Genomic DNA, 72089 nt, shown 5'->3' with positions numbered 1-72089 from the left:
GTACCTTGGTTTGACAACTGACGTTGGGCACTCCAAACGAGGTACTTTTAAATATTAAGTGACCGAATTTGGGAAAAAAATGGAAAGATGGACGGGCAAGCTACTCTCAACAAGGGAGCAAGGGAAGGATGTATTGATCAAATCAGTGGCCGGGCACCCCTATTTATTCATGGCAAGTTTCAAACTGCCGAGAGGACTGTAGGAGCACATGAACTCGATTATACGGAAATTCGGGTGGGGATGCAAAGAGGGGAAGCAGAAACCGTCATGGGTCTAATGGGAGATTATGACAAAGCCCAAATATCTAAGTGGGTTGGGTTTCAGAGACCTCGAGCTTTTTAACCTAGCTTTGCTTGCTAGACAGTCATGGAGGATCCTATAAGAGCCAAATTCTGTTATGCAAGATTATTGAAAGACGTATACTTCCCGGATGGAACTATCCTAGATGTCGAGCTTGATTCTCGGAACTCTCAAATGTGGCGACCTATTCTAGAGGGAAGGGATGTCTTGAAACAGGGAATTATTCGGAGGATTGGCAATGGCCAAAGTACAAACATACGGACTAATAATTGGATCCCCAAAACATTTTCTCTATGGCCGATTGTATCCTTAGTTGGCAACCCACCACAATTGGTCTCAAAACTAATGACGCTGGCAACAACAACTTGGAATGAGGAGTTAATTCGTGGGAATTTTCTACCTATTGATGTTGATGAAATCCTAAAGATACTAGTTTGCACAAAGAACGTCGACGACTTCTGGTCATGGCATCCGGACAAGAAAGGTATTTTCATTGTTAGTGCCGCTTATGAATTTATGATAAAGAGTAAGACCCAATGGGAGAATTGGTTGGAGGGGCATGGAGGATCTTTGGATATGAGCAAATATGAGAGCGCTTGGTTGTCTTTGGAAAATTAAGGTGCCGTCAAAGGTAAAAATCTTTCTGTGGAAGCTTGCTAGGCATTCACTACCAACCACAGACGTACTGAAGGGAAGAAACATGTCCCCGGCCGACGTTTGTCCACATTGTGGCGCAGAGGATTCATGGAGGCACGCCCTCATCGGGTGCACTATGGCTCGGTGCGTGTGCTCTTTCTGGTGAGAGTTTGGTCGAAAAGATGACGAACAACCGAGAACCAAGTGCTAAGAATTGGATTATTGAACTGCATGATGAGATGATTCACGACCACTTTATGAGGATGGCTGTAACACTTTGTTCCATCTGGTATGCTCCGAGAAAGGCTGTGCATGAATCCATTTTTCAAAGCCCTCAACAGACATGTGCATTTGTTACTTATTATTTGCACGAATTGTTGGTGAGTGCAACACCGAACAATGTCTTGAGGCAAGGGGCGAGGCAACAGTCAAATACACTCGCCCCTTGCGCAATCTACCTCGAACTTAGCCGAGTTCACTGTAGTAGTGTCGAGCGATGGCTCCCTCCAACAGTGAACTCGGCTAAGTTCGACGTAGATTGCGCAGTAGCTTAGAACGGCCAGCGCGGTGCAGCGGCGGCAATCTATGGTGATCAAGACTAGAACTATTTGGGCTCGGGAAGCACTTGCATTAGCAGTGGATCTCAGTTTGCAGCGCCTACACATCGCATCGGATTGCCAGGGGTGATCAACGACATCAACCAAAGAACTAGCGACAACAGGGGGGCAATCATAAGAGAGATCAGTAGCATGTTGACTGATTTTCAGTTTTGTATCTTTACTCATGAGCATAGAAATTTTAATTTGGAGTCACATAACATTGCCAAGTATGCTTGTAATCTAGCATTAGGTTGTTATTTATGGCTGGGAATTCCCCATGACCAACTTCTTGTACCCTTACACATCTCTGTTAATGAATAAAGAGGTATGGGATTTCTCAGAGAAAAGGTCCTAGTTCTAAAGATCCTAAAAAATATGCTAGCTCTAGAAAAACATAACCATGTGTTGCAAACACGCAAAACAAAAAATACCCTCCCTAGTTATTGTTGTCGCAACCGGCGAGGGCAATGTTGCGACCATCATCAGTGAGCCGATGACGAGAACTAGTTATTGTTGTTGGCTTTTGCTGATCTATTGTAGGGGTGATCGGCGAGTGATGGAAAGCGACGGAGGTGTGCTGCAAGTCCCTATGTTCTTGTAACGTGCGAGCCTCATGTGAGTTGGTGGAGGTAATGCGAGGTTGTTGCGGTGCGAGGGAAGACGTGTTTTGCTACCCTGATGTGTGGTGTGGATGACATGTGCTACATGTGGGAGGACGCGCACTGGGTGAAAATGGAACGAACAACCGATTGACTTTTGATCCAACGGCTACATGCATAGGAATCCGACGGTGCAGGAGCCGGCAGATCAGGGCACAGATCGGCTGACTGATGCGGAGTAGCGGCCTTCCTACAATATTCATTTAGTGGAATATGTCATTCTTCTCAACTACGAGGCGTTTGTCGTCGTGACTTCATCAACTCAAGATTTGCCAGCTCCTTCGCTCAAAGGTCCTCATATAAGTGTAAGGTATGTGTGTACACGCGTACGCGTTCATTAGGTGGGTGTATGTGAGCATATATGCTTATATTATGTTTCTAAAGATATAACCATAAATTATAGATGTTACAGACAAAATCATAAAAAGAAATTATAGTGAGAATTTTTTAGTCATTGTATGTTTCATTGTAATAAATGAAATACAACAAGTTATTTATGATAGATTGTTAATTTGAGTCATCAAATGGACGTGTCGAATAAGCGCATAACCCTAAGGACTATTGTTGTTCTTTCAGCGGGGTAGTTAGACATGACAATTACTGAATATTGCAGTTATGCTACAAAGGAGAATCACAACTTCGGAGAAACGCATCACTGTATTGTTCCACGAGAATTGAATTAGTCGTAACACACACCTTTACAAACAGAATTTTAGACCGGAATGAATTAAAATAAATATCTTTTATACTAAATATTTTTACTTGTTCAAAATTGTTATCAATACTAAAGTAATAGTGAGTACAATTTTTATTACTCAGTTGTCATAGTTAACCATATAAAATTGTTGCTAAATATTAATTGCATTGTTCTTTGTTATACAATAATAATGTTTGGCACCGAAAATAATATTTCCCCTAATTAAATTGTGAGTGGTGAAAAAAATCTTGCTTTGAATTACTTTTTAGCAATTACAAATTTTTCATTAAATATATATAATGGTGCTGACAAAGTATTCCCCTAATTTAGCATATACATATAACATGTGTTCTGTATGTTTCAATATTATTAAATATCAAGATGTAGATTTAAAGTGCATTGTCTAAGTAATATCTTGATGGTTCTTTCTAGTGTACTAGGTAAGCTTGTATATTGAAACTTTGAGTATAAACCCAATCGTTTTGAAAATGTGTCACAAGTTTGGTTCAATAATATGTTGACAATACATGCATGATATGTGCTTATATCCTACCATCGTCAGAATGAAGCTCCGCATTAGCTCCATGTGCGCCGCCTTCCACCACAACACCCCATTTCCCCTACGGTTGTGTTGCTCCTAGCATCTCACTATGGCATTGAGGCATATATCCCCTCATCTCATCCTTATGCCATCCTGCCGCATCGATGCACCCACAGCCAATAACCTTTTGCACGCTTGCACACCCCTCCTCACACTCCGCTTCATCCAACGCACCCTGTTTATCACCGCCCTCCCCAACTACAACCTCATGTTCGACCTCCACTGCTTCGTCACTGAAGCCCCACTCCTCCTTGATGGGTATGTTGCATCGTCAACCCTCACTACTACTTCACACACCTTCCTCGTCAAGGTCTTCCTCTAGAGCAGCGACATCAAGCAATATAGAGGTGTCACATCACGCATGGCATGAGTTCAACTACAAACAACATGTAATGATTAACTCTTTTGTGCTGGCCTGGGAAACAAAGGTGTCGTGTCTAGGATAGTGTACGTCATGCAGAAATAGATGAGCCACTAATGAGTGGGATCCACATCCATCTCAGCACCACCGCGTAAGCATGCCATGTCACCCTCAATGTGGCCCTCGCTAGTCAGGTTGCTAGTCTAAGTTCACCCAACCGGACACTAACGCTATTCACAACACCCATACCCCTAAAGACCTTATTTGATGTGATATTAGTTTATAATACTAGTATCATGCACGTGACATTGGTTTATAATAGTATCAGTATCAGTATCCCTTCAATTATTCATTTGTAGAATCTCTAATTGAGTTTTCTTATTTGATGTGTTATGATGCTGTATTACACATTAATATGATACTTGAACTCTCTCACAGATCATTAATTATAGTGCCACATTATATTTTTGCTTAGGTGACAATGCACCATTAGTTGCATTGCGCATCATTTTTTTCTTAGGTGGCAGTGCATGCTACTCTTATGATAGTGAGAGGTCAAGAAGTTGGGCAATCCCCCCCCCCCCCCCCCCCCTAAACGTCTGTGGACGTGCCCGGACACGACCTCAAACAGCGTCGGACGACCCCTCAAATGTTATGTTGCACAACCACACTACTCATATCAAAACCTTAAATCCATGTACGTCGATCACACACATGAATATCACACATAAATAACACTTGTTCATAGCGAAAAATACATAGTTCAAACGGAAAATTTATTCCAAGTGCACAAGTCAAACATTGAACTCATTGGCTTTCATTACCGGTCCACATATGCTCCACAAGGTCATTGAGCAATTGCACGTGCACTTGTTAATCTCAAAGATTCTGATGTATCTCCAGAAAGTTCACAATATGATGTATATCTTGTTAGGGTGCAGAGTAGTTTACAACCCATAATTAAATATAATAATTAATATGTATTTTAAATTTTGGTTCTCGTCTGTCTTATCACCTCAAATTTTCATCAACCAATTCCCAGCAACACGTGGGGGATGCTTTAGGTCTATCTATAAGTGGTTCGAAACACATTAAGTACGAATAAGAATAGTGTTCATACTAATAAGAAGAGAAACAAATTCAACGTAAGAAGATCGAAACTGACGCTTTATTATTGATCCAAAAGACTGGTATCATCCGGAACGAGAAAGCTCAAAAGGCCAACTGTGTAGGTTCATGGCCGCTGGTTGCAGAGGCAGTGGTACATTCAAAAAAGATTACCACTCCCGACTACTCGTCCATCGATCCATTTGGCCTAACATTATAAATGACTAATCGACTGATTCAACTCAAAACTCTCGCTCTCTCTCAAAAAAATTCAAAACTCTGTTGATCTAATCTCGGACGCGCATGCATGCAGCACGCGTGCACGCACGTCGCCGCCGGTCGAACGTGCAGCTGGCCGCACCGATCACAGGATGGAGCACGTGGGCACCGTGGCGCGCGTTCCGTAGCCGTAGGGGTCCGGATCGGACGCCCAGCCGCCGTAAGGGTACCCTGGCGGCGGCGGTGGCGGTGGCGGCTGAGGGTGGGAGTAGTAGGCGTGCGGCGGCGGCGGCGGCGCCGTGCCCCATCCATACGGCGGCATTGAGGAGGGCGGCGCGTCGCCGGTGCCGTAGTGCCAGTGCGGCGTGGTCGGCCCCGGCCCCGCGTAGGGCGTCGAGCCGTCGCTGAGGATGGCGACGGGCCTCCTCATCTTGCGGCGGATGCGGCGCCTGAGCGCCGCCGGGTCCGCCGTGCCCGCCACCACCACCAGCCCCGTGTCCGGCGACGCCCACACCCGCTCCACCCCTGCACGTACGCGCACGCATGCATGCATGCATGCATGTCAGTCAGACGGATCAGGTTGCCGACCATGTTACCCCTGTGTACGAACGTACGTACCGAGGAGGTTGCCGACGGCGTTCCTGATCTTCCTGGCGCACTCGAGGCAGTGCACGTCCGTCTGGAGCACCACCGGCCCCGCCGCCGCCATCGCACGTTCTCAAGCTCTGCGTCCGCTGAGATTGATGGGTGTGATACGCGGCGAATGGGCCTGGAATTTATAGAGGGGCGCGCGGCGGCCGGGAGGAGAGGAGGAATCACCGGGAGAGAAAGAAATCTGCTCGCGATATGGTAATCGGATCGAGTGCGGCAACGTAAGCCGATATGTTGGTCGGCAGATCAGCTCCAAGTTTCCTTTGATGTGATGGGACGGCCTCCTTGATTTCTCCCCATTCCATAGCGATCCTGTGCTCCGCACACGCGCGCACTCGGCTCGCGGGGCGGCTACGTAAACGTTCGGTTGGAAACGAAGCATAATCACCGCCCATGGGGCTAAATGCTAATGCCAGGTATGTACTGTCAACGTCAATTCATTTTGGAATTTTACAGTGTTTAATAAAGATTTTTCACTTAAGACAAATCTAAAACTTCAATTAATTAAAAAACGTAGCTCCGCCATTGCGCTCGATGCTTTACCATGTGTTCGAATAACCCTATTTTGATTGATGGGTGGTTGCCCCCTCCTAAATGTAGACCCTTCTTTTGATATGGACACACTTCACGAAGCATTGTCATAGAGAAGCTAATATGGTGGCACGTGAACCTATCGAGGGAGATCCGGAGTCCCCGGAGCCGGAGGAGGAGGAGGAGCAGCCGGGGAAAGAGGTGGAGGAGCCGAAGCAGCAGTTGTCGGGCTTCAACATGGAGCAGGCGGAGGCGGAGTTCGCCGTCGCCCAGTCCGACGAGATGACGGAGGAGCAAGCCATACTGAAGTCCATCCAGGATGAGGTTTATGTGGAGGCCAACCGGGCGCTCCTCCGTCGGGAGCAGGAGGCGTCCGGCGCGCTCTTCGCCGAACTCGACGCGGAGATAGAGGCATAAGAGGACGGAGCAGAGCAGCCGGAGGAGCCGGAGCTGCAGCTGCCGCCCATGCTGCCAAAGCCGGGCACAAAGATCGTTGACATCTCCAACGACGAGTAGCTAGGTGATCGAGATTTACAGTTTGCATGTCTTTCTATGGATTTGAGAATCTAGTATGAGATGTCCAGATGAAACAAGTGAAATTTGAGGCATGCCCGGTCACTGCCTGGAGTCGCCCCCGGGCACGTTTCGCGGGCGTTTGAGGGGCCATATTTGACATATTCGACTGTAGATGCTCCAATATGGTGGCACATGAACTTGCTTCTTTAGCAAAAAATTTACCTCCTAGTGTTTGGATTGATGATGCTCCACCATCATCTCTCTTACTGAAAGTTTTGGAAACTCAAGAACTATACACGTAAGAAAAGTATTTCCTCCCTCCATTAGTAGAAAAAGGACCTAATATGAGACACATTAGTGCCGGTTTGATTTTGCTCCACTGTTGGGGAACGTTGCAGAAAATTAAAATTTTTCCTACGGTTTCACCAAGATCCATCTATGAGTTCATCTAAGCAACGAGTCTAGGGAGAGAGTTTGCATCTACATACCACTTGTAGATCGCGTGCGGAAGCTTGCAAGGTGATGATGTAGTCGTACTCGACGTGATCCAAATCACCGATGACCAGCGCCAAACGGACGGCACCTCCGCGTTCAACACACGTACGGAACAGCCACGTCTCCTCCTTCTTGATCCAGCAAGGAAGGGAGGAGAGGTTGAGGGAGATGGCACCAGCAGCAGCACGACGGCGTGGTGTTGATGGAGCTGCAGTACTCCGGCAGAGCTTCGCTAAGCACTATGGAGGTGGAGGAGGTGTTGGGGAGGGAGAAGGAGGCAACCAAAGGCCAGGGCGTTCAGGTATGAAGTCCCTCCTCTCCCCCACTATATATAGGGGTGCCAAGGGGGGGTGGCCGGCCCTAGGAGATCCAATCTCCTAGGGGGTGCGGCGGCCAAGGGGGTTTTCCCTCCCCCCAAGGCACCTAGGAGGTGCCTTACCCTCCTAGGACTCTTGCCCCCTTAAACCCTAGGCGCATGGGCCTATGTGGGGCTGGTGCCCTTGGCCCATTAGGCCAAGGCGCACCCCCCTACAGCCCATGTGCCCCCCCGGGACAGGTGGACCCACCCGGTGGACCCCCGGGACCCTTCCGGTGGTCCCGGTACAATACCGATAACCCCGAAACTTGTCCCGATGCCCGAAACAGGACTTCCCATATATAAATCTTTACCTCCGGACCATTCCGGAACTCCTCGTGACGTCCGGGATCTCATCCGGGTCTCCGAACAACATTCGGGTTACTGCATATACATATCCCTATAACCCTAGCGTAACTGAACCTTAAGTGTGTAGACCCTACGGGTTCGGGAGACATGCAGACATGACCGAGAGTCTCTCAGTCAATAACCATCAGCGGGATCTGGATACCCATGATGGCTCCCACATGCTCCTCGATGTTGTCATCGGATGAACCACTATGTCGAGGATTCGATCAAACCCTGTATGCAATCCCCTTTGTCAATCGGTACGTTACTTGCCCGAGACTCGATCGTCGGTATCCCAATACCTTGTTCAGTCTCGTTACCGGCAAGTCACTTTACTCGTACCGTAATGCATGATCCCGTGTCCAACACCTTGGTCACATTGAGCTCAATATGATGATGCATTACCGAGTGGGCCCAGAGATACCTCTCCGTCATACGGAGTGACAAATCCCAGTCTCGATCCGTGTCAACCCAACAGCTACTTTAGGAGATACCTGTAATGCACCTTTATAGTCACCCAGTTACGTTGTGACGTTTGGTACACCCAAGGCACTCTTACGGTATCCGGGAGTTACACGATCTCATGGTCGAAGGAAGAGATACTTGACACTTGCAAAGCTCTAGCAAAACGAACTACACGATCTTTTATGCTATGCTTAGGATTGGGTCTTGTCCATCACATCATTCTCCTAATGATGTGATCCCGTTATCAACGACATCCAATGTCCATAGTTAGGAAACCATGACTATCTGTTGATCACAACGAGCTGGTCAACTAGAGGCTTACCAGGGACATTGTGTGGTCTAAGTATTCACACGTGTATTACGATTTCCGGATAATACAGTTATAGCATGAATAAAAGACAATTATCATGAACAATGAAATATAATAATACTTTTATTATTGCCTCTAGGGCATATTTCCAACAGGTTCCAACGGCTAGCCGGCTGTTCTCATTAGTACCGATTCGTGGAGAACCTTTAGCACCGGTTCATGCCACGAACCGGTACTAAAGAGAGAGGTGGAAGGGTGTTGTCAGTCTGGGGCCCCTCCAGCACCTTTAGTACCGGTTCGTGACACGAACCGGTACTAAATGTCGACGTACATAAACCCTTCGTCCACCCGAGCCACTCTGTTCTTCCCCTTTCCCCTCACTTTCTCTGTTCTTCCCCTCTCTTCCTCGAGCTCCTCATAAATTTTGCCCAAAATTTGTCAAGATTTGAAGGCCCCCATCCATTCAAATGATCACGAAGGTTAGCAACTTTGTCCTTGCAACTCTCATTGCTAGATTAGCTCTTGCAATGCTTTGTATAGTGATTAATTTGGGAGGAATTATATTTGCTAGTATTTGATTTATATGCAATTTGAGGTAAAAAATAACACTTAGTTTGCATATGTAGGTGTGGTTTACTTAGTGCCTTCTAAATCTCCGTCGTAACCACCGTCGATCGCCCGCACCATCCCGTCGCCGGCACCACCTTGTGGTGAGGCTCTTGTTCATGAATGTTTTACATTACCAAATTGATGTTTGTGTGATTTGGATATATAGTTACTCGTATAATTATCATACCCGTACGTTGTTTGTTATACATAGTGCCATGGTTTTGATATCCGTCCTCGTCGGCCCTCGTCCTTGTTATGATTCGGATGTGGTCTATTCTCTTTTAAAACTAGTTGTTGCATTTCGTGTTTATGACAAATTATGCCCATCAAGTTGACATAGATATTTTTATCTAGGAGGTATGTGAACCGGAAATTCCAACCGACCCTATTGTCGAGAGGTTAAATTTAGTTGAAAGAGAAAACGAGTATTTGAAAGAAAAATTGAAAAGAATTGAGGGGGAGAAGATGGAATTGGAGTTGCATGTTGCCGGTGTCGTCGATGATCACAAGATCAAGATGGAGAAAATGAGGTTGAAGATTAGAAAGATTAGAAAATATGCCATTGATAGTGTGGCTTGGTATCATTATGTTGTTGGATCAATTGTTACCTTAGTTGCGATCTTCATCGCATTTGTTGTTGCATTTAAATTCTTTAGCTAGAGAGTTATTTGTATGTTGCATTTAATTAAGTGTTGTATATGAACTTTATGTATGAACTTTATGTATGAACTTTATGTATGAACTTGTATTAATTTGGTCTATTCGGTGTTGTGTAATGAAGATGAGCCGACAATGGATGTATGATGACCGATGCTCTCCCGAGTTCATTAATGGCGTGCATACTTTTCTGCGGACCGCTGAGGCAAACGAGCGGGCGAATGGTTTTATGCCTTGTCCATGTGCTGGCTGTAAGAATGGTCACAGTTACTCTACGTCAAAAACCATTCACGTCCACCTATTTAAGTCCGGTTTCATGCCCCACTATAATGTTTGGACCAAGCATGGAGAAATAGGGGTTATGATGGAAGACAATGAAGAAGAAGAGGACGACGACGGCTATCCTGGCCATGGGTTCCCTGAATACGATGATACAATAATGGGGGAAGAAGCTGAGCCGGCAATGCGGGAAGAAGCTGAAGAAGAGGCATCAGATGAGCCCGCTGATGATCTAGGTCGGGCCATTGCCGATGCAAAGAGAAACTGCGCAAGTGATCTGGAGAGGACAAAGTTGCAGCGCATGTTAGAGGATCACAAGAAATTGTTGTACCCGAATTACGAAGCTGACAAAAAAAGTTGGGCACCACACTTGAATTGCTGCAATGGAAGGCAGAGAATGGTGTATCTGACAAGGGATTTGGAAAGTTGCTGGTAATGGTAAAGGATATGCTTCCAAAGGACAACGAATTGCCCGAGAGTACGTATGAAGCAAAGAAGGTTGTCTGCCATCTAGGGTTAGAGGTGCAAAAGATACATGCCTTCCCTAATGACTGCATCCTCTACTGCGGTGAGTACGAGGATTTGAACGCTTGCCCGATATGCGGTGCATTGCGTTATAAGATCAGTCGCGATGACCCTAGTGATGTCGAGGGCGAGCGCCCCAGGAAGAAGATTCCTGCCAAGGTGATGTGGTATGCTCCTATAATACCACGGTTGAAACGTTTGTTCCAAAACAAAGAGCATGTGAAGGCGATGTGGTGGCACGCAGAAGACCGTAAGAAAGACGGAAAGTTGAGAGTACCCGCTGACGGTTCGCAGTGGAGAAAAATCGAGAGAAAGTACTGGGAAGAGTTTGCAGGTGACCCAAGGAACGTATGGTTTGGTCTAAGCGCAGATGGCATTAATCCTTTCGGGGAGCAGAGCAGCAACCATAGCACGTGGCCTGTGACTCTATGTTTGTATAACTTACTCCTTGGTTGTGCATGAAGCGGAAGTTCATTGTGATGCCAGTGCTCATCCAAGGCCCTAAGCAACCCGGCAACGACATTGATGTGTACCTAAGGCCATTAGTTAAAGAACTATTACCGTTGTGGAATGGAACATGTGTACGTGCGTGGGATGAGCACGGACAGGAAGAATTTGACCTAAAGGCGTTGCTGTTCGTGACCATCAATGATTGGCCTGCTCTCAGTAACCTTTCAGGACAGACAAACAAGGGATACCGCGGATGCACGCACTGTTTGGATGATACCGACAATATATATTTGGATAGTTGTAGGAAGAATGTGTACCTGGGACATCGTCGATTTCTTCCGACAAGGCATCCCGTAAGAAAGAAAGGCAAGCATTTCAAAGGTGAGGCAGATCACCGGACGAAGCCTCGCCACCGTACTGGTGCTGATGTACATGATATGGTCAAGGATTTGAAGGTAATCTTTGGAAAGGGTCCTGGCGGACAACCTGTTCCGAAGGACGCTGATGGACGCGCACCCATGTGAAAGAAGAAAACTATATTTTGGGACCTGCCATATTGGAAAGACCTAGAGGTCCGCTCCGCAATCGACGTGATGCACGTGATGAAGAATCTTTGCGTGACCCTGCTTGGCTTTTTGGGCATGTATGGAAAGACAAAAGATACACCAGAGGCACGGGAGGACCAGCAACGTATGCACAGAAAAGATGGCATACATCAGGGTCAGGCCAGCTACGCTCTTACCAAAGAAGAGAAGGAAATCTTCTTTGAATGCCTGCTCAGCATGAAGGTACCATCTGGCTTCTCGTCGAATATAAAGGGAATAATAAATATGGTAGAGAAAAAGTTCCAGAACCTAAAGTCTCATGACTGCCACGTGATTACGATGCAACTCCTACCGGTTGCATTGAGGGGGCTTCTACCAGAAAACGTTCGATTAGCCATTGTGAAGCTATGTGCATTCCTCAATGCAATCTCTCAGAAGGTAATCGATCCAGAAATCATACCAAGGTTACGGAATGATTTGGTGCAATGTCTTGTCAGTTTCGAGTTGGTGTTCCCACCATCCTTCTTCAACATCATGCCGCACGTCCTAGTTCACCTTTGCAAAGAGATTAACGTTTTGGGTCCTTTATTTCTACACAATATGTTCCCCTTTGAAAGGTTCATGGGAGTATTGAAGAAATATGTTCATAACCATGCTAGGCCAGAAGGAAGCATCTCGAAGGGCCATGAAAATGAGCAGGTCATTGAGTTTTGTATTGACTTTATTCCTGACCTTAAGCCGATTGGTGTTCCTGAATCGCGGCATAAGGACAGACTGGAAGGAAAAGGCATGCTAGGAGGGCATCAAATAATATGTATGGACGGGCATTCTCTCACTGAAGCACACTACACAGTTCTATAGAATTCCGCCTTGGTGGCTTCGTATATGGAGGAACACAAGAATTTTCTACAGTCCAAACACCCAGAGAAGTCTGACGACTGGATTACACGCGAACAAACGAGGACTTTCGCCGGTTGGTTGCAGAAACGTGCCCTGAATGATGGCGATATTCAAAATGACATGTACTCGCTGTCCCAGTTACCATCTTCGAATATAATGACTTTCAAACGGTACCAGATAAATGGGAATATATTTTACACGATCGCCCAAGATAAGAAGAGCACCAACCAAAACAGTGGTGTCCGCTTTGATGCAACAACCAACATGGGAAAGGAAACATATTATGGTTACATAGAGGACATATGGGAACTTAACTATGGATCAGGTGATTTGAAGGTCCCTTTGTTTCGGTGCAAATGGGTCAATATGACACGAGGCGGGGTAATGGAAGACCCGCGGTACGGAATGACAATAGTGGATCTCAACAATCTTGCGTATGCAGATGAACCATTCGTCCTAGCCAATGATGTGGTGGAGGTTTTTATGTGAAAGACATGTCTACCAGGCCGAGAAAAAGAAAAGATAAGGAAGCGAATGGATCATACGACGAGCCAAAGCGCCACATAGTTCTTTCTGGAAAAAGAAATATCGTGGGAGTGGATGACAAGACAGACATGTTAGAAGATTATGAAAAGTTTGATGAAATTTCTCCATTCACAATGAATATTGACCCGAGCATCCAGTTAAATGATGAAGATTTTCCATGGCTACGGCACAAAGGGACACACGCGAAGAAAAAGTTTCACACCCAAAGATCTGGTATGTGATCGGCTTCACTATCATCACTTTCTTCTGTGTTTCACACCCAGGAGGGAATGTCTTTAATAGTTACGGTAGTTAATTATGTGTTTTGGCATTTGAAACACGAAGAAATTTTATGTGCAAACAAATTCTTTTCATGCATTTACTGATTTTTTCCAGCTAAATGACCCTGAAATTGAAAAGCATTTCAAATGAACTCAGAAAAGGTTGAAAGTTGGCATGGTATCATAATTTCATACAAATAGCATGTGCAAAAAAGTAGAGAGGATTACGGCAAAAATTGGATACACTTCGTGTACAAAATGGACAATCTCTTTCGAAGTATCAGGGTTTCCCACGAAAACTGAACTTGTTACAAAGGCATTTCATTTTTTAAATAACCTAAGCATTACCAAATTGAATATAATGATAAAACACACTAATATTAAACATAAAAAAAGAATCACTGAAAAAACTTTTTTCAAAGTTAAGTTATTCACAAACTAGTGATTCACACAAATTTCAAATAATTCAAAATTTAAACTATTCAAATTTGAAAATTACCGGCACTAACAGAAAGTTTGTAATTTTTTGTACCTAAAGCAAAAATATTCAAAAAGAAACTCTAAATACAGCAAAAAACAACTCAAAAATAAATAAAACAAAAATAAATAAAGCAAAAAAAATAAGAAAATAAAAAAGCCAGCCTACTGGGCCAAAGCGGCCTGCATACGATTAGGAACACAACCTTTAGTTGGGTCAGGATGCAGGCCCGCAAAGGCCCAGTAGGCCCACTGGGCAGAAGAGGACAGGTAGGCCCAGTAGGCCTGCTTAGGAGAGGAGCTCGAGAGAGCTACCGCACTGGGGCTTATAAACCACTGCGGTAGCCCCTCGGCTAGCAAGGCGGGACTAAACTTGCGCACCCCCTTTTGTACCGGGGCGTGGCTCCAACCGGTACTAAAGACCCTTCTTTAGTACCGGTTGGAGCCACAACCCGGTACTAAAGGGGGTGCGCTTCCCGCCGCTTGGCCTGGCCAAAACAGACTTTAGTACCGGTTGGTGGCTCCAACCGGTACTAAAGGTCCATCATATATATACAACACTTGAAAAAAATTCAGTTTCCCTCTGTTTCTTCCCTCTGTTTCCTCCCTCCGTCGCGCCGCCCTATCCCGATCGACGCCGTCCCCATCGACGTCGCCGCCCCCGCCCCTCGTCGCCGACCCCGGCCGTCCCCGCCCCTCGTCGCCGCCCCCGTCTACGTCGCCGCCCCGACCGTCCACGTCCCCGTCGTCCCCGTCGTCCTCGTCGCCGCACCCCCCCGCCGCCCCATCGTCGCCGCCCCGTCCCGTCGCCCCGGTCGCGCCGCCCCGTCGTCGCCGCCCTGGATCGTCGCCCCATCGTCGCCGCCCCGTTGTCGCCTCGCCGGTGAGCTCGCCCCGACCGCCATGTCCACACACGCACACACACACTACACACACACACACACACACACACACACACACACACACTACACACACACACACGCTTAGTTTGTTTGTTATAATTTTTTTTCTGTTTTTTAGTTATAGAAATGTTAGAAATTATTCTGTTTCTTAGTTATATAAATATTAGAAATGTTAGTTATATAGAAATGTTATGAATGTTTTCTGTTTTTTAGTTATAGAAATATTTATAGAAATGTTAGCAATTTTTCTGTTTTTTAGTTATATAAATATTAGAATTGTTATAGAAATGTTAGTTATATAATCAGAAAATTTTAGAATTAGTTTTAGTTAGATGAATTAGATTAATGTCAAATTGTTAGAATTTGCATATATATAAAATTTTAGTTATCACAATCCAATCATTTAAAAAATGTTACTTTTTGCGGGCATATAGTATTTGTTCTCGACGATATGCCCGGCCCGCATCCTCGCCGTCGACCCGTTCGCGACGACGTCCTGCTTCAGAGGACCCATGTCCGGGACTGGGCTCCGCCGGGCTGGCACTGGGAGGTGCTACCTGGAGGGGCGTGCCGCTTGGTGAGGAACCCGACCTCGGGTCCTGTCGTCGACCCTGATCTTCTTTGGTGGCGTTCGCGTGGGCCACATTCGGTGCAGAGGCAGCCGGCCCCGCCGGAAGTGGTGCGTCTCCGTGTCAGGGAGGAAGATGAGCATGTCCATCGCTACATGGCTGCTATGGACGACGTCAGGTTCTCCACTACTTGGCGGGTTCTTTGGGCAGATGACCGGAGATATGATCCTGTGATGGTTCCTTCTCTTTGGGTGTGCACCGTCCGCGCCCCAGGAACCGCGAGTGGCGCCCTAGATTCTTCTGTAGTACTCGATCTTTATTAGGTACCTAGTCAATGATGTATTCGATATATAATATTCGAGACGATGTATTCGATATTATATATATTAAGACGATGATGTATTCGAGATTATATATTCGAGACGATGTATTCGAGATTCAGTTTTTCCTTATTGATTAATTGCATCCATGGATTGTAATTTGAATATTGAATTGTTTTATATTTCTTCTGTATTAATTAGTAAAGTAAAAGCTATGGCGGACAATACCGGCAGAGAGAGAGAGAAGAGGAATTCTTCGACATCATACACAGCCCTCACAGGCTAGATGATCTGAATGAAGATAATGGCTCCCAATATCTGAACAATACCGGAGAGGGTGATGAAAAGATATTCGATCTCGACGACCGAGCTGATGAAGTCATGAACTATGATTATGATGACACAGATAATGTTTGTGATGACACAGACAATGCTGATCTTCAAATAACAAAGACTACCGGCGAGGTATATTTATATAAGCATGCATCCTGGTGATCATCACATGTTTTTTTATTGAAGATATATTAACGAATCGATCTTTCTTCTTTCAGCCATCCGGATCGAGCAAATCTGCTTCTACAGACAGCAAGACAAAGCGAGGCCCGGGCAGATTGTTGAAGGATGGTGTTGTTGGAAATATGCCCTAGAGGCAATAATAAATTGATTATTATTATATTTCCTTGTTCATGATAATCGTTTATTACCCATGCTAGAATTGTATTGATAGGAAACTCAGATACATGTGTGGATACATAGACAACACCATGTCCCTAGTAAGCCTCTAGTTGACTAGCTCGTTAATCAATAGATGGTTATGGTTTCCTGACCATGGACATTGGATGTCGTTGATAACGGGATCACATCATTAGGAGAATGATGTGATGGACAAGACCCAATCCTAAGCCTAGCACAAGATCATGTAGTTCGTATGCTAAAGCTTTTCTAATGTCAAGTATCATTTCCTTAGACCATGAGATTGTGCAACTCCCGGATACCGTAGGAGTGCTTTGGGTGTGCCAAACGTCACAACGTAACTGGGTGGCTATAAAGGTACACTACGGGTATCTCTGAAAGTGTCTGTTGGGTTGGCACGAATCGAGATTGGGATTTTGTCACTCCGTGTAAACGGAGAGGTATCTCTGGGCCCACTCGGTAGGACATCATCATAATGTGCACAATGTGACCAAGGGGTTGATCACGGGATGATGTGTTACGGAACGAGTAAAGAGACTTGCCGGTAACGAGATTGAACAAGGTATCGGTATACCGACGATCGAATCTCGGGCAAGTACCATACCGCTAGACAAAGGGAATTGTATACGGGATTGATTGAGTCCTTGACATCGTGGTTCATCCGATGAGATCATCGTGGAACATGTGGGAGCCAACATGGGTATCCAGATCCCGCTGTTGGTTATTGACCGAAGAACATCTCGGTCATGACTACATGTCTCCCGAACCCGTAGGGTCTACACACTTAAGGTTCGATGACGCTAGGGTTATAAAGGAAGTTTGTATGTGGTTACCGAATGTTGTTCGGAGTCCCGGATGAGATCCCGGACGTCACGAGGAGTTCCGGAATGGTCCGGAGGTAAAGATTTATATATAGGAAGTCCTGTTTCGGCCATCGGGACAAGTTTCGGGGTCATCGGTATTGTACCGGGACCACCGGAAGGGTCCCAGAGGCCCACCGGGTGGGGCCACCTGCCCCGGGGGGCCACATGGGCTGTAGGGGTGCGCCTTGGCCTACATGGGCCAAGGGCACCAGCCCCTAGAGGCCCATGCGCCAAGATATAGGAAAAAGGGGAGAGTCCTAAAAGGGGAAGGCACCTCCGAGGTGCCTTGGGGAGGATGGACTCCTCCCCCCCTCTTAGCCGCACCCCTTCCTTGGAGGAAGGGGCAAGGCTGCGCCTCCCCCCTCTCCCCTGCCCCTATATATAGTGGAGGGGAGGGAGGGCATCAATACCTGAGCCCTTGGCGCCTCCCTCCCTCCCGTGACACCTCCTCCTCTCCCGTAGGTGCTTGGCGAAGCCCTGCAGGATTGCCACGCTCCTCCATCACCACCACGCCGTTGTGCTACTGCTGGATGGAGTCTTCCTCAACCTCTCCCTCTCTCCTTGCTGGATCAAGGCGTGGGAGACATCGTCGAGCTGTACGTGTGTTGAACGCGGAGGTGACGTCCGTTCGGCACTAGGATCATCGGTGATCTGAATCACGACGAGTACGACTCCATCAACCCCGTTCACTTGAACGCTTCCGCTTAGCGATCTACAAGGGTATGTAGATGCACTCTCCTTCCCTCGTTGCTAGTCTCTCCATAGATAGATCTTGGTGACACGTAGGAAAATTTTGAATTTCTGCTACGTTCCCCAACAGTGGCATCATGAGCTAGGTCTATTGCGTAGATTCTTTGCACGAGTAGAACACAAAGTAGTTGTGGGCATCGATATTGTTCAATATGCTTGCCGTTACTAGTCTTATCTTGATTCGGCGGCATCGTGGGATGAAGCGGCCTGGACCAACCTTACACGTACGCTTACGTGAGACCGGTTCCACCGACAAACATGCACTAGTTGCATAAGGTGGCTGGCGGGTGTCTGTCTCTCCCACTTTAGTCGGATCGGATTCGATGAAAAGGGTCCTTATGAAGGGTAAATAGCAGTTGGCATATCACGTTGTGGTTCATGCGTAGGTAAGAAACGTTCTTGCTAGAAACCCATAGCAGCCACGTAAAACATGCAAACAACAATTAGAGGACGTCTAACTTGTTTTTGCAGGGTATGCTATGTGATGTGATATGGCCAAAAAGGATGTGATGAATGATATATGTGATGTATGAGATTGATCATGTTCTTGTAATAGGAATCACGACTTGCATGTCGATGAGTATGACAACCGGCAGGAGCCATAGGAGTTGTCTTTATTTATTTGTGACCTGCGTGTCAACTTAAACGTCATGTAATTACTTTACTTTATTGCTAACCGTTAGCCATAGTAGTAGAAGTAATAGTTGGCGAGGCAACTTCATGAAGACACGATGATGGAGATCACGATGATGGAGATCATGGTGTCATGCCGGTGACGATGATGATCATGGAGCCCCGAAGATGGAGATCAAAAGGAGCAAAGTGATGATGGCCATATCATGTCACTATTTGATTGCATGTGATGTTTATCATGTTTATACATCTTATTTGCTTAGAACGACGGTAGTAAATAAGATGATCCCTTACAACAATTTCAAGAAGTGTTCTCCCCTAACTGTGCACCGTTGCGACAGTTTGTGTTTCGAAGCACCACGTGATGATCGGGTGTTAGATTCTAACGTTCACATACAACGGGTGTAAGACAGATTTACACACGCGAAACATTTAGGGTTAACTTGACGAGCCTAGCATGTACAGACATGGCCTCGGAACACGGAGACCGAAAGGTCGAACATGAGTCGTATAGAAGATATGATCAACATGAAGATGTTCACCGATGATGACTAGTCCGTCTCACGTGATGATCGGACACGGCCTAGTTTGACTCGGATCATGTAATCACTTAGATGACTAGAGGGATGTCTATCTGAGTGGGAGTTCATAAGATGAACTTAATTATCCTGAACATAGTCAAAAGGTTTTTGCAAATTATGTCGTAGCTCACGCTATAGTTCTACTGTTTAGATATGTTCCTAGAGAAAAATTAGTTGAAAGTTGATAGTAGCAATTATGCGGACTAGGTCCGTAAACTGAGGATTGTCCTCATTGCTTCATAGAAGGCTTATGTCCTTAATGCACCGCTCAGTGTGCTGAACCTCGAACGTTGTCTGTGGTTGTTGCGAACATCTGACATACACGTTTTGATAACTACGTGATAGTTCAGTTAAACGGTTTAGAGTTGAGGCACCAAAGACGTTTTTGAAACATCGCGAAACATATGAGATGTTTTGAGGGCTGAAATTGGGATTTCAGGCTCGTGCCCATGTCAAGAGGTATAAGACCTCCGATGACTTTCTTAACCTGCAAACTAAGGAGAAAAGCTCAATTGTTGAGCTTGTGCTCAGATTGTCTGAGTACAACAATCATTTGAATCGAGTGGGAGTTGATCTTCCAGATAAGACAGTGATGGTTCTCCAAAGTCATTGCCACCAAGCTGTTAGAGCTTCGTGATGAACTATAACATATCAGGGATAGATATGATGATCCTTGAGGTATTCGTGATGTTTGACACCGCGAAAGTAGAAATCAAGAAGGAGCATCAATTGTTGATGGTTGGTGGAACCACCAGTTTCAAGAAGGGCAAGGGCAAGAAGGGATACTTCATGAAACGGCAAATCAGCTGCTGCTCTAGTGAAGAAACCCAAGGTAAAACCCAAACCCGAGACTAAGTGCTTCTGTAATAAGGGGAACAACCACTAGAGCAGAATTACCCTAGATACTTGGTAGATAAGAAGGCTGGCAAGGTCGATAGAAGTATATTGGATATACATTGTGTTAATGTGTACTTTGCTAGTACTCCTAGTAGCACCAGGGTATTAGATACCGGTTCGGTTGCTAAGTGTTAGTAACTCGAAACAAAAGGCTACGGAATAAACGGAGACTAGCTAAAGGTGAGCTGACGATATGTGTTGGAAGTTTTTCCAAGCTTGATATGATCAAGCATCGCACGCTCCCTCTACCAAAGAGATTGGTGTTAAACCTAAATAATTGTTATTTGGTGTTTGCGTTGAGCATAGACATGATTGGATTACGTCTATCGCAATACAGTTATTCATTTAAGGAGAATAATGGTTACTCTGTTTATTTGAATAATACCTTCAATGGTCTTACACCTAAAATGAATGGTTTATTAAATCTCGATCGTAGTAATACACATGTTCATGCCAAAAGATAGTAATGATAGTACCACCTACTTGTGGCACTGCCACGTAAGTCATATCGGTATAAAACGCATGAAGAAGCTCCATATTGATGGATCTTTGGGCTCACTCGTTTTTGAAAAGTTTGAGACATGCGAACCATGTCTATTGGTGTATACGCATGAAGAAACTCCATGCAGATGGATCGTTTGGACTCACTTGATTTTGAATCACTTGGGACATGCAAATCATACCACATGGGCAAGATGACTGAAAAGCCTCGTTTTCAGTAAGATGGAACAAGATAGCAACTTGTTGGAAGTAACACATTTTGATGTGTGCAGTCCAATGAGTGCTGAGGCATGCAGTGAATATCGTTATGTTCTTACTTCACAGATGATTCGAGTAGATGTTGAGTATATTTACTTGATGAATCACGAGTCTGAATTATTGAAAGGTTCAAGTAATTTCAGTGTGAAGTTGAAAGATCGTCGTGACAAGAGGATAAAAGATCTATGATATGATCATAGAGATGAATATCTGAATCACGAGTTTGGCACAGAATTAAGACATTGTGGAAATTGTTTCACAACTGATACAGCCTGGAACACCATAGTGTGATGGTGTGTCCAAACGTCATAGTTGCACCCTATTGGATATGGTGCATACCATGATGTCTCTTATCGAGTTACCACTATCGTTCATGGGTTAGGCATTAGAGACAACCACATTCACTTTAAATAGGGCACCACATAATTTCGTTGAGACGACACCGTATGAACTATGGTTTGGAGAAACCTAAGTTGTCGTTTCTTGAAAGTTTGGGGCTGCGACGCTTATGTGAAAAGGTTTCAGGTTGATAAGCTCGAACCCAAAGCAGATAAAATGCATCTTCATAGGACACCCAAAAACAGTTGAGTATACCTCCTAATTCAGATCCGAAAGCAATAGGGATTGTTTCTTGAATCGGGTCCTTTTTCGAGGAAAGGTTTCTCTCGAAAAGTTGAGTGGGAGGATGGTGGAGACTTGATGAGGTTATTGAACCGTCACTTCAACAAGTGTGTAGCAGGGCACAGGAAGTTGTTCCTGTGGCACGTACACCAACTGAAGTGGAAGCTTATGATAGTGATCATGAAACTTCGGATCGAGTCACTACCAAACCTCGTGGGATGACAAGGATGCGTACTACTTCAGAGTGGTACGTAATCCTGTCTTGGAAGTCATGTTGCTAGACAACAATGAACCTACGAGCTATGGAGAAGCGATGGTGGGCCCGGATTCCGATAAATGGCTCAAGGCCATAAAACCCGAGAGAGGATCCATGTATGAAAACAAAGTGTAGACTTTGGAAGAACTACTTGATGGTCGTAAGGCTGTTAGGTACATATGGATTTTGAAAGGAAGACAGACAATGATGGTAAGTGTCACCATTGAGAAAGCTCGACTTGTCGTTAAGATGTTTTTCGACAAGTTCAAGGAGTTGACTACGATGAGACTTTCTCACTCGTAGCGATGCTAAGAGTCTGTTGGAATTATATTAGCAATTACTGCATTATTTATGAAATCTTGCAGATAGGATGTCAAAACATTGTTTCCTCGACGATTCTTGAGGAAAGGTTGTATGTGATACAACCGGAAGGTTTTGTCTATCCTGAAATATGCTAATAAGTATGCAAAGCTCCAGCAATCCTTCTGAGGACTGGAGTGAGCATCTCGGAGTTGGAATGTATGCTTTGATGATGATCAAAGATTTTGGGTGTATACAAAGTTTATGAGAAACTTGTATTTCCAAAGAAGTGAGTGGGAGCACTATAGAATTTCTGATGAGTATATGTTGTTGACATATTAATGATCAGAAATGACGTAGAATTTCTGGAAAGCATATAGGGTTATTTGGAAAGTGTTTTCAATGGAAAACCTGGATTAAGCTACTTGAACATTGAGCATCAAGATCTATAAGGATAGATCAAAACGCTTAATAGTACTTTCAAATGAGCACATGCCTTGACGTGATCTTGAAGGTGTTCAAGATGGATCAGTCAAAGAAGGAGTTCTTGCCTGAGTTGTAAGGTATGAAGTTAAGACTTAAAGCTCGACCATGGCAGAATAGAGAGAAAGGAACGAAGGTCGTCCCCTATGCTTAAGACATAGGCTCTACAGTATGCTATGCTGTGTACCGCACCTGAAGTGTGCTTTACCATGAGTCAGTCAAGGGGTACAAGAGTGATCCAAGAATGGATCACAGGACAGCGGTCAAAGTTATCCTTAGTAACTAGTGGACTAAGGAATTTTCTCAATTATGGAGGTGGTAAAAGAGTTCGTCGTAAAGGGTTACGTCGATGCAAGCTTAACACCTATCCGGATAGCTCTGAGTAGAGATACCGGATACGTATAATGGAGCAACAATTTAGAATAGCTCCAAGTAGAACAGTTATTTGGAATAGCTCCAAATAGAACGTGGTAGCTGCATCTAGGAGATGACATAGAGATTTGTAAAGCACACACGGATCTGAAAGGTTCAGACCCGTTGACTATAACCTCTCTCACAAGCATAACATGATCAAACCCAGAACTCATCGAGTGTTAATCACATGGTAAATGTGAACTAGATTATTGACTCTAGTAAACTCTTTGGGTGTTAGTCACATGGGGATGTGACCTTGAGTGTTAATCACATATCGATGTGAACTAGATTATTGACTCTAGTGCAAGTGGGAGACTGTTGGAAATATGCCCTAGAGGCAATAATAAATTGATTATTATTATATTTCCTTGTTCATGATAATCGTTTATTATCCATGCTAGAATTGTATTGATAGGAAACTCAGATACATGTGTGGATACATAGACAACACCATGTCCCTAGTAAGCCTCTAGTTGACTAGCTCGTTAATCAATAGATGGTTACGGTTTCCTGACCATGGACATTGGATGTCGTTGATAACGGGATCACATCATTAGGAGAATGATGTGATGGACAAGACCCAATCCTAAGCCTAGCACAAGATCATGTAGTTCGTATGCTAAAGCTTTTCTAATGTCAAGTATCATTTCCTTAGACCATGAGATTGTGCAACTCCCGGATACCGTAGGAGTGCTTTGGGTGTGCCAAACGTCACAACGTAACTGGGTGGCTATAAAGGTACACTACGGGTATCTCTGAAAGTGTCTGTTGGGTTGGCACGAATCGAGATTGGGATTTTGTCACTCCGTGTAAACGGAGAGGTATCTCTGGGCCCACTCGGTAGGACATCATCATAATGTGCACAATGTGACCAAGGGGTTGATCACGGGATGATGTGTTACGGAACGAGTAAAGAGACTTGCCGGTAACGAGATTGAACAAGGTATCGGTATACCGACGATCGAATCTCGGGCAAGTACCATACCGCTAGACAAAGGGAATTGTATACGGGATTGATTGAGTCCTTGACATCGTGGTTCATCCGATGAGATCATCGTGGAACATGTGGGAGCCAACATGGGTATCCAGATCCCGCTGTTGGTTATTGACCGGAGAACATCTCGGTCATGACTACATGTCTCCCGAACCCGTAGGGTCTACACACTTAAGGTTCGATGACGCTAGGGTTATAAAGGAAGTTTGTATGTGGTTACCGAATGTTGTTCGGAGTCCCGGATGAGATCCCGGACGTCACGAGGAGTTCCGGAATGGTCCGGAGGTAAAGATTTATATATAGGAAGTCCTGTTTCGGCCATCGGGACAAGTTTCGGGGTCATCGGTATTGTACCGGGACCACCGGAAGGGTCCCGGGGGCCCACCGGGTGGGGCCACCTGCCCCGGGGGCCACATGGGCTGTAGGGGGTGCGCCTTGGCCTACATGGGCCAAGGGCACCAGCCCCTAGAGGCCCATGCGCCAAGATATAGGAAAAAGGGGAGAGTCCTAAAGGGGAAGGCACCTCCGAGGTGCCTTGGGGAGGATGGACTCCTCCCCCCCTCTTAGCCGCACCCCTTCCTTGGAGGAAGGGGCAAGGCTGCGCCTCCCCCCTCTCCCCTGCCCCTATATATAGTGGAGGGGAGGGAGGGCATCCATACCTGAGCCCTTGGCGCCTCCCTCCCTCCCGTGACACCTCCTCCTCTCCCGTAGGTGCTTGGCGAAGCCCTGCAGGATTGCCACGCTCCTCCATCACCACCACGCTGTTGTGCTGCTGCTGGATGGAGTCTTCCTCAACCTCTCCCTCTCTCCTTGCTGGATCAAGGCGTGGGAGACATCGTCGAGCTGTACGTGTGTTGAACGCGGAGGTGCCGTCCGTTCGGCACTAGGATCATCGGTGATCTGAATCACGACGAGTACGACTCCATCAACCCCGTTCACTTGAATGCTTCCGCTTAGCGATCTACAAGGGTATGTAGATGCACTCTCCTTCCCTCGTTGCTAGTCTCTCCATAGATAGATCTTGGTGACACGTAGGAAAATTTTGAATTTCTGCTACGTTCCCCAATAGGTGTAAAGTACCACATCGAATCCACCAAACTTAGTGGCGAACCCCTCACGCCTAAGAACGTTGCGGACAGGTGGACTCGTCAGTGCGGAGTTCTTGTGAAGGACAAACTCCCGATCTCTATTCAAGAATGGAAAGAGCCAAAGACTAAACGTCCAGGTGTTACTTGGGTCGACGACAGAGCCAAAAAAGACCTGGTGAAATCTCTGATGGAACATTTCACCCTACCAGATCATTTTACTGAAGCAGATGTGGAGAAAGTCAAGGCCGCTGCTCTTAAGAAGATGGCAATTGCATTCAACACCCACAAGAAAACAGTATGGGCCAACTGCCTCGCTAATGAAAGGAAGACTCCAGATTTCAAGGGAACACTGGAGAAGCAAAGAGAACACTGGGACGATTTCGTGACCTTCAAGGATTCAAAATTATCTAAGGAACGGTCGATGAAAAACAAGGCAAATGCCGCAAAAAAGACGCAGTTCCATAGGCTGGGTCCAGGTGGCTACGCGGTGGGAATGCCTAAGTGGGATAAGTCTGAGCAAGAGATGAAGGGTGCAGGGGTCACTCCGATTACTAGGAGCTGGCCCCCAGGTGCAGAACTTGGTTCTATGCGCATGAGGGGGGGGCGTTGGACCCGAAGACAGGCCTGGTTTCGAAGAAGGCAAGTCTAAAAGGAGCCGAACAAAAGATACTTGACGCAATAGAAGAAGCTCGAGCGGGGATGTTCACGCCCAACAGAGAGAACGACGATCTTACGCGTGCCCTGGGAAATCCTGAACACCCGGAAAGAACACGAGGCATGGGCGTTATTCCCTGGTATGAGGCCTTTTCGGACTGGAATGACGACTACAGGTCCCGTGCAAGAAAGAAGATGGAGGAGGAGAAGAAGAGGAAGCTGGAGGAGGAGCAGAGGAAGCAGGACGCAGAACGCCTTCAAGGCCTAGAAGCAAGGCACGCGGACCTGGCACTCAAATTCCAGCAGCAGCAACAGATCGACTCACTTAGCCAGGAAAGGGGGTCTCAGCAGCGGCAACAGCAAGCGGATGATCGTCCAGCATTGGATAGCACCGTCCCATCCATGCCGAGAAGCAGCGTTGGTTCTGCCCGGGCAACACATTGCTGGATACATACCCTATGGATGACATCATAGAGAATACTAATTGTGAGCTACACTCCAAAATGAAGAACATATCCATGAAGGTGGCGGACGACGTTGCTTTTCCAGTTACCCCCGAAGCAACCTACCATTGCATCCCGATTCCAGAGGGCTATGCTCGTGTCATGGTTGATGAAGTGGTGGACCCATATTCGGGGCTAACGCTTGACATTCCTGGAGGTGAAGGCGAGCGCACACTGGAAGAGGCCATACATCGTATCATCCTACGGAGAAAGGATTGCATCATCTTTCGAAGTCCACCGACACCGCCTTGTCTGCCGACTCCTCCTCGAAGTCCGCCACCGAGTCAGCAGACTCCCGCTCCTACAAGTCCACGAATGCGTGAGACGACTCCTCCTCGAAGTCCGCCACCTCCTCCAAGTCCCCGAACGCGTGAGCTGACTCCTCCGGTTTCAAGTCCGGCACAGCGTCATGCCACTTCTCAGGTTTCAAGTCCGGCACCGTGTCAGGCCACACCTCCTGCTTCAAGTCCGGCACATCGTCAGGCCACTTCTCCTGGTCCAACTCCACGCCAGCCGTCTCCGCCGTCTCAGCAATCGCAGAAGAGACATGCCGCAGCTTTGGTGCGTAGCGGTACGAGTCGAGGTAGTTCAGGAAGTACATGCGGAGACAAGCGATATAAATATGGTCCAAGCCTCGCTCCTCTTCCTCAGAGGCCTTACGACATGACTAAGGAGCAAAACGCAGGCATAGTGCAAGCCCAAGTGGACGCCCATTTTGGACCAAAACTGGCACCGCCGCCAAAGGAGAAAGTGCCTGAGAAAGTAATTGACCACTTCATTCGTATGGCTAGAGAACCAGCTTTCAAGCCTGTTGACTCAGACTATGAGCGCCAAATCAGGAAACTACATCGAGAACGTCTAAAGAAGGAAGCGAGCTCGAGCTCGAGCCAACAAGCAGCTGGCAAAAAATGCGGGAAAACCGTTCCCCAGTTGGGAGAACAGGCGGCGCAAGCGATCCCCCCGCTTGTTGTGCCAATAACACATGAGAGGAGTAGTACGCGCGCCAAATATTATTGTGGGCAAACCGTTAGCGTTCCCCGGCATGGCGATGTGGTAATAACGGAGGATCATATAATGCAGACTCAAATGCTCAATATCTCTGTTGGACAACTCCTCGAAATCGAGCCCATGCCTACGCTTAGAGAATCGTAAATAGCATGGAAATATGTCCGGGGCCAACCTTTGGTCCATCTAGACAAGGCCAAGGACCTCCCAACGAGAATGTATCAATTGCATCAATGGTACATGAACATTACCAAGATTTCCAATCGAGAGTCCCTCATGGTGAATGTCAAGCATGAGCATTATTACCATGAGAAAGCTCTGGCCATTGAGTATTCAGAACTATTTCAGTTATACAATCAAGACGCACTCGACAAGTCTATCGTCCGTTGCTATTGTCTATAAGTGATTTCTTTCTGTAATTTAAGTCTCAAGCTAGTTATGTAGTGATAATTTTGAGCAATCATTACATGTAATTATCCTTACTATATTCTTTTTCTGTGGTATTATATGCAGGATGAAGGTGTATGAAATGAAAAAAGCTGGACGCTATGGCGTTGGGTTCATTGACCCAAATACCATTAATGAGGACATATGGCAGATTGAATATTGTCAAGATGTTGTAGAGGAAAGCATGCTACAGTTCTTGAAGCGCCTCAATAGCAATGAAGATATACTACTTCCTTACAACTTCCCGTGAGTCACACTGTCTTGTACTACAAATTCTATTTTTTTTGCTTACTAGCTAGCTAGATGTTAATAATTAAGTGTATACGGTTTATGTTAGTTGATTAATTTTATGCACATGCTCGCTTAATTAAGACATGCAAACGTGTGCGTATGCAGTTGGTACTGGATCTTGTTAGACATTAAAGTTGAGGAAGGAAAAATTGAATTATTGGACTCACTAACTAAAGAAGATAAAGACTACACCATCGTGAAGGAGATAGTTAACATGTAATTTCAATCATTATTAACTATATCTCGGCCTATTAATTATTAGTTCGTCATTTCCTGATATGAACTATTTAATAACCCCTTTATTAATTTTCTTTACCGACGGGCAGGGCATGGGAAAAGTTCATCAAGGTGACTCCAGGCAAGTGGGCAAATAAGTTGTTTTGGCATCGACCCAAGGTAAGTAATTAAGTAGTACTAGCTAGCTACCATCTTTTTAATTCTTGTTTCAATATCATTAATTAATTATCATGCTTGATTAATCATTATCTAATTCAATTCCATTCTCGTAAAGGCCCTGAAGCACGCGCCGGTGAATAATCTGTGTGCATTCTACGTTTGCGAGAACATTCGCATGATGACGTGCGAAAGGAGCAGATCTGATAGACAGGACTGGGTACGTTTGTCAGAACACTATTCACACCATTATCGATATCTAGTCACACAACTAACACACATGCATATTGATCTCCTTCTTAACAGTTCAGATCGGTGCGGGATAAGCTCCTACCATCAGACCGCATACTATCACTTCAAGAGGAAATAACCGGATTTTTGCTCGACCAGGTCATAGATTCCAAAGGAGAATACTATTACCCGCTACCGCCCCCATGAACCACTTGTCATCATGCTCCGGAGGCACCAAAGGCAACATATGTAGGAGAAATTGTATATGTATATACATGTGTATGTGTGAATAATTAATGGTGTTGGTTTGTGAGACATTCGATGATATATATATATATATATATATATATATGCGGTTCTACGTACGAGAAAATCTATTTATATATATGCATAACGTGTACAATTTGTAGTATCGTGAAATACCAGCAAACAAAAAAAATTGAATGAAAAACAAATCAACCCCCCCCCCCCCAATATTTAGTACCGGTTGATGTTACCAACCGGTACTAATGCCCTACGCGCACCCGGGTCTGGCTCGTGCCACGTGGTGGCACTTTAGCGCCGGTTCGTGACGAACCAGTACTAAAGGGGGGGGGGGCTTTAGTCCCTACTCTTTAGTGCCGGTTGGCGAACCGGCACTAAAGGCCGTTACGAACCGGCACTAAAGGCCGGTTCTGCACTAGTGCCCCTCCCCCCCAAGAAATCTCCTTCCTCCTACTACCGCCGATCCGCCCCACCTCTGTTGGCCTTTGGGCCGTGGAGGTGCAAAGGATCTCGGCCCCCGACGTGCGGGAGGGACCCCGTTTTTGTTTTCATTTTCGTTAGGTTCATCGTCTTGGTCAAGGCTGTGTGGCGCTGGTGATGTCTCTCACTAGGAATAATGTCTCTCATGTTTGATCCCCGCCACGATGGTGTGAACAACATCGTGAGAGGATGTATGGAGGTGTGTCTTCGTCAAATCTTGTGGGATTCGGCTAGTGCTCGTCTTTGGTGGATCTATTTTGATTCGGTTTTTGTTCATTTTCGTTCGTGGGGTTACATGTTTGATCTTTCTGATCTACAACTCTCTTCATCGGCGTTGGTTGCTGCTCTATTGCGCTGGTCCTTTGGAGCCTTAACAAGACGACTTTTCGACTGCCTACTACAACAAGGTTTGTCTGCCTTCAATTAGGAAGGGGCAATGACGGCGGCGTGTCTTTGACTCGCTCCAGTGCTTTGTAGTCATCGCTAGGTGATCCATGGACCTGGATATAATTGTTATTGCCTCTAATGTTCTCTGTACTGCCATGATTGATAAATAAATTGAAATTTTCTCTCGCAAAAAAGATAATCTCTCCTACTATAAAGGATTTAACATGTCTCCCGCCCTACCACTTCTTGTTTTTGCAAAAAAAAACTGCACTTAAAACGTAAGTAAGGTCACAATTCGTTCTTTCTTACGTCTGCCCCTTCGTCCTCGCCACACCTCGTTTCTAGTTTTACACCTCGTTTCTAGTTTTACATATTTTTTTCCCTGCCATATTTTCTTTTTTTTTGAACACAGTACAGACGGAAGCGCCCATACATACGCGCATACATTCACCCCTATAAACATACACAAACCCTACGCCTATGAGCATCTTTTAGAGACTGAGCTGGCAAATCATCTTAAAGATTTATGAAGTCACCATAAGGGCCTCGTCGTCGACGGTAACGCCTCCTTCCGCTGAAAGCGCATCGCCAAAAATTCTGAAATAAATTCAGGAATGATGTAAGCACCAGGACTTGAGCCCTGGTGGGCTGAGACACCACTGTCTCTCTAACCATCCAACCATAGATTGCTTCGTCCTGCCACATTTTCTTGGAAACCGCATTAACTGTCAAAACTAAAGTATATTTTTGGCATGAAGCTACATTAACAAAAAATGACAAGCAAATTACGGTGATTGCCTACCAATTTTTCCCCGATAATCCTACATCCACTTAAAGCTATGAACCCCTCTTACTTAACCTTCCTTTAAACTTCTCCGCCCCCCTGATTTTCAGGTGGATGGGGCCCTTCCCTCCCCCTTCTCCAACCATAATTAGCCACGTCGCTGATTACGTAAACCACGTAACATTCTCTACATAGGTATAGCATTACTCATTTTTTCCCGTTGTAAAGTACAGACAATTTTCGAGTAAGTGTAAACAAAAAAAAGCCTCCTTGATTCTTACCATCAATCGATCGTGTGCTTGGCATACGAGAAGCGCGCTCTCCCCAAATCAAACAAGTAGGGAGTACAAGTACGTGCTTCGGCTCGCGGTGCCGTCTGGCATGTAAAAGCCACAACACCGCCGACCGATCATCCATCAGAACTGAAATAGATGTCTTGTAATAGGATAATCGATCCTCTGTCCTTTTCCAGTGTCGTTGCGGTGATTGGCTCACGTTTTCCACATTGTTCTCAACGAAAGATGAGACCGTGGATGTGGAGCAAGCATAGGATCTCATTACAGAGCGGCGGAGTTACATTGGACGGATGCATCTGCCGCCACACCATCAATGACACCACCATGATGTCAACTTTGGCCATAGGTATGATGAGCAAAATATAAATTATGTACCTAAAATCTTAAAAGTGCAGGCGCACTTTTTTGGCGTCCCGAGCGGCCGCACTAAACGACACCGTGCTAGAAAATCCCCTTTGTTGTCTCCCATCCCAAGTCTCCGTCGTCCGGCTCTGCTACTCTTTACGCTCATGTCGGCCACTCGGCCTCCAACGCCACCCACGTCGCCGCCGAGGCCGCCCTCCACCACCTCCATGGCTCCCACCCGGAGACCCGCGTGCTGCGCCTCGAATCGTCGCTCGCGACGCGGGCCATCCCCGCCGAGCTCCGCGCCATGGCCGCTGTCCTCCTCCGCAAGATCCTTTCCCCGACGGCCTCCTTCGACGTCCATCGCCGAGCTCCGCATCATGGCTGATGTCCTCCTTCGCAAACTCCTCTCTCCGACGACATCCTCCGACTCTGGCCCCTCCTATCCCCCAAGAGCCAGACCGCGCTCAAGTCCAACCTCCTCGACGCGTCCGACGGTGGCGCAGTAGACCTGATGGACCTTGATACTGCTCACTCTTTGACCTCTGTCGGGCAGGAGCGTAGGAGGTTGCTGCCACCGGGCTGAATCCATCCCTCGTTCTTTATGGAATCGATACACACATCCAGATTCGTCCCTCGCTTGCTTGCACGAGAACGCAAGTTGTTTTTCCTACTTCCGCTCAAGTTGCATAGGCACTTGAAGAGCATTTTACCCCTTTTTTGAGTAGGATACATGGGCAGTTGTGTCTGCTTGTACAAAAAGTACGCATTGCTGATATTTTTTGCTGTATCTGCTTGTACAAAATGCAAATATTTTTTGTTGGTATCCACAGTAATTATAGTTACACATATAGTAGTCCTAGTTAGTACATGCATGGCCATAGAGTTGCACAATCTAGTTCGCATAGTCGCATATGAATTGTCATAGCTTGTAATGTAGTCTAGTTGCACACACATTAAAATTTAGTTGGTTTGTAATGTAGTCTAGTTGTACACACATTGATGTTTAGTTGGCAGAAAGATTAGTTCGTCGAAACATCTCCATGCGGGGTCTACTTTTAAAGAACACGTCACGAGGGTTTCAACAGTGAAAACGGATCTGGATTTCGACGCACGGTGTAGAAGATATTTCTTTTATAATTTTGAAAACCAAAAATTAATGCACAATAGACAAATATAAGGAACATTAATACAGCGACACGCAGACATCGGAAGAGACCATATAGACTAATTAATTACCAGTGCCCTTTTTAGCACTTTTGGATTACAATAATTTTGCCCTTTTTAGTATGCGTTAGGGACTAAACGTGCTGTCTTTCCTGGAACAGGGGGCATGCACTTATTTTATTTGGCCGGCCGCCAGGTAGACCCGTCCAATTATATATGCCACACAATTTGTATTGTTAGATCCAACAATGCTATCTTTTGAAATATAAATTATACAGTGTCAAGTACTTTTTTTTTGCGGAAAAACTTTCAATCTATTTATCTTCAATCATGGTAGTACAACGGACACTAGAAATAATAAAAATTACATCCAGAACCGTAGACCACCTAGCGACGACTACAAGCACTGAAGCGAGCCGAAGGCGCGCCGCTGTCATCGCCCCTCCCTCGACAGAGCCGGGCAAACATTGTTGTAGTAGACAGTCGGGAAGTCGTCGTGCTAAGGCCCCATGGAACCAACGCACCAAAACAGCAACCGCCGCAGATGAAGAGTGTAGATCAAAATGATCCAACCTAAAGACACACGAACGAAGACGAACGACGAACAGATCCGAGCAAATCCACCAAAGACAGATCCGCCGGAGACACACCTCCACACGCCCACCGATGATGCTATACACATCACCGAAACGGGGACTAGACGGGGAGACCTTTATTCCATCTTCAGGGAGCCGCCGCCGTCTCGCCTTCCTGAACAGGACATAAACCCTAACAAAGCTCGAAAAAATATATGAAAGCGGAACCCTCCCATCGGCAAGGGCCAAGATCCACTCCGCCTTCATGGCCCTAAGGCCACCAGAGACGGGATGGACCGGCACCGGCGCCGGTGGGAGGCAAAGAACCCTAGTTTTGGGGAGGCGGCGGCTGGCTACGTTGGAGGCGGCGGCTGGATACGAGGCGTGTCAAGTACTTCTGTTACTTAAATTTATGATTAAATTTGATGCAAAGCACAGCAGGGACTACGGAATCTGGATGGAGAGGAAATATTCTTTGGATGTTAACTCTACCAATTAATGGATGCAACGCGCTATCTCAGAGGAAAGAAAGAACAACCACATAACTATTTATGTACTTTCTTCGTCCCATAAGGGCATTTTTAATGGCAACCCGTAAATTTTCTTTTGTATCCATTCACGGATAGGGGGACCAACCCGCGAACATGGATGCGGGAGGCCGCCATTTAACCATAATCGCATAAATTTTAAACTCTTCTTCAACAAACCGGATAAAATTCGTGCAAACAAGGCCGAATTTTATATAGACATCACGGATTTCATACAAACACGGTGAATTTTCATTACATTTCGAACATTTAGAACAAAAAAAATGACCCGACCCTAAATCTATCCTACAGCGACGGCGTCCGGCGTCCAAGCCCGTGTCGTCCTTCATCAGCTGTCTCCATGAGCACCAACGATAAGACCAATGAAGTGAAGGCGCAGTCTTCGGCGAGGAAGAGTATAACACGGGAGACGAATCGACCCATGTGGGACACCAAAACCTGTTGCCTCCCGTGGCGTACACACCTACTAGGAACATGCTCAGCACGACTTAGAGGCGGCTCGGTGTCGTGGGTATGAGGGAAGAGGTATATTCGTTTTGCATGGACTCCTTCCTTGGTTCTTTCCCCACTCCATATCGACTGCGTGCTCGGCATAGAAGCGTGCTCTCGCCAAATCAAGCTAGTAGGGAGTACAACATAGTACAAATCTGGACAGGGGCGGAGCTGGAGCAAATCTTACCCGATGCACCACTTTAACAAGGCATAAATTTTTTCAAGCGTGGATGTATTGAATAAATGTGTGTTTTATAGGTTTAACACACATTATTGGATATAATAGAAGCGATTTGTAAAAACGAAATGTAGCCATCAAATTGTTTACTATAATGATAAAACAAGGGATATAACTACTTGAAATGTAGCCCAAATGAAAGTACTTAGATTGCTAAAAATTGAAAATTACCTTAGTATGTTTCTATTCCTCCAGGCCATGAAATACTCAACCACTTGTTTCTATTCCTCCAGGCCATGAAATACTCAACCACTTGAGCATTGGTGGCCCTTTTCATTTCTTCCTTCTCCACATAACAAATAATATCATCACTCAAACTTTCATCATTGAGGCGATTGCCCTGATCATACTGAATCTCCTCTTCCCAATTTATGTCTTCTGGCTGTGATGGTGCATTTCTTTTGAGAAGAAACTTGTCCATAGTATCTGTATTTGACAAATATAAATTATAAATGAGACATGGAGAATTGTATAGGCAAATAAAATATAACCTAATTAGAAGTTATAACCCTAGAAAATACTCCACACTTTTACCAAAACATAGTGATTTACTATATTCACTACAAGTCTATACATGATTGTTGAAGTTCAACAAAACTAGGAAAAGCAAGACAAAGGCCCTACCACAATTGTGGCCTTTTGTAATTTATCATCTATGGCGGACACAGAGACGAACATTCAAGATTGGAATTTGAAAAGGATGCGAAATTACCGAGCACCGGACGGCGTGCAACGTTGCTCGTGCGCGTCGCTTCGTCACCGTGTGAGGACCCAGGCTGCATGGAGGCCGGCGGCCGGCGCGCTGCCGCTGCCGCCTCCGGCGGCTGTGTGGGACGGCGACGCGCGGGGGGCGTATGGAGTATGGTAGGCTGGGTTCGTACGCGTAATGCACAAATCGATCGATGGATCGATTAGTTTTTTTCTAGTGAAAAAAAAGATGGATCGATTAGGTTTGCGTACGTGACTACGTGAAGAGATTCTCTTTTTTTTCATAGACAAAAACTACGTGAGGAGATGGTGGATGCGCAAGCGAACCGTCGTGCGTGCGTGTACTGCTGCGTTGGGCCAGTCCGGAGGCGTCGGAGTGGCTGGAACGGGCTGACCCTGATGCACAGCTCTTGGGCCACCCTGATGCACTCGGCCTTTTTAACTAATAGGCACTGCTAGGGAATTTTTTCACCCGTATTCCTGTGCATACGGGTCAGCCCAATGGGCTCCGCCCCTGAATCTGGATGCTCATGTATACACATATACACTCAATTCTATGAATGCACACACGCACACCCTATTCTTATAAGCACCTCTGAGATATTGAGCCAACACATCGTTTTGAGATTGATAAAATTGTCACGGATGGCTTCGTAGTCGAGGGATCGTCTCCTTTCACTGAACACACATTGTCGAAAGACCTGAAATAAATCTAGAAAAATGCGACCATCAATGCCAATTCTAGTACTTGAATCCTGCTGGGTTGGTTCTACCACAAGAAACCTAAGCACCTAAGGTACACTCAGTTCACAGTAGGGAGTAGAAGTACATGTTTCGGCTCGCGGGGTAGGCTGGCAAGTAAAAAAAAGACCCACGCCCATTACACACACCAGAACACGGCCGGCCGATCTTGTGACAGAATATCATCTTTTGTCCTTTTACTTCTAGTGTATCTTTTATTTCTAGTGCATTTGCGTTGATTGGCTCACATCTTCCTTATTGTTCTCAACGAAAGACGGGCCCATGGATGTGAAGTGTTAAAACATACTAGGATCTGACTAAGATGAATTTTGCAAAAGAAAAAAAGGTTACGACTAGACGGCTCCATCTGCCACCACATCACTGATGACATCAACATGATGTCACTTTGATCATAGGTATGACGAGCAAATTATAAATTATATGTGCCACAAAATTTGTATTGTTAGATCCAATAATATTGTTTCTTGACATGTCAATTATACTTTGCTAGTTAAATATATTGTTAAACTTTGGCATAAAGTACAACGGAGACTATCAAATCAGACGGTGAAAGTATTCTTTGATGTTATTTCTACCAATTAATGTATGCAACCAGCTGTCTCAAAAAAAGAAACAATCTACACAGCTATTTTTTTAATACATTGCATGCCACAAAAGTCATATGATTTTCTAAAAAAAATAAAAATTAACTTTTCTAAGGAACACAGTATAGACACAAGCACTCACAAATGCATATGTACACTCATCCTCATGAACACACGCATGCAGATCCTATCCCTATGAGCATATTTAAGAGTCCGCCCCGGTGGGTCTTGAGATCGTTGACCCATGCCGGATTGAAGGTACCACAGTCCTCCTAACTACTCCTTCTGTTTTCAAAAATTTGTTTTAGATTTGTCTAAATAAGGATGTATCAAGTATTAGTATGTACTCCCTCCGTTCCTAAATACTTGTCTTTCTAGACATTTCAAATGACTACTACATACGGATGTATGTAGACATATTTTAGAGTGTAGATTCACTCATTTTACTCTGTATGTAGTCATTTGTTGAAATGACTAGAAAGACAAATATTTAGGAACGAAGGGAGTATATCCGACCAGAGAATAGTCGTCGAATACAACAGAAATGAGCTTTGGGTACGGATGCCAACCCGACCTCGACCTGGTTGGGTGGATCGAGGCGTCCGCTCGCTGGGACGAAACCGTCGAAATGGCTGGCTTCCCATCGCCCGTGGTTTGAAGCGGTTTCTGTGGGCTTATTATGATTTCTCTCTCTTGTCTTTGGTCTAATCGAAGCCGCCCGTGTTTTTGACAACTAGCTCACCGTTTTGTTCTGAAATTCCCCAATCACGTGGCCTCTGTTTCGTAAAAGAGATTCCTCTGTTTTTTTGTTTTTCATTTAGGAATATCATCGAATCCAAGGGCCAAAGCCGACGTAGTACTAGGGCCCAAACAAAACCCGAATGTTTTTTTAACGCCGAAGCGGCGACCGGCGGCGGCATCAGCCAAGCGGAACGAGACGAGACGAGACGACGGCAAGGAAAGGGACCCACGCGACGCGAGGCGCCTACCGAGGCCGAATAACCCCCGGGCCCACCGGGCCCGCCCGACAGCGACCCACGCCCCAATCATCCGCCCGCCCACCCTGGCCGGCCCGGCCCGCCTCCCTCCCTCCCCACCTTCTTCCTCCTCACACCCCTCTCCTCCATCGGCCACGGCATCCTCCGATCCTTCCTTGGAACTCTCGCGCCGCGGCGGAGGGGAGGGGAGGGGAGATGAAGTTCGGCAAGGATTTCCGGAGCCACCTGGAGGGCACGCTGCCGGACTGGAAGGACAAGTACCTCGCCTACAAGGCGCTCAAGAAGCTCATCAAGACGCTGCCGCCCGACGCCGACCAGCCGCCGCCCCCGCCGCCCCTGCCCCCGGCCGGGCACGGCGACGGCGGCCTCGGGGACTGGTTCGCCCGGATCCTCGACGTCGAGCTCCACAAGCTCAACGACTTCTACATGGAGAGGGAGGAGTGGTACGTCATCCGCCTCCAGGTACCCCACCCAACCCTTCCCCTTCCTCTCTCCCGCCTCCGCCCTGCCCCCCTGCCTGCACCCGTCATCTTCTCGCCGCCGCGACGCCCGCGCCGACGCGTGCGGGACGGAGTCTAGGTAGGACCGTCGTGGGCCCGGACTTGGATCGTGGGGATTTTTGTTCTGTGCCGTGCCGGGGAATGAAATTGGCCGCCACATGTGAATCTCTCGAGTTTAGGATGTCTACAAGAATTTTTTTGGATAGTAGTGATGAATCAGTGACAGCATTAAACCATGATTTCGTTCGGCCAAGGAGTAGTAATTGGCCGCTTGTGATGCCTTTAATTGCAGCTGCAAACTGGGCTTGTCTGGTTTCTTGTCATAGTAACTTAGGTGGATAAAATGTTACTGTTTATATGTTCATTATAGGCGAAATCGATGGGATGCGCCTTTCTGTACGACAGGGGCAGGCAATCACTCTCTGACTATCCATCAGAAAAGCCATCAAACCTGGTACTCTGAATTTAGTTCTCCAGTGATACTCCCCCTGTTAAGTGAAATGGCCTGAAAATGTCAGCACTGCACATAGGCTTAGAACATGCTCAACACGACTTAGGCTATATTAAGGCTCCAGCTATGCAGATGTCATTATGTCACGTTTAACCAATGACTCATATGTGATTAGTGAACATCCGCACGATAATGGAGTTTAAAGCTGCCACTGAGGTTTGTTCAGTGCTCATTGTGGCCGAGTTTGCTTAAATGTCTGTTACAGGTGACTAGGTGAGTAGCAAATCCAGTCCCAACAATTCTTGTAAACCGAGACCCCAAACCAATGTAAACAACAGCACCTGGCCTTGCCCGAAAAACTGAATTTACCTTTTTTCTATGGATCATACAAGGATAGCTGATTGAGCAGTCTAGATCGTTTAACATTTCATGCTGTTCTAAAACTAATCATATCCAACTTCTGAACTTAACTAGGTGAGTAGCAAATCCAGTTCCAATAATTCTTGTAAATCGAGACCCCAAACCAATGTAAACGACAGCACTTGGCCTTGCCCGAAGAACTCAATTTACCCTTTTTTATGGATCATAAAAAGCATAGCTGATTGAGCAGTCTAGATCGTTTAACATTTCAGACTAGTTAAAAAAAAATACTTCTGAACTTATCTGCTGAAATCTGAACAGTCTCTTTATGCTTCAGTTCTTGACTGCATATTACTAGTTCTGATCATTTGACTGAACCTCCTGTTGGAACTTGAAAGTATCTTGCACTGTCACCTACAGTTCTTGACTGCATACTACTTCTGATCATTTGACTGAGCCTCCTGTTGTGACACGGTTTAATCTTTAAGTATTAGACTGTCTGGTATTTAGCATTTTAAGCGTATGTTCATGGTCTTTGGACATGCGCCTTTCTGTATGACAGGGGCAAGCTCTCTATGCTATGGTTATATCGATCAGAAAAGCCGTCAAATCCGGTATTCTGAATTTTACTGTGCAGTGATACTCCCCATTTAAGTGATGGCCTGAAATTGTCAGCATTCTGCATAAGCTTAGCGAACATGACCAAAGTGACTTAGGCATATTAAGGTTCCAGTCACGTAGTTGTCATTATGTCATGTTTACCAATGACCCATATATGATTGATCAGCAAATCCACTCGCATGAGAATGGAGTTTATAGTTTGCCACTTAGGTTTGTCAAATGCTCATTATGAGGCAGAGTCCGCTGAAATGTCAGTGACTGGTAACAGGTGAGTAGCAAACCCATTTCCAGTAATTCTAGTAAACCGAGACCCGAAACCAATATAAACAACAGCACTTGGCCTTGCCTAAAGAAGTAAATTTACTAATACCTCTGTCCCATAATATAAGATGTCATTACAACTGATATACTCACATATTTGTTATAATGACATCTTATATGATGGGACGGAGGGAGTATTTTTTTGTGTATGGACCACACACACATAGCTGACTGAGCAGTTTAGATGGTTTAGCATTCCAGGCTGTAGTAAATCCATACTTCTGAACTTATCTGGTGAAAGGCCTAAAGAGTCTCTTTATGCTTCAGTTCTTGTCTTCATTTTTTTAAAAATTTCACTGGGGGGGGGGGGGGGGGGAAGTAATTCTCCCCACCTGAATTGTATTCATTTTGCCTATAAGGCTTTGCAGCCTTTTGCAAGATAGGGTTCAAGTGAACCAGAAGTACAAGGGGGCACGAGGGGAGAAGAGATAAAGCAAAAACAACACACGCTGACAACACACAAAGGGGAACAAAGAGGGAAAACACAACACAAAACAAACTAAGAGCACCGCCGGCGTAATCGTTTGATTCAGCCTCCTGCTGAGATCATCTATTTCGTTGTACTGTCACATGGTTTTGTCCTTACGTAACAGACTGTCTGGTGTTGTTGGATCTTTAGAATCTAATAACATGTGAGGTGTTGAGAAGATGATTGTCCTAACAACATGAAGCGACATTCTTGATAAGGTTCTCATGAGTGCTTGGGAGAGATTCCCTTCCTATTTTTGAAGTCCCACAATCTGTGAATGTTATTGCCCATTGTTGGCATTTTTCGTTTATTGTACATGGGTTATTTAGGGGCTTAGGTAGTACAGTAGCAGGTAGTTGTGGTATACCAATTTCTTTTATTTTCACTCGTCAGTCTGCTTGTCTCTAGGTGCTAAAGGAGAGGATTGAGCGAGTCAAAGCTAAGAAGAATGGTGCTTTTACATCCAAAACTGAGTTCACTGAAGAAATGTTAGAGATACGTAGAGATTTCGTGCTTATCCACGGCGAAATGATACTTCTGCAGACCTACAGCTCCCTGAATTTTGCTGGTGAGCACATGAAACCAAGTTAGCCAACCTTCAGTGTCCTACCAACAATAAGCTTTCTAGCTAACATCATGACACTTGGTGCATACAGGGCTAGTGAAGATACTGAAGAAGTATGACAAAAGAACAGGCGGCGTGCTCAGCCTACCTTTCACTCAGCGAGCTCGCCACCAACCATTTTTCACCACGGGACCGTTAACAAGACTTGTTCGAGAATGTGAGGCTAATCTTGAAATCCTTTTCCCTGTTGAAGATGAAGTACTCGAGTCTGGTTCCTCTTCAAAGCATCAGGCTCACAATGATGCGGCTAGTCGTGACCCAGCTTCATCTTGCGACGCAGAAGCCTCAGAGGTGTACCGAAGCACACTCGCAGCAATGAAAGCGATAGAGGGCCTCAAGAAAGCCAGCTCTACCTACAATGCCCTGTCTCTGGCTAGGTTCTTCCATGGAGAGGATGGCGAAGCATGTTCTGGCGCCATAACATCTGAGAGCTCGTTATCAGATTCCATGACAGATTCCCAGGTAGAAGATGCTGACAAGAACGACAAAGAGGTGCAATCAAAGGAGCAGAGCGCTGCTCAAACTGACCATAACGCGGAAGCGGAGCGACGCGGTGGATAATAATCAGTCTTTGCATGCCATTTTGAATCTCCCATGATAAGTGTAAATGATAGAACTGCTATAACACCAATAATCTGGATGTTTAGCCAGTCTTTGAAATGTGTGACCATAAGTCATGTTTTTATTTGGATGCTTGGAGTTTTGGAGCTGTAGGAAGAAAGTGTGTGTGACATTTAGCTGATTTGATTTGAAAGGAATTGTATACAGTCTCTGTTTCTCAAGGTTTTTGTATTAGCCACTGATGTTCGCCTTCAGCAAACCACTAATACGGTGACTTTTTTTTAAAGTTGGCTCGTACAGTGAATTTGATTATGCAATTTATGTACAAAACATTCTAGTGGGGCCCAGACTCATAGAAGTAGTAAAATGCAAAGGTAGTAACTTAAAGCTCAACAGTAAATAAAAAAGGAGACTATCCTTGTGGGAATAATTCAGATGCCAAAAGCAACCATTTAAGGGATAATGATTTGTTGCTTCCAACAGAAAAATAACAATATGGAACGTTGCATCTACAGATTCAGTTGCAATGCTAATATACTGAACATAATAGCAACTTGCATACAAGTAGCAGGATCAATAGCCAGTACGATTCACAAGAAAACATCTCAGACTTTCCTCCTGTCGGCACCAACGCCGGTCCGCCCCATCTCCAATGGCCATTAGGCCATGGAGATGTGAAGGACCTCGGGCCCTAGCCGGCAAGAAGGCCCCTGTTCTTTCTAGGTCCAGCGTCTTGGTTGGGCTGTGTGGCAGCGGTGATGTCCATCGGTAGGAAAAATGTCTCACATGTTTTATCTATGTCCTGATAGTGCGTCTAGTATCGTCGGAGGGCGTGTGGAGGTGTGTCTTCGTAGGATCTCATGGGATTCGATCGGTGCTGGTCTTCAGTGGATCTGTTTAGATCCGATCTTCGTACGTCTTCGTTTGGGTGTTTACAGGTTTGATTCTTCTGTTCTACGACTTTCTTCATCGGTGATGGTTGCTGCACTAGTGCATTGGTCTTACAGGGCCTTAGTATGACAACTTCCTGACTGTTTACTACAACAAGATTTGCTCCGATGAGGGAGAGGCGATGACGGCCGCACGCCTTCGGCTCGCTTCAGTGTTTGTAGTCGTCGCTAGGTGGTCCACAGACCTGGTTGTAATTTTTATTGCCTCTAGTGTTCTTTGTATTGCCATGTTTGAAGATGAATATATTGAAAGTTTCTTACGCAAAAAAAGTTGCATACAAGTAATATAAATTGACTTGTCCATAACAAGTTTATGCAACTAATTAAGCACTCCACAGTTACCTAATAGAATACCGAAGGATTCATAGCACAACACCCGCGTGTTTAGATCAAAAATTTCAGAACACAAGATAAAGCGTCTCAGTTAACACCATATCACTGTAGATCATCACATAGACCAAATAAACTCACGCCCGAGGGTTGGTGCTCGATGCAAACACAAACACCGGTGTCATCCTCCCACCGTGTAAAGATGGTGTGGCCCTCCACGTGTCTAGAGTTGTGCTCCTACTCCTCGGAGACGAGAAACTGGCGCACGATGGTATTGGGGTTCACTGGGCTTAGCGATGTGCCCTGGACTACCGTGGAAATCTTCTTCCTTTCCTAGGCACATGGGCTCGGCGTCGTGCCCTGGACCACTATGGAAGTCTCCTCTCACAAGGGCCACCTGTGGTGGTTTGACATCTCTAAGGCATTCTATACATCGTCTTTTTCGGTGACTCGGCAATCAATTCCCAAGTGCACATCCCTAAAGATGCCTAGCGGCCTCAGAGGCTTGGCGGTCGCATTAAGGCAAAGATTTATGGTGAAGAAGACAAATGCATGAATTAGTTTTAAGCTCCACCATTTAAGCAAATTTTGAGCTTGCTAGTCAAAATAAATACAATTATCTATACTTTATATATATTTTTTTGTCAAATTAAAATCAAAGGTAATATATTATTGTAAACGTAAATTGTATTTTATAGTAAAACTATATTTTCTCAATATATTGAGCCCTAAAAGCATATTTATAAAATCGAGATGATAAAAAACAATAGAATTGCATGTTTTCTCAAAATAACTTGTGACATTTACATGAATATAGTGTATATGTTTATATGTGTATAATTAATATCTTAGTAGAAATATCTAAAGTATATCATATAATACAATATCTTGATATTGTTTTTTATAATTAGATATATGCAAATATAAAAATCTAGAATAACGTAGGATGTTTTGGGGAGGTAGTCATCTAATAACCGGCAATTTTTGGGGGGTCAAAGTCTTACATATTACATTGGTCAATCAATCTGTTAAAGATGTGTGTTTGCTCTGTATTTGGCACTGAAATAGCACCACTCTAGATAAGATACTAGAGCTTGCTTGGTCGATACTTACATACATCCTCCGTCCGGAATTACTTGTTGTATAAATGAATGTATCCTGACGTATTTTAGTCCTAAATATATCCATTTGTATTTATTTATGTGACAAGTAATTGGGACTGATGGAGTATGAGATTTCATGCTTATGCGCATTAAAATGATACTTCTGCAAACCTACATCTCCATTAATTTTGCTGGTGAGCACATGAAACCAAGTTAGCCAACCTTTCCTATTACTCTGATCCATATTACTTGCCTAGATACATCCGCTTTAACGAAAAATAATATGGATTGGAGGGCGTAGCAATAGTATATTTTGCGACCAATTTGCTAAAACTTGGTGCATACATGACTAGTGAAGACACCAAAGAAATATGACAAAATAATAGGCAGCGTGCCCATACCTTCCACTCGGCGAGCTCGTCACAGCCCATTTTCACCACTGAACCGTTAACAAGAGTTCGAGAATATGAGGCTAATCTTAAACTCCTTTTCCCCGTTGAAGAAGTACTTGAGTCCGGTTCTTCTTCAAATCACCAGGCTCACAATGATGTGGCTAATCGTGACCCAACGTCGTCATGCGACACAAAGAGCTCAGATGTGTACCGAGGATAATGATGCGCCCTATCCCCGGGCGTCCCATATCACTAGTGCAGAACCGGGCTATAGCCCCGGTTCGTAAGGAGTTTTAGTGCCGGTTCTGTAACCGGCACTAAAAGGTGGGGACTAAAGGTCCCCCCTTTAGTCCCGGTTCGGCTCAAACCGAAGCTAAAGGGCCACCACGTGGCACGAGTCAGGGCCGGGTGTGGGGAGAGCTTTAGTACCAGTTGGTGTTACCTCAGATTTGAGCTGGATATGAGGAATGCGGTTGACGCGGGCGTTTGAAGCCCGTTTAAGGCGTCCGCCTGGGTTGAATTTTTAAGACCGGTCACTGATCAGACCGTCCGCCCGAACGTATGAGACGGGTTTGGACCACCGGCTGTAGGTGCTCTTCTTATATTATGGGACGTACAAAATTTGAACCCACGTGCCAGGACGTCCCACTTACATAACCCGACCCTTTGCCGACTCTCATTTTCCTTGTCTACGATCGCTCAACTCGACACCTTTGTCGCTCGCATCGCTCACCCAATCCCCTTTCTTTTATCCTCCGACATTCCATGCATCACCGTGTGATCTTGCTCTCCAGCTTGTGCCCTCACCCTAGTTGTCTCCTGGTGAGCCAAGTCAAGCAAATAATGCAGCCGTGTAACCTTTGGTTAGGGCTAAGAGTCACGTCGCCTATGCCTCGGGCCTCTTCGTCAACGCATCCATCAACAAATTCAACATGCATATGCATATGGAAATCCATTGAGCTTTTTGGTTGCACTCCGTTGCAAATTTGCAACAGCTTTTTCTTTTACTTCGCGGAACAACATTTGCAATAGCTGTTTAGGCGACTAACTACAGCCGTAAATAAACTAAAAATAAGGCTGATCAACGGTTGCACCATGTGAACTCAGCCGAAATGCCCTCCCTCGTACGTAGAATTAGCTCAGTTAATTAGGGCATGTACAATGGTTGATAAAAAAGTCTTATCTTAAGTCTTGCATGTAATTTAGAAATGACAAAAGAATATGTCTACAATGGGTTATATCTTAGCCTTATCTTCAATAACTAGTCATTCCTTAAAACATGGTGAAATAAATTGTGCTAAGAGATCATCTCTTGTCTTATCTTAAATAAAAGAAGACAAGCCTTTTCTTCAGAGTTCTCTCTTCTCCACCTCATCATGTATCTTACGTGACACTCCTAAGATAGCATCATTGTACATGCCCTTACTCCTGCCGCTGCTTGATTTGCAATCGCCGCATCTCACTCTTCCGGCCGGACCCTTTGGAGACCCTCAAGAGGATCTGACCTTCCACCACCTAATAAATTAATTAATTAGCTTATTAATCAGATGGTTGCCTTCCCCGGCTCCTCGACCCCAACAAGGATGGGATCATGGCAGCTCCAGCTCATGGTCAACGATCTCCAACTGCCTATATATACACGCCAAACCCATCCGTACTCCTCCATCTCTTCCAGCCCCATCCAGCAAACCGCCGCAACCTTCTCCGACCAAGCAGCAGCTCCGAGTTCGATCGAGCCCAAGTTCGACGGCGATGGCACGGTCGGAGCTTGTCATGGCGTTGCTGGTGGCGGTCCTCGCCGCCGGCTGCTGCGCGTCGGCCGGCGCCGTGGCGTACCTCTCCAAGCTGCCCGTGACCCTCGACGTCACCGCATCCCCCAGCCCCGGCCAAGGTACCACCGTCGTATGTGCAATGCATTCTCGTTAACAGACATAGAGCGTAAGCAAGCATCTTCTTTAACACTGACGACCAAATCAAACGCGACCAGTTCTCCACGCCGGCGAGGACGTGATCACGGTGACGTGGGCTCTGAACGCGACCCGGCCGGCCGGCGACGACGCCGCCTACAAGAGCGTCAAGGTCAGCCTCTGCTACGCGCCGGCGAGCCAGAAGGAGCGCGAGTGGCGCAAGACCCACGACGACCTCAAGAAGGACAAGACCTGCCAGTTCAAGGTCGCCCAGCAGCCCTACGCCGGCGCCGGCGGCAGGGTCGAGTACCGCGTCGCCCTCGACATCCCCACCGCCGCCTACTACGTGCGCGCCTACGCGCTCGACGCCTCCGGCACGCAGGTCGCATACGGCCAGACCGCGCCCGCCGCAGCCTTCAACGTCGTCAGCATCACGGGCGTCACCACCTCCATCAAGGTTGCCGCCGGCGTCTTCTCTACCTTCTCGGTCGTCTCCCTCGCCTTCTTCTTCTTTATTGAGAAACGCAAGAAGAATAACTAAACTTCTTTTTGTCCTTTGCAATGTACTCCTATAGTGTACATGTAATGTAATGTAAGAGAGTGTTGGTGTTTCCTTTTCGGGGAGCTCACGTGATTGGACCGCTCCACTTCACCAAAGTCAGTTCAATTTCATCAAATCTACGTTGGAGCAGTTTCATCCCAGAGTTGCAGCTCCACCAAATAGCAATTTATCATGTTTGGCTTCCAAATAGCTCCAGCTTCAAGAATGAGAAAATTTGTTGTGAAATGTTTATTTGGCTATGTGACGTGCAAAAAAACAAAGGGTATCCAGTCAACAGTGATATAATTGGGAAATTTCACCTTAACTCCACGAGAACTCTTCAAACTCGAGTTTTCAGAACACCATTGAAGAGTTTCACCAAAGACAAGAAATTGTATCATAAATCCTAGTATTTTTTTCCTGAAGAGCTATAACGTTTGACTTATGTATTTTAAAGCAGAGTTGAATTTTAGGGAGCAGAGCAGTCCCAAACATGGCCTAAGTCGTCTGAAAATTGATTTTCGGTCTGTTGATTTTTTGGCCGTTGATTTCTGCTTTGAGATTTGGGTTTTTGGGGTAGTTTTGAGTTGTTTTGGGCTGGGTATTTTTGACTTACACAGATTTGGGTCACTTAGTGTTGGAAGGATAAGCTTATGTCCTATGAAGGTCGGTTGGTGCTGATCAATTCAGTACTAACTAGTACGCCGATGTTCCTGTTATCTTTCTTTGAGGTACCTAAAGGGGTACAGAAGAGATTAGACTTCTATCGATCTCGTTTTTTCTGGCGGTCAGATGAGGTTAAGGAAAAATACCGCTTCGTAAGATGGGGATATTATTTGTCGACCCAAAGACCAGGGGTCTTGGGATTGAGAACCTGGAGATTAAAAATAAATGCCTACTAAGCAATTGGCTCTATAGGTTATCCGTAGAAACAGATGGCATGTGGGCACAAATTTTAATGAACAAATATTTACACTCTAAAGCTCTGGCTCATGTTACCGTAAGACCTAATAATTTGCCGTTTTGGAATGGGCTCATGAAAACAAAAGAGACCTTATTTCATAGGGCGAAATTCGTTGTTAGTGGCGGAACGACAACAAGGTTTTGGGAGGATACATGGTTAGGAGAGATGCCTCTAGCCCTTCAGTATCCCTCTTTATATAATATTGTGCAACGTAATTCAAGAGGATTATGTGGCAACAATATTACATACGGTACCTTTGAATATCCAGTTTAGAAGGTCTTTTGTAGGGGAATGTTGGAATTCCTGGCTACACTTAGTGCGGAGGTTGATGGATGTTCAACTCTCAGACCAACCAGACTCCTTTCACTGGAAGTTAACGGGCAATGAAGTGTTTTCGGTTAAATCTATGTACTTGGATCTAATTAATTCTGGTCCAATCCCAAGATGGATACATATTTGAAAAGTAAGTTTCCTTGCGAATAAAATTTTTCATGTGGTTTGTCCAAAAATGGGTGATTCTTACCAAAGATAATCTGCTAAACCGGCGATGGGTAGGTAGTGCACGATGTTGTTTCTGTGATCAAGACGAAACAATACAACACCTCTTCATACATTGCCCTCTCGCGAAATTACTTTGGCGAATGATTCATATAGCCGTTAACATTACTCCTCCAACTAGCATAGATGCGTTGTTTGGAACATGGCTAACTGGAATGCAACCTGCTATTGCGTCACGTATTTGGATTGGAATATGCGCACTACTTTGGGCTATATGGAACTACAGGAACGATATGATTTTGAACAAAGAAAATACTTTAAACTTCTTGCAGGTTATTTTCAGAGCTACGACATGGATTTGTACGTGGTTGTTACTCACTCCTACGGACTCTAGGGAGCATTTGGTTATTGGATGCAAACGATGGGAGTTGGTAGCACGGGCTATCTTTAACCGGTTTGGATGACAGTCGCATAATAGGATAGGTGTTTAGTCACTATGTTCTATTGTCCAATCTTGTGGCTATGATTTTACGTTGTTTGTTTTTATTTATGTTTGCTCCATTTGCGAGCTGTACTTGGATACCAGACGTTGTTATTTGCTGCAACTTTTTTAATAATATGACCGCATGCATCTTTCGGATGCATAGTCCGGGGCAATCCTCCTTTTCAAAGAAAATTTTAATTCTTTAACAAGGTGAAGGACATTACCTGTGCGAGCCCTCCCTTTGTACTTATTAGTTTTCATTTTTTACTTTACTTTTTTATTTTTCTTTATTAGTCGCTTTTTAAAAAAAAGGACTTCTGTGGGCAATTTTTGGATGCTGAGTGAGAGTACTTTCATACACCCAAATACTATAAAAATATGTGCAAAATATTTATTATTATATGGTTATTCTTTGCATAGTACAAAAAAGTCCAATTTCAATGCAAAGTTGTGTGCAAGTTTATTTTTTCTTTTGTCTTTCTTTTTTAAAGGGTAATATCAATGCCATAATTCATTGTTTCTTATAAAACTTCACTATTTTAATTTTGTTTTAGTTATTTTATTTCTATTTATTCTTTAAGCGTAATATCAGTGCTACTAATTTGTTCCTTCCTAGAATTTTTTCCAAAATTTCCACTAATATATGTTTACTCTTGCATATCTTTAAAAAGCATAACTTTTGTGTATATGTGTGCAAATTTGTTTTCTATATTCTTTTACAAAATATATTTCTTATTAAAGGGTAATACCAATGCCATTAATTCACTCTTTCTTGGAGAATATCATTATTTTGATATTTTTTTCAGATTTTATTTTAATTTGTTTCTTCTTGATGGGGAATACCAAAGCCACTACTTCATTGTTCCTTTAAAAACTTCATTATTTTTATTTTATTTTATTTCACTTTATTTCTTTTTAAATGATAATATCAATGCCTCTAATCCATCCCTTCTTAGGCAACTCTTTTTTTTTTGAAAATCCCACTGTTATATGCTTATTCAGACATATATTGTAAAAATAATGCAATTACTGTGTAATTGTGTGCCAATTTTGTTATTATTTTTTAATATTTTTCATTTTCTTGCATCTTAGAGGGTAATATCAATGATGTTTCACCCTGTGTGGTCAATTTTGTAATGAACGATTGTAAAAACTCTTTTGGTTAATTAATATATGAGGTGGTTTAAAAAAATCAATGCCACTAATTCTTTCTTTCATAAAAAGATTCATTGTTCTTATTTTATTTTAGTTTTATTTCATTTTGTTTCTTCTTAAAACTAATACCATAGCCATTAATTCATCATTTGTTAAAGAACGTCATTATTTTGATTTTGTACCTTTTTACTTTATTTTCTTTCTTGTTTAATTGTAATACCACTGTCACTAATTCATTCATTTTTATATTTTTTTAAATCCCACTACTATACCTTGCAACCTTTGGTTAGGGCTAAGAGCCACACGATCGATGCGTCAGGCCTCTTCGGCATGGACGCAACTTCAGTGACTTTGTGAAATCAAGTCTCACCGTAGCTTAGCCTCCTCTTGTTGGAATTTCGCTAATAGGCCTTTGACCCAAGGCCCAACTAAAATTTTAAAATTCTCTTGGCCCATTCATGCACACATATGAGTGAAGTGAGTGAGACTAAAATTTAGTCCCACCAGGAAGTTGAGTGAGACTTGCACCTCTTTATAAGGTGAGCTCTTCTACCACTTGTATGAGCATGAGAAGAGGAGACCTACATGCACGCTCCTCCTCCTCCTCGCTCGTCATGACGCGCCGCGAGTTGCAGGATTGAGCCGAGCCGAGGACAAAGCTATGCACGTTGTCTATATTTTTGCTGCTCGGGAAAAATTAATGAGTCATTAATTAATAATTAACGAATGTGTTAATTACTGAACCATTTCCGATTCTTTTGGATCATGGTGACTTGGACGTGGGGTTTATTCCCATGACCTACCCGGCCCGCACCATATTGTCAGCCAGACGTCTACCCTAGCTGCCGCCACTTCGTATGGTTTCGCACCACCGTTCTAGATCATTGCGCCACCAAGCAAGTCTTCTCCATCCCTCCTTTCGGCGTGCACTGCGAGAAGGGATAGTAGGCCTCCGGAACCCCGCCTCTCATGATCCTGTACGAGAGAGGGGCAATCAGGTTTTTGGGGAGCGCACTCGTGCGATTGCTGGCAGCGACGACTTCGCCAACGACGACTTCTTCCCCGACCTCGGCAACCTCATCCTCAACGACATGGGCGACAACATCAATGTCGGCGGTGCTACTCCCGCCGCACCGTATGTGATTCTATCCTTCTTGTTCGAGATCATGGTAGAATTCATGTTTCTAGTATGTGCCCTAGATGTGATTTGTTCATCTACTATGCTAGTTCGCATGATTAGTTTAATCTCTGCTAGTGGTGTCATGATTTATCTTCTGTTTATTCAGATTAAAACTCGTAGTAATTTCCTCATATATTCAACAATCCAAAAACCTGATTATAGGCAATTTACTCCGAGTGGTTTTGCTGCGCATCTGAAGCCGCCTACCTTTAAGGGGGTGCAATATAAGAGGTGGTGCACGAGAGCAGTTTACTGGTTCCAGACCATGTACTGCTATGACGCCACCAAGGGCAAGCCCGAGGGTGATCTTAATCCTGCATAGCAGGAAGCTTTTGAGAAGATCAATACCCTCTTTAAAGGCGCCCTTTTGAGTGTTCTATATGATTACATTGTGAATTCATATATGTCGGTTGACAACGGCAAGGACATGTGGGCTGCGCTCGAGGCTAAGTTTGGGGCCTCGGACGCTGGCAGCAAGTTGTATGTCATGGAGCAATTCTATGACTACAAGATGACTAATGAGCGTTCTATTGTCCAGCAGGCTCATGAGATACAGTCGCTCGCAAAAGAACTTGAGTACTTCAAGTGTGTGTTGCCAGACAAATTTGTTGCCAGAGGCATCATTGCCAAGCTTCCACATTCGTGGAACAATTTTGCTACTTCCCTGAAACACAAGAGAGAAGAGTTTTCCGTGTCGGATCTCATTGGTACTCTTGATGTTGAAGAGAAGGCGAGAGCAAAGGACACACGTGCTCGAGTTGTTGAGGGAGATTCTAGTGCCCACATGGTACAGAAGAAGAACTTCCAGCCCAACAAGTTCAAAAACAACAAGAACAAAACTCAGGTCAAAGGCAAGTTTGATACAAAGAACAAGCCATCACATTCTACCAACTTCAAGAAGAATTCTCATAAGAAGGGGAAGGGACTTTGCCATGTCTGTAGTGATCCTAATCACTGGGCTCCGAAATGTCCTAACCGCTTTGAGGAGCGTGAACATGAGAAGAGCGGCAAGTCCGCTAATGTTGTCATCGGTGATACTGATATGAAGGAACTGGGGTACGGTATTTTTCCTACCATCCTTTCAGTATTTCAATCCCCTGATTGGTTAATTGACACCGATGCTAATGTACATGCTTGTGCTGATGCCTCCATATTTTCTTCTTACCAGGCGACAGGGACTTCTCCCGTGTTGATGGGGAACGGGTCACATGCCATTGTTCGAGGTGTTGGTACGGTTGATCTAAAGTTTACTTCGGGGAAGACTGTGCATCTGAAGAATGTTCATCATGTGTCGTCCACCAATAAGAATCTCGTCAGCGGTTCCCGTTTATGTCGACATGGTTTTAAGTTGGTTTTTGATTCCAATAAAGTTGTAATTTCCAAGTGTGGACAATTTGTTGGAAAAGGCTCTGAGTGCGGAGGCTTGTTCCGCCTATATTTGTTAGATATTTGCACTAAAGTTATTAATAATGTTTGCCACAATAATGAGTCTAATATTTGGAATTCATGACTTTGTCATATTAACTTTGGTTGCATGAGCGACTAGCCAATATGAGTTTAATTCCGAAAATCCCTACTACCAAAGGCTCCATGTGCCAAGTATGTGTGCAAGCTAAGCAACCTCGCAAGTCCCATAAGACTGCAGAGGCAAGAGACTTGGCGCCACTAGAGCTTATACATTCTGATCTTTGTGAGATGAATGGCGTGTTGACAAAAGGTGGAAAGAGATATTTCAGGACGTTAATTGACGACTCCACTAGATATTGTTATGTGTATCTTCTGACATCAAAAGATGAGGCTTTAACTTTCTTCAAAAACTATAAAGCTGAAGCGGAGAACCAACTTGACCAGAAAATTAAACGGCTAAGGTCCGACCATGGTGGAGAGTATTTTTCCAATGAATTTGATTTGTTTTATATGGAACATGGTATAATCCAAGAGCGGACGCCTCCCTACTCACCTCAGTCTAATGGGGTGGCCGAAATAAAGAACCGAACTCTAACTGATTTGGTTAAGGCCATGTTAGACACATAGGGTCTTTCCAAGGAATGGTGGGGGAGGCACTGATGACTGCATGTCATGTCCTAAACCGAGTTCCCACAAAGCATAATACCATGACTCCGTTTGAGGAATGGGAAAGGAAAAGGTTGAAACTCTCTTACCTACGTTCTTGGGGTTGTTTGGCGAAAGTCAATATACCAATTCCCAAGAAGCGCAAGCTTGGACCAAAAACCGTGGATTGTGTTCTTCTGGGCTATGCTTTTCATAGCATTGGCTATAGATTTTTGATAATAAAATCTGAGGTATCCGACATGCATGTTGGTACGATTATGGAGTCTAATGATGCAACTTTCTTTGAGGACATATTTACTATGAAGTATATGTCAAGTTCATCAAATCAGGAGATACCTACTCCATCTAGTGAGGAATTCGCTGTAATTCCTGAACCCACCATTGTGATGGAACACGTTGAGCATCCTGTTGAGGGTGAGAACGAAACTCCTGTAAGGAGTAAGAGACAGAGGACTGCAAAGTCCTTTGGTGATGATTTCATTGTGTACCTTGTGGATGACTGATACGTCTCCAACGTATCTACTTTTCCAAACACTTTTGCCCTTGTTTTGGACTCTAACTTGCAAGATTTGAATGAAACTAACCCGGACTGACGCTGTTTTCAGCAGAACTGCCATGATGTTGTTTTATGTGTAGAAAACAAAAGTTCTCGGAATGTCCTGAAAATCCATGGAGGCACTTTTTGGAAAATGTAAAAAATACTGGCGAAAGAATCAAGACCAGGGGGCCCACACCCTGTCCACGAGGGTGGGGGCGCGCCCACCCCCTGGGCGCGCCCCCCTGTCTCATGGGCCCCCTGAGGCTCCGCCGACCTCAACTCCAATTCCATATATTCCGTCTCGTGGAGAAAAAAATCAGAGAAAAAGTTTCATTGCGTTTTACGATACGGGGCTGCCGCCAATCCCTAATCTCTCTCGGGAGGGCTGATCTGGAGTCCGTTCGGGGCTCCGGAGAGGGGGATTCGTCACCATCGTCATCATCAACCATCCTCCATCACCAATTTCGTGATGCTCACTGCCGTGCGTGAGTAATTCCATCGTAGGCTTGCTGGACGGTGATGGGTTGGATGATATTTACCATGTAATCAAGTTAGTTTTGTTAGGGTTTGATCCCTAGTATACACTATGTCCTGAGATTGATGTTGCTATGACTTTGCTATGCTTAATACTTGTCACTAGGGCCCGAGTGCCATGATTTCAGATCTGAACCTATTATGTTTTCATGAATATATGTGTGTTCTTGATCCTATCTTGCAAGTCTATAGTCACCTATTATGTGTTATGATCTGACAACCCCGAAGTGACAATAATCGGGATACTTCTCGGTGATGACCGTGGTATGAGGAGTTCATGTATTCCCTATGTGCTAATACTTTGTTCCTGTTCTCTATTAAAAGGAGGCCTTAATATCCCTTAGTTTCCGCTAGGACCCCGCTACCATGGGAGGGTAGGACAAAAGATGTCATGCAAGTTCTTTTCCATAAGCACGTATGACTATCTACAGAATACATGCCTACATTACATTGATGAACTGGAGCTAGATCTGTGTCACCCTATGTTATAGCTATACATGAGGAATCGCATCCGACATAAGTATCCATCACTGATCCAATGCCTACGAGCTTTTCATATCTTGTGCTTCGCTTATTTACTTTTCTGTTGCTATTGTTACAATCACTACAAAACCCAAAAACATTACTTTTGCTACTGTTACCTTTATTATCATATTACTTTGCTACTAAATAATTTGCTGCAGATACTAAGTTATCTAGGTGTGGTTGAATTGACAACTCAACTGCTAATACTCAATAATATTATTTGGCTCCCCTTGTGTCGAATCAATAAATTTGGGTTGAATACTTTACCCTCGAAAGCTGTTGCGATCCCCTACACTTGTGGGTTATCAAGACTAATTTCTGGCGCCGTTGCTGGGGAGCATAGCTCTATTCTCTGAGTCACTTGGGACTTATATCTGTTGATCACTATGAGGAACTTGAAAGATGAAAGAACCAAGATTTTTCCCTCAACTACGAGGGGAGGTAAGGAACTGCCATCTAGCTCTACACTGGATTCTCCTTCTGTTATTAGTAAGCTTGCGACACCTAAACCTGTTACTGCTATGAATTTTGATATGTCGCATGTTATTGATGATGCCACTTCTGCTATGCATGATACTTATGATGAAACTACTTCTGTGTGTGATACTACTTTGCCATTAGGTGAATTTCTTGATGAACAACTTGCTAGGGCTAGAGAGAATGAAATTATTGAAGATGCTATTATTGATGATAGTGATGATGAAAGTTCTCCGAATGATTATGAATTGCCTGTAGTTCCTGAGGGTTATGTTATGAATGAAGAAGTTGCTAGAGCTATCTTTGCTTGCAATGATAGATATGATCTTAAAAAGTTATTAGCTAAATGGAAGTAGCAGTCTCTTAATGGTAGAATGAAACCTGACCCTGCTTTTGCTACTTCACCTATCTGTGTTACTGATAAGGATTATGAATTCTCTATTAATCCTGAAATTATTACTTTGGTAGAATCTGATCCTTTTTATGGCCTTGAATCTGAAACTGTTGTGGCACATCTTACCAAGTTGAATGAAATAGCTACCCTATTTACTAATGATGAGAAGTCTCGCTATTATTATATCCTTAAGATATTTCCGTTCTCATTAAAGGGTGATGCTAAGACTTGGTTTAATTCTCTTGCTCCTGGTTGTGTGCGTAGTCCCCAGGATATGATTTATTACTTCTGTGCTAAATATTTCCCTGCTCATAAGAAACAAGCTGCCTTGCGGGAAATATATAACTTTGTGCAAATCGAAGAAGAGAGTCTCCCACAAGCTTGGGGGAGGCTTTTCCGATTACTAAATACTTTGCCTGATCATCCTCTCAAGAAAAATGAAATACTTGATATCTTTTTTAATGGACTAACCGATGCTTCCAAGGACTACTTGGATAGTGTGCTGGTTGTGTTTTCAGGGAAAGAACAGCTGACGAAGCTGAATTACTATTCAATAATATGTTGACTAATGAAAATAATTGGACTCTTCCTGAGCCAATTCCTGAACCAATTGAGCCAACCCCTGGGCCTATTCCTAAACGTACTCCGAAGAAGAGAGGTGTTTTATTTCTCAGTCCTGAAGATATGCAAGAGGCAAAGAAATCAATGAAAGAAAAAGGTATTAAAGCTAAAGATGTTAAGAATTTACCACCTATTGAAGAAATACATGGTCTTAATATACAGCCTGTCGAAGAACCACATTGTCTCGATAACCCGACACAGGTAGTAAAGGTAAATTCTCTCTATAGATATGATAAAGTTGAAATCCCCTCTACTAAATTTCATAGCCCATGCTTAGATGAATTTGATGAGTTTATGGCTAGACAAGAAAGTTTTAATGCTTATGTTGGTAGAGAGTTAAAGAATAATGCTTTCGAGATAGGACGCGTGAGCGATAATATGGCTAGAGTTAAAGGTGAACTCAAACTCATTAGCAAATATGCTTCTATGGTTGCTACTCAAGCTGAGCAAGTACTTAAAGCTCAAAATGATTTGCTTGATGAATTAAATAATAAAAATGACTTTGCTATTTGAGTGGCTACTAGAATTGGTAGAATGACTCGGGAACCTTTGTATCCTGAAGGCCACCCTAAGAGAATCGAGCAAGATTCTCAGAGAAATAATTTAGAGGCACCTAGTTCTTCCAAAAAGAAGAAAAAGAAAAACGATAGGACTTTGCATGCTTCTAGTGAACCTGCTGTAGACACATCTGAGAATCCCAATGATATTTCTATTTCTGATGCTGAAACACAGTCAGGTGATGAACATGAACCTAGTGATAATGTTAATGATAATGTTCATGTTGATGCTCAACCTAGCAAAAACAATGATGTAGAGATTGAACCTGCTGTTGATCTTGATAACCCACAATCAAAGAATCAACGTTATGATAAGAGAGATTTTGTTGCTAGGAAGCACGGTAAAGAAAGAGAACCATGGGTTCAGAAACCCATGCCCTTTCCTCCTAAACCATCCAAGACAAAGGATGATGAGGATTTTGAGCGCTTTGCTGAAATGATTAGACCTATCTTCTTACGTATGCGCTTAACTGATATGCTTAAAGTAAATCCTTATGCTAAGTATATGAAGGATATCATTACAAATAAAAGAAAGATACTGGAAGCTGAAATTTCCACCATGCTTGCTAATTACACTTTTAAGGGTGGAATACCAAAGAAACTTGGAGACCCCGGGGTACCAACTATACCATGCTCCATTAAAAGAAATTATGTTAGAATTGCTTTATGTGATCTTGGAGCTGGTGTTAGTGTTATGCCTCTCTCTTTATATCGTAGACTTGAATTGAATAAGTTGACACCTACTGAAATATCTTTGCCAATGGCTGATAAATCAACTGCCATACTTGTCGGTATTTGTGAGGATGTGCTTGTTGTGGTTGCAAATGTCACTATCTTAACGGACTTTGTTATTCTTGATATTCCCGAGGACGATAGTATGTCGATTATCTTTGGTAGACCTTTTTTGAATATTGCAGGGGCTGTTATTGATTGCAACAAAGGCAATGTCACTTTTCATGTTAATGGTAATGAGCATACGGTACACTTTCCGAGGAAACAATCTCAAGTTCATAGCATCAATTCTATTGGAAAAGTTCCAACTATCATTATTGGAGGTTTTGAATTCCCCCTTCCTACTGTTAAGAAAAGGTATGATATTCTTATTATTGGGGATGTCCATATCCCCGTTGAGGTAACTTAGTGTTATTCGAAATTTCTCCGGTTCCGTGTTATTCGGGATGAGTTTGTTAACAAGACTTGATCAACCTTGTTAGTGGATTCATTTTGATGATCACGAGATGGATGAAACTAGAAGGCACAACCTTCTGTACCCTCTTTTTACTTTCTGATATTTAGAACAAATAAAGCAAAAATAGTATTATCCGCTCTGTTTTCTGAATTATTCGTGCATTAAAAAAATATCCCGAAAATAAAAGTGCTCCAAATGCCCTGCAAATTTAGTATGATTTTTTATGGAATATTTGAGGATTTTAGGCACTAAAATCATTGCAGGAGGGGCAAGCACCAGGCCACGAGAGTGGAGGGCGCGCCCACCTCCCTGGGCACGCCCCTTGTCTTGTGGGCCCCTGGTGGCCCCCCTCCACTTATGCCTGGACCCACACACTCGATCTTCTTCCCAAAAAAATCCCCATCCAGCTCAAGCACGAGTTCTAGCTCATTTTGCTGCGATTTTCGATCTCCTTGCTCGAAGCTCCATTCACAAAACTACTTTGGGAGATTGTTGCTTGAAAATGTTAAGGAGACTTTTGAGGGGCTCTTCTAGACAAGGCTCCCAGGAAAAACAAGCTAAAGAGAAGGAAAAAAAAGCCAAGTATAATCTTCCTCGCATAGCGGAAGTACGACCGTGTGAATGGCCATGCGATGATTTCTTGAAAGAAGCTAGAATTCATGAAGATTTTTATTCTTTGATCGAGAATGCAGGCCTCACCGATTTCCTCCACGACCGGATCGATCAATATCTCTTACTCACCAATACTTTCATGCAAAACTTTTATTATTATCCTAAGAAATCACCGCCTTCAGTATCATTTCATCTATATGATGAATTCAAAGAAATACCTTTATGTAATTTTTGCGCGGAGGATACCCTTTGAGGGAAAATTAGAGGAACCCCATCGTAAATATGTGGATGGCTTTGTTAACACTATCACGGTAGAGGAGCCAAAGAAGGGTTCCGATGCGAAAATCTCTAGCATACACTTTCCTGTTTTACGCTACTTTGCCATATTTGCTAGTAGATGCTTGATTGGTCGTGGAAATAGTGGAAACTTCAATGTTCCTGATATTATCATTCTTCACCATGCCTTGTTTGGAGATAATAGTTTTAGTATGGGTGCCGTTATTGCTAAACGGCTAAGCCTGAATCGTACAAAAGGCCCCATCTTTGGAGGTATCTATGCTTCACGTCTTGTTAGACATTTTGAGATACCTATTAGGCACCATCAGAAAGAGGAGACAAAATTGCCTCCTTACATTTTAGATTACAAGAGCATGGTAGCACATGAGTTCATTGTTGACAACAAAGAAAAGATGCTCCTGTATAACCTGAGATTTAATAAGAAACACAATGAGACTATTATTTTGCATGTGCCTCTGTTGTTTGATTTGACTACAGATAATTTTCTTGTCACACCAGAAGCGGTGTACGCTCATCGAGGCCAAGCATCCACTCCAGCGCCTGAGCCTGAGCCGGAACCTGCACTGGACCCTTATCGTGCATCATCTTACCAGTGGGACCCGGAGATGGCCAGCCTGTGGTATCCTGATTACGCCTCTCAGTACACCGGGGAGAGTAGTAGCGGTCCTTGGTATTAGACCAACTTAGGCCAAAAGCCTAAGCTTGGGGGAGTACGTATTTCTCACCGACCTTACATTTATGTCCACACACTATTCTAGTCATCGGTGCTCATACTCTTTCATTGTATTATCCATGCTAGTTTAAATTTCTTTTTCTAGTTTTCTTCTTGTGTGTTTGATAAACCTTAAGAATAACCAAAAAAATTAGTTAGTTTAATTTCCATGCTTGTAGTAGAATTAAAATGAAAACCCAAAAAGATTTCTCGTTCTTCTTCTTACTTGTTGGGAGCTTTCCCGTGTAAATAGTTTTATTTTCTTTTCTTTTCTTTGGGGGTCAAGAGTAGAAGACCATATTGAAAATGTTTAGTGGCTCTCATATGCATGATTGTTTATTTAATTTAGAGCCCATATTACCTTGTCTTCTCTCTCTTGAGTTGAATGCTTGCAGATTCCAGCTTAGTCCAATGCACGTGCACTATTATTAATATTATACACATCGTTCGGTCGTGCAAGTGAAAGGCAATAATGACGATATATGATGGACTGATTGAGATGAGAAAAGTTGGTATGAACTCGACCTCTCTTGTTTTTGTAAATATGATGAGTTCATCGTTCCTGATTCAGCTTATTATGAAGTAAACATCTTTGCAATGACATTTAGAGATTATAGTTGCTTGTGTCATGCTTGATTAGCTATGAGTTATAATGGTTTACCTTGCGTGCCAACATGCTATTAGAATGATTATGATGTGGTATGATGGGATGATATCCTCCTTTGAATAAATTGAGTGACTCGACTTGGCACATGTTCACACATGTAGTTGAAACAAATCAACATAGTCTTCATGATATTTATGTTCATGGTAGATTATATCCTACTCATGCTTGTACTCGGTGTGAATTAATTTTAATGCATGTTTATGACTGTTGTCGCTCTCTTAGTTGGTCGCTTCCCAGTCTTTTGCTAGCCTTCACCTGTACTAAGCGGGAATACTGCTTGTGCATCCAAACTCCCTAAACCCTAAAGTTGTTCCATATGAGTCCACCATACCTTCCTATATGCGGTTTCTACCTGCCGTTCCAAGTAAATTTGTATGTGCCAAACTCCAAACCTTCAAATGAAATTCTGTTTTGTATGCTCAAGCAGCTCATGTTTCAACTAGGTTTGCCTTTATCTTCCATGCTAGGTGGGTTATTCTCAAGAGGAGTGGACTCCGCTCCTCATTCACGAGAAAGGGCCGGTAACCGGCATGCCCAGTCCCATGATCCAAAAATATCAAAGCAAATCAATATAATTAAACAAAACTCCCCCAGGGTTGTTGTTAGTTGGAGGCACACGTTGTTTCGAGCAAGTCATGGATTGATGCTTGTTGGTGGTTGGGGGAGTATAAACCTTTACCATTCTGTTTGGGAACTGCCTATAATGCATGTAGTATGGAAGATACAGCCATCTCATAGCTGTTGCGTTGACGGCGAAAGTATGCCGCTCAAAATGTTATTCAATCTCTATTTGAAAATCAAGCTCTGGCACCTCTACAAATCCCTGCTTCCCTCTGCGAAGGGCCTATCTATTTACTTTCATGTTGAGTCATCACCTTCTTATTAAAAAGCACCCGCTGGAGAGCACACTGTCATTTGCATTCATTATTATTAGTTTATATTGGGTATGACTTGACTGGATCTCTTTTACCATGAATTACAATGTTTAGTCAGTCCTTGATCTTTAAAGGTGCTCTGCATTTATGTTTTGCGGTCTCAGAAAGAGCTAGCGAGCTACCATTTTGTTATATCATGTTATGATTGTTTTGAGAAAGTGTTGACATCCGAGTTTTATTATTATGGCCCGTTAGCTGATTATGCTATTGATATGAGTAATTGTGAGACCTAAGTGTTATTGTGAGTATGGTTAGTTCATAATATTTGCTGAAACCTGAATGCTGGCTTTGCATGTTTACAACAACAAGAGCAAACAGAGTTTGTAAATGTTTTTCTTTATCACTTTCAGTTTATCAACTGAATTGCTTGAGGACAAGCAAAGGTTTAAGCTTGGGGGAGTTGATACGTCTCCAACGTATCTACTTTTCCAAACACTTTTGCCCTTGTTTTGGACTCTAACTTGCATGATTTGAATGAAACTAACCCGGACTGACGCTGTTTTCAGCAGAACTGCCATGATGTTGTTTTATGTGTAGAAAACAAAAGTTCTCGGAATGTCCTGAAAATCCACGGAGGCACATTTTCGAAAATATAAAAAATACTGGCAAAAGAATCAAGACCAGGGGGGCCACACCCTGTCCATGAGGGTCCCCCTATCTCGTGGGCCCCCTGAGGCTCCACCGACCTCAACTCCAACTCCATATATTCCGTCTCGCGGAGAAAAAAATCAGAGAAAAAGTTTCATTGCGTTTTACGATACGGAGCCGCCGCCAAGCCCTAATCTCTCTCGGTAGGGCTGATCTGGAGTCCGTTCGGGGCTCCGGAGAGGGGGGTTCGTCGCCGTCGTTGATACGTCCATTTTGCATCATGCTTTTATAATCAATATTTATTGCATTATGGGCTGTTATTACACATTATATCTCAATACTTATGGCTATTCTCTCTTGTTTTACAAGGTTTACCATGAAGAGGGGGAATGCCGGCAGCTTGAATTCTGGCTAGAAAAGGAGCAAACATTGGAAACCTATTCTGCACAACTCCAAAAGTCCTGAAACTCCACGAAACAACCTTTTGGATTTAATAAGAATTTATGAGCGAAAGAAATAGGCCAAGGGGCCCACACCCTGTCCAAGAGACAGGGGGCGCCCCCTATAGGGTGTGCCCCCCTATCTCCTGGGCCCCCTGGTGGGCCTCCGACGTCCATCTTATGCTATATCATCAGTTTTACCCTGGAAAAAATCGTGGGCAAGCTTACGGGATGAAACTCCGCCGCCACGAGGCGGAACCTTGGCAGAATCAATCTAGGGATCTGGCGGAGCTGTTCTGCCGGGGACACTTCCCTCCGGGAGGGGGAAAACATCACCAATGTCATCACCAACGATCCTCTCATCGGGAGGGGGTCAATCTCCATCAACATCTTCACCAGCACCATCTCCTCTCAAACCCTAGTTCATCTCTTGTATCCAGTCTTGTATCAAAACCACAAATTGGTACCTGTGGGTTGCTAGTAGTGTTGATTACTCCTTGTAGTTGATACTAATTGGTTTACTTGGTGGAAGATCATATGTTCAGATCCTTTATGCATATTATTACCCCTCTGATTATGAACATGAATATGCTTTGTGAGTAGTTACGTTTGTTCCTGGGGACATGGGAGAAGTCTTGCTATTAGTAGTCATGTGAATTTGGTATTCGTTCGATATTTTGATGAGATGTATGTTGTCTTTTCCTCTAGTGGTGTTATGTGAACGTCGACTACATGACACTTCACCATTATTTGGGCCTAGAGCAAGGCATGGGGAAGTAATAAGTACATGATGGGTTGCTAGAGTGACAGAAGCTTAAACCCTAGTTTATGCGTTGCTTCGTTAGGGGTTGATATGGATCCATATGTCTAATGCTGTGGTTAGGTTTACCTTAATACTTCTTTTGTAGTTGCGGATGCTTGCAATAGGGGTTAATCATAAGTGGGATGCTTGTCCAAGTTAGGGCAGTACCCAAGTACCGGTCCACCCACATATCAAATTATCAAAGTACCGAACGCGAATCATTTGAGCGTGATGAAAACTAGCTTGACGATAATTCCCAATGTGTCCTCGGGAGCTCCTTTCTCATTATTAGAAATTGTCCAGGCTTATCCTTTGCTACATAAAGGATTCGGCCACCTTGCTGCACTTTATTTACTTTATTTACTTGTTGCTCGTTACTATTTATCTTATCACAAAACTATCTATTACTTACAATTTCAGTGCTTGCAGAGAAAACCTTACTGAAAACTGCTTATCATTTCCTTCTGCTCCTTGTTGGGTTCGACACTCTTACTTATCGAAAGGACTACGATAGATCCCCTACACTTGTGGGTCATCAAGACTCTTTTCTGGCGCCGTTGCCGGGGAGTGTAGCGCTTTTGGTGAGTGGAACTTGGTAAGGAAACATTTATATAGTGTGCTGAAATTTTCTGTTACTTGTCACTATGGAAACTAATCCTTTGAGGGGCTTTTTTGGGGTATCTTCACCCCAACCAGAAGAGCAAAGAGTTGCTCCTCAACCTACTGAACTTGATGAAAATATTTACTTTGAGATTCCTTCGGGTATGATAGAGAAACTGCTAGCTAATCCATTTGCAGGAGATGGAACATTGCATCCCGATTTACACCTTATCTTTGTGGATGAAGTTTGTGGATTATTTAAGCTTGCAGGTATTCCCGATGATGTTGTCAAAAGGAAGGTCTTCCCTTTATCTTTGAAGGGAGATGCAATGACATGGTATAGGCTATGTGATGATACAAGATCTTGGAATTATAAGCGATTGAAGTTGGAATTTCACCAGAAGTTCTATCCTATGCATCTTGTTCATCGTGATCGTAATTACATATATAATTTCTGGCCTCGCGAAGGAGAAAGCATCGCTCAAGCTTGGGGGAGGCTTAAGTCAATGTTATATTCATGCCCCAATCATGAGCTCTCTCGGGAAATGATTATTCAGAATTTCTATGCTCGGCTTTCTCTTGATAATCGCAACCTGCTCGATACTTCCTGTGCTGGTTCTTATATGCTGAAGACTATTGATTTCAAATGGGACTTATTGGAAAGAATTAAACGCAACTCTGAAGATTGGGGTTCCGACGATGGTAAGGAGTCAGGTATGACACCTAAGTTCGATTGTGTTAAATCTTTTATGGATACCGATGTTTTTCGTGGATTTAGCGCTAAGTATGGACTTGACTCTGAGATAGTAGCTACTTTTTGTGAATCTTTTGCTACTCACGTTGATCTCCCTAAGGAGAAGTGGTTTAAATATAATCCTCCTGTTGAAGTGAAAGTAGTTGCACCTATTACAGTCGAAGAAAAGACTATTACCTATAGTGATCCTATTGTTCCTACTGCTTATGTTGAAAAACCTCCTTTTCCTGTTAGGATAAAGGATCATGCTAAAGCTTCAACTGTTGTTCGTAAGAGTAATACTAGGACTTATACACCTCCTGAGCAAATTAATGTTGAACCTAGTATTGCTATGGTTAAAGATCTCTTGGATGAGGACTTAGATGGGCATGTTATTTCTTTCTTGGGTGAGACTGCTAATATTGCTAGACCTGATACTAAGACACGTAGACCTGTCGTAGGCACGCCTGTTATTTCTGTTAAAATAGGAGATCATTGTTACCATGGCTTATGTGATATAGGTGCCAGCGCTAGTGCGATACCTTATGATCTTTATAAAGAAATTATGCACGACATTGCACCCGTTGAATTAGAAGACATTGATGTTACTATTAAGCTTGCTAATAGGGATACCATTAAACCTATTGGGATTGTTAGAGATGTTGAAGTTTTGTGTGGGAAGGTTAAATACCCTGCTGATTTTCTTGTTCTTGCTTCCCCACAAGATGCCTTTTGTCCCATTATTTTTGGTAGGCCCTTCTTGAATACTGCTAGTGCTAAGATTAATTGTGAAAGGAATACTGTCACTGTTGGCATAGATGGTATGTCTCATGAGTTTAATTTTGCTAAGTTTAGTAGACAACCTCGTGAAAGGGAACCACCTAGTAAGGATGAGATTATTGGTCTTGCTTCCATTGCTGTTCCTCCAACTGATCCGTTAGAACAATATTTGCTAGACCATGAAAACGATATGTTTATGAAGGAAAGGGAAGAAATAGATGAAGTGTTCCTTAAACAAGAACCTATGCTGAAACATAACCTTCCCGTTGAAATTCTTGGGGATCCCCCTCCACCCAAGGGTGATCCCGTGTTTGAACTCAAACCATTACCTGATAATCTTAAGTATGCTTATCTTGATGAAAAAGAAATATATCCCGTTATTATTAGTGCTAACCTTTCAGAGAAAGAAGAAGAAAGATTATTGAAAACTCTGAAGAAGCACCGAGCAGCTATTGGATATACTCTGGATGATCTTAAGGGCATTAGTCCCACATTATGTCAACACAAGATTTCAGTGGAGAAAGATGCCAAACCAGTTAGAGATCCTCAAAGACGATTAAATCCCAAGATGATGGAAGTGGTAAGAAAGGAGATACTAAAGCTCCTTGAGGCAGGTATTATTTATCCCGTTGCTGATAGTGAATGGGTAAGCCCTGTCCATTGTGTCCCTAAAAAGGGAGGTATTACCGTCGTTCCTAATGATAAAGATGAATTGATCCCGCAAAGAATTATTACAGGTTATAGGATGGTAATTGATTTCCGTAAGTTAAATAAAGCTACTAAGAAAGATCATTACCCTTTACCTTTTATTGATCAAATGCTAGAAAGGCTATCCAAACACACACATTTTTGCTTTCTAGATGGTTATTCTGGTTTCTCTCAGATACCTGTGTCAGCGAAGGATCAATCTAAAACTACTTTTACTTGCCCTTTTGGTACTTTTGCTTATAGACGTATGCCTTTTGGTTTATGTAATGCACCTGCTACCTTTCAAAGATGCATGATGGCTATATTCTCTGATTTTTGTGAAAAGATTTGTGAGGTATTCATGGATGACTTCTCCGTCTATGGATCCTCTTTGATGATTGTTTGAGCAACCTTGATCGAGTTTTGCAGAGATGCGAAGACACTAGTCTCGTCCTGAATTGGGAAAAGTGTCACTTTATGGTTAATGAAGGCATTGTCTTGGGGCACAAGATCTCCGAGAGAGGTATTGAAGTTGATAAAGCCAAAGTTGATGCTATTGAAAAGATGCCATGTCCCAAGGACATAAAAGGTATAAGAAGTTTCCTTGGTCATGCCGGTTTTTATAGGAGGTTCATTAAGGACTTTTCTAAAATCTCTAGGCCTCTGACTAATTTATTGCAAAAAGATATTCCTTTTGTCTTTGATGATGATTGTGTAGAAGCTTTTGAAACACTTAAGAAAGCTTTGATCACTGCACCTATTGTTCAGCCACCTGATTGGAATTTACCTTTTGAAATTATGTGCGATGCTAGTGATTATGCTGTAGGTGTTGTTCTTGGGCAAAGAGTTGATAAGAAATTGAATGTTATCCAGTATGCTAGTAAGACTCTTGATACTGCCCAGAGAAATTATGCTACTACTGAAAAAGAGTTCTTAGCAGTTGTGTTTGCATGTGATAAGTTTAGACCTTATATTGTTGATTCCAAAGTTACTATTCACACTGATCATGCTGCTATTAAATATCTTATGGAAAAGAAAGATGCTAAGCCTAGACTCATTAGATGGCTTCTCTTGCTCCAAGAATTTGACTTGCATATTATTGATAGAAAAGGAGCTGAGAACCCCGTTGCAGATAACTTGTCTAGGTTAGAGAATGTTCTTGATGACCCACTGCCTATTAATGATAGCTTTCCTGATGAACAATTAGCGGTCGTCAATGCTTCTCGTACTGCTCCTTGGTATGCTGATTATGCTAATTACATTGTTGCTAAATTTATACCGCCTAGTTTCACATACCAGCAAAAGAAAAAGTTCTTTTATGATTTAAGACATTACTTCTGGGATGATCCACACCTTTATAAAGAAGGAGTAGATGGTGTTATTAGACGTTGTGTGCCTGAGCATGAACAGGAACAGATTCTACGTAAGTGTCACTCTGAATCTTATGGAGGACACCACGCTGGAGATAGAACTGCACACAAGGTACTACAATCTGGTTTTTATTGGCCTACTCTTTTCAAAGATGCTCGTAAGTTTGTCTTATCCTGTGATGAATGTCAAAGAATAGGTAACATTAGTAGACGTCAAGAAATGCCTATGAATTACTCTCTTGTTATTGAACCGTTTGATATTTGGGGCTTTGATTATATGGGACCTTTTCCTGCCTCTAATGGTTATACACATATTTTAGTTGCTGTTGATTACGTTACTAAGTGGGTAGAAGCTATTCCAACTAGTAGTGCTGATCATAACACTTCTATTAAAATGCTTAAAGAAGTTATTTTTCCGAGGTTTGGAGTCCCTAGATATCTTATGACTGATGGTGGTTCACATTTTATTCATGGTGCTTTTCGTAAGATGCTTGCTAAGTATGATGTCAATCATAGAATAGCATCTCCATATCATCCGCAGTCTAGTGGTCAAGTAGAGTTGAGCAATAGAGAGCTTAAATTAATTTTGCAAAAGACTGTGAATAGATCTAGAAAGAATTGGTCCAAAAAACTTGATGATGCATTATGGGCCTATAGAACTGCATACAAAAATCCTATGGGTATGTCTCCTTATAAGATGGTTTATGGAAAAGCGTGTCATTTACCTCTTGAACTTGAACATAAGGCATATTGGGCTATCAAAGAGCTCAATTATGACTTCAAACTTGCCGGTGAGAAGAGGTTATTTGATATTATCTCACTTGGTGAATGGAGAACCCAAGCATATGAGAATGCCAAGCTTTTCAAAGAAAAAGTCAAACGCTGGCAGATAAGAGCATACAAAAGCGTGAGTTTAACGTAGGAGATTATGTGTTATTATTCAACTCTCATTTAAGATTTTTTGTAGGAAAACTTCTCTCAAAATGGGAAGGTCCCTACGTTACCGAGGAAGTCTACCGTTCTGGTGCTATAAAAATCAACAACTTCGAAGGCACAAATCCGAGGGTGGTAAACGGTCAAAGAATTAAACACTATATTTCAGGTAATCCTATCAATGTTGAAACTAATATTATTGAAACCGTAACCCCTGAGGAATACATAAGGGACACTTTCCAGAACGTTCCAGACTCCGAAAAGGCATAGGTATGTGGTACGGTAAGTAAACCGACTCCAAAACAACCCCAATGGCAATTTTTATCAGTTTTGGATTATTTAAGAATTTTAGGAAGAAATAAGTAGTACAAAAGGGACACAAGGCTCCCACGAGAGTGGAGGGTGCCCCCCTGTAGGGCGTTCCCCCCTGTCTCGTGGGCACCTCGTGTGCCTCTCGGACTCCGTTTTCTTGTATGTTACATATTTTGGTCAGTAAAAATTCATTATATACACTCCAGAAGGATTTGACCACCGTATCACGCAAATATCCTCTATTTTCGTTTTGAGCCGTTCCTGTTGCAGAATAAGCAAGATGTCTTCTCAGGAGTCAGTTGGGGAGAGCCGGGTGTCTCACCCAACGCCAGGTCCAGGAGCGAATAACGATGCCTACCACTTTGGACAATCAACGGAGGATGAGATGGAGGCTGATTTGAAAAGGATAGATGCCATGGAAGAAGATCAAGAAGTCACCTCTCGCCTCCGAGCAGAATTCATAATAGGGGAACTACCGAGCGTGGCTATTCCAACTTCGGTCATCCCTTCCAACTCTAGATTTCTTTCTTATGAAAATATGAAAAAGAGTTTCACTTGTTCTCCAGAATCTATATAGCATCCTTGGGTAAAAGGAGCGTTGGCCATTACGGGCAAGCTCCGTAAGGAAATTATGGATCTGAAACAACAAGTCAATAAGCTCGAGGAGGAGAACCTCATCCTCAAGGGCATCATTGCCAATATGGTCATAACACCGACCGTGAAGAAGGATAAATAATCACATGGGTATGGGCACTCCCCTTGGCAACTGCCAAGCTTGGGGGAGGTGCCTCGGTATCGTATCACCATCACACTCCTATATTTACCGCTTTATTTAGTTCAACCCTTTTAGTAGTGTCTTGATTTAGTGGTTTGAAGTTTTGATATCAAGTAGTTTGAGTTTTGCATTGTGATCTCTTTATGTAATCAAGTCCGTGTGCCATCTATAATAAAGTTTAGTGTTGATTCAAGGGCTTTGCTATGTGCTATGATCTTGAGAAAGTAGAAAGAATAAAAGAGTTCATATTGATCTTATGGATAGTAATAACTTCACATATAGGAAGTATGAGGCATAAAAATTGTTGAGAGTTGATGAACGTAGCCTTGGTCATCGTTGCAATTAATAGGAAGTGATAAGGAAAGAGGGGTTCACATATAGATATATTATCTTGGACATCTTTTATGATTGTGAAGCACCCATTAAGTATGACATGCTAAAAGAGTTGATGTTGGACAAGGAAGACAGCGTAATGGTTTATGTTTTCCGACATCCAGTTAAAGTATATTGTCATTGACCTTCCAAACATGTTGAGCTTGCCTTTCCCCCTCATGCTAGCCAAATTCCTAGCACCAAGTAGAAATACTACTTGTGCCTCCAAATATCCTTAAACCCAGTTTTGCCATGAGAGTCCACCATACCTACCTATGGATTGAGTAAGATCCTTCAAGTAAGTTGTCATCGGTGCAAGCAATAAAAATTGCTCTCTAAATATGTATGACTTATTAGTGCAGAGAAAATAAGCTTTGTACGAACTTGTTGTGGAAGTAATAAAAGCGACGGACTGCATAATAAAGGTCCACATACAAGGGGCAATATAAAGTGACGTTCTTTTGCATTAAGATTTTATGCATCAACCCTAAACGCGCATGACAACCTCTGCTTCCCTCTGCGAAGGGCCTATCTTTTACTTTATGTTTTTACTTTATGCTTGAGTCAAGGTGATCCTCACCTTTCCCTTTTTCATTTTATCCTTTGGCAAGCTCCTCGTGTTTGAAAGATCATGATATATATATCCAATTGGATGTAAGTTAGCATGGGCTATTATTGTTGACATCACCTAAAGGTGAATACGTTGGGAGGCAACACAATAAGCCCCTATCTTTCTCAGTGTCCGGCTGAAACTCTATAACCACAAGTACTGCGTGAGTGTTAGCAATTGTAGGAGACTACGAGATAGTTGAGTATGTGAGCTTGCTGAAAAGCTCTATTATTGACTCTTTCTGATGTTACGATAAATTGCAATTGCTTCAATGACTGAGATTATAGTTTGTTAGTTCCCAATGAAGTTTTTGAACCATACTTGACATTGTGAATTGCTTGTTACTTGAGCATAGGAAATCATATGACAAAATCTATATATGTTGCTGTTATTAGAATGATCATGATGCCCTCATGTCCGTATTTTATTTTTATCGACACCTCTATCTCTAAACATGTGGACATATTTTTCGATTTCGGCTTCCGCTTGAGGACAAGCGAGGTCTAAGCTTGGGGGAGTTGATACGTCCATTTTGCATCATGCTTTTATATCAATATTTATTGCATTATGGGCTGTTATTACACATTATATCTCAATACTTATGGCTATTCTCTCTTATTTTACAAGGTTTACCATGAAGAGGGGGAATGCCGGCAGCTGGAATTCTGGCTGGAAAAGGAGCAAACGTTGGAAACCTATTCTGCACAGCTCCAAAAGTCCTGAAACTCCACGAAACAACTTTTGGAATTAATAAGAATTTCTGAGCGAAAGAAATAGGCCAGGGGGCCCACACCCTGTCCAGGAGACAGGGGGCGCCCCCCTATAGGGCGCGCCCCCTATCTCCTGGGCCCCCTGGTGGGCCTCCGGCGTCCATCTTCTGCTATATCATCACTTTTACCCTGGAAAAAATCGTGGGCAAGCTTACGGGACGAAACTCCGCCGCCACGAGGCGGAACCTTGGCGGAATCAATCTAGGGCTCTGGCGGAGCTGTTCTGCCGGGGACACTTCCCTCCGGGAGGGGGAAATCATCACCAACGTCATCACCAACGATCCTCTCATCGGGAGGGGGTCAATCTCCATCAACATCTTCACCAGCACCATCTCCTCTCAAAACCCTAGTTCATCTCTTGTATCCAATCTTGTATCAAAACCACAAATTGGTACCTGTGGGTTGCTAGTAGTGTTGATTACTCCTTGTAGTTGATACTAATTGGTTTACTTGGTGGAAGATCATATGTTCAGATCCTTTATGCATATTATTACTCCTCTGATTATGAACATGAATATGCTTTGTGAGTAGTTACGTTTGTTCCTGGGGACATGGGAGAAGTCTTGCTATTAGTAGTCATGTGAATTTGGTATTCGTTCGATATTTTGATGAGATGTATGTTGTCTTTTCCTCTAGTGGTGTTATGTGAACGTCGACTACATGACACTTCACCATTATTTGGGCCTAGAGCAAGGCATGGGGAAGTAATAAGTACATGATGGGTTGCTAGAGTGATAGAAGCTTAAACCCTAGTTTATGCGTTGCTTCGTTAGGGGTTGATATGGACCCATATGTCTAATGCTGTGGTTAGGTTTACCTTAATACTTCTTTTTGTAGTTGCAGATGCTTGCAATAGGGGTTAATCATAAGTGGGATGCTTGTCCAAGTTAGGGCAGTACCCAAGTACCGGTCCACCCACATATCAAATTATCAAAGTACCGAACGCGAATCATTTGAGCGTGATGAAAACTAGCTTCATGATAATTCCCAATGTGTCCTCGGGAGCTCCTTTATTATTATTAGAAATCATCCAGGTATATCCTCTGCTACATAAAGGATTGGGCCACTTTGCTACACTTTATTTACTTTATTTACTTGTTGCTCGTTACTATTTATCTTATCACAAAATTATCTATTACCTATAATTTCAGTGCTTGAAGAGAAAACCTTACTGAAAACCGCTTATCATTTCCTTCTGCTCCTCATTGGGTTCGACACTCTTACTTATCGAAAGGACTACGATAGATCCCCTACACTTGTGGGTCATCAGTCGTCATCATCAACCATCCTCCATCACCAATTTCATGATGCTCACCGTCGTGCGTGAGTAATTCCATCGTAGGCTTGCTGGACGTGATGGATTGGATGAGATTTACCATGTAATCAAGTTAGTTTTGTTAG

At 43.7% G+C, this 72089-nt stretch overlaps 2 protein-coding genes and 1 long non-coding RNA gene across 3 annotated transcripts; 2 read left to right on the top strand and 1 right to left on the bottom strand.

Moving 5' to 3' along the window:
- Positions 1-34392: 34392 nt before the first annotated feature.
- Positions 34393-35166, bottom strand: LOC123117561 (uncharacterized). The gene is made up of 2 exons (XR_006457420.1): positions 35034-35166; positions 34393-34747 (listed from the first exon to the last, which is right to left on the bottom strand). It is a non-coding gene; the product is annotated as an uncharacterized lncRNA (long non-coding RNA).
- A 2300-nt stretch (positions 35167-37466) lies between these two features.
- Positions 37467-41502, top strand: LOC123114086 (SPX domain-containing protein 4). The gene is made up of 3 exons (XM_044535451.1): positions 37467-37835; positions 40504-40663; positions 40752-41502. The coding sequence occupies exons 1-3, from the start codon at positions 37569-37571 to the stop codon at positions 41279-41281; spliced, it is 957 nt and encodes a 318-aa protein (XP_044391386.1). The 5' UTR covers positions 37467-37568; the 3' UTR covers positions 41282-41502.
- A 4239-nt stretch (positions 41503-45741) lies between these two features.
- LOC123114084 (high-affinity nitrate transporter-activating protein 2.1) lies at positions 45742-46758 on the top strand. Its single transcript, XM_044535449.1, has 2 exons — positions 45742-45947; positions 46044-46758. Exons 1-2 carry the CDS (start codon positions 45809-45811, stop codon positions 46502-46504), a joined length of 600 nt encoding a protein of 199 aa, XP_044391384.1. The 5' UTR covers positions 45742-45808; the 3' UTR covers positions 46505-46758.
- The last annotated feature ends 25331 nt before the right edge of the window (positions 46759-72089 follow it).

The sequence above is a fragment of the Triticum aestivum genome, chromosome 5B, assembly GCF_018294505.1.
Source record: "Triticum aestivum cultivar Chinese Spring chromosome 5B, IWGSC CS RefSeq v2.1, whole genome shotgun sequence".
NCBI classification, from domain to species: Eukaryota; Viridiplantae; Streptophyta; class Magnoliopsida; order Poales; family Poaceae; genus Triticum; species Triticum aestivum.
Note: the sequence above shows the minus strand (reverse complement) of the source record. Positions and strands in the feature narration are given on the sequence as shown.

Coding starts and splice junctions, on each gene's coding strand:
- LOC123114086 (XM_044535451.1), top strand. CDS start 37,569: ATGAAGTTCGGCAAGGATTTCCGGAGCCACCTGGAGGGCACGCTGCCG. Junction 37,836..40,503: donor GGTACGTCATCCGCCTCCAG/GTACCCCACCCA, acceptor GCTTGTCTCTAG/GTGCTAAAGGAGAGGATTGA. Junction 40,664..40,751: donor CAGCTCCCTGAATTTTGCTG/GTGAGCACATGA, acceptor TGGTGCATACAG/GGCTAGTGAAGATACTGAAG.
- LOC123114084 (XM_044535449.1), top strand. CDS start 45,809: ATGGCACGGTCGGAGCTTGTCATGGCGTTGCTGGTGGCGGTCCTCGCC. Junction 45,948..46,043: donor ATCCCCCAGCCCCGGCCAAG/GTACCACCGTCG, acceptor AAACGCGACCAG/TTCTCCACGCCGGCGAGGAC.